General features: G+C 44.9%; 1 protein-coding gene across 1 annotated transcript; it reads right to left on the bottom strand.

Annotated features, from left to right (window-relative positions):
* Positions 1–34709: 34709 nt before the first annotated feature.
* Positions 34710–37426, bottom strand: LOC123427301 (proteasome subunit beta type-7-B-like). The gene is made up of 8 exons (XM_045111310.1): positions 37313–37426; positions 36862–37009; positions 36254–36395; positions 35978–36144; positions 35795–35899; positions 35546–35644; positions 35008–35098; positions 34710–34923 (listed from the first exon to the last, which is right to left on the bottom strand). Exons 2-8 carry the CDS (start codon positions 37000–37002, stop codon positions 34850–34852), a joined length of 819 nt encoding a protein of 272 aa, XP_044967245.1. The 5' UTR covers positions 37003–37009; positions 37313–37426; the 3' UTR covers positions 34710–34849.
* Positions 37427–72089: the final 34663 nt, after the last annotated feature.

The raw sequence follows: 72089 nt of genomic DNA, 5'->3' as shown, positions 1-72089 counted from the left end.
ATTGATATGACAATTGAACGAACAAAAGAATTTGCATTCTCCCATAAAAATATGAGAACACCTTTTAGGAAAGATCTGAAATCACCACTTGACATCGAAGCAACTCGAATTACCATATTCAACAAAACAAAGGATGCGGTTTACAATTAGCCAAAAGAAACTCATGAGAAAGATTTCGTCCGATATTTTCGTGGACAGGAATCCACTAGATGTCGAACCCCAACCTAACATCATGTATTTGTTGGAAGATTGTCCTATAAGTAACTACTAGAGTTCCCACCTATGAATTCCCGAAATATCTGGTCATGCAATCTGGTACACGGATACAAGGAGTTATATCACACAACTCCTATACTAACCCGTCACCTGTATCACATCCGTCAACACACAACCAGAATCTCGGACCTTCATCTACAACAGACCCTCGTGATCACAACGATATAAAGTATGGCAGTACTACCGAACAATCTGCACTAGTACTGGGGACATCGGGGTTATCTCGCCACTACTAGTATTGAAGCAATTACGAACATCCTTCTTTCTGAGATACTAAGAAATCCGAATGATAACGATGTGCTCAAGAATCCCCTGAAACTCAAAGCAGATAGGAGGCACCAAGACAGAACTCCGTCACTTCGGCATCATATAGATTCCAAAAATATCCGCGTGATCCTAAAAAAAATTTGAGTGAGAAGAGGAGTAGAATTAAATTATTACGTCAAGATTCCTCACCAGAGCAAAGAAGAGGAGAAAAAGAATCCTACTCTCTGATATATAACTAGACTCAAAGTAGTTTTTCACTAGACTCGACTCGGCCAAGTTCGATCAATCAAGGGGGCTCCTAGGTCGGTACTGCTCTGATACCAACTTGTCACGCCCAAGATGCGACCCTATCCTCAATTTGGCACGAGGGCCTCGTCAGGGATAGAAGCGCATCTCGTCGTGTTGCAAGAATGGATATCGTTACAAGTACATGTACTGAAAAGAAGAGATATATAATAGAATTGGCTTACACTCGCCACAAGCTACATCAGAGTCACATCAGTACATTACATAATCATCAAGAGTAAGAGCAGGGTCCGACTACGGACGAAAACAAATGACAAAAGAAGAACGACGTCCATCCTTGCTTTCCCAGGCTGCCGGCCTGGAACCCATCCTAGATCGACGAAGAAGAAGAAAAAGAAGCAACTCCAAATGAACAATCAACGCGCTCGCATCAAGTAACCTTTACATGTACCTCCAACTGGTGTTGTAGTAATCTGTGAGCCATAGGGGACTCAGCAATCTCATTTCCAAAGGTATCAAGACTAGCAAAGCTTAATGGGTGAGGTAAGGTTAAGTGGTGAGGTTGCAGCAGCGGCTAAGCATATATTTGGTGGCTAAACTTACGAGTACAAGAAATAAGAGGGGGAAGATCTACGCATAGCGGGCGTGAGCTACGAATGATCAAATGAATGATCTTGAACACGTACCTACGTCAGGCATAACCCCACCGTGTCCTCGATCGGAGAAGGAACTCACGAAAGAGACAGTCACGTTTACGCACACAGTTGGCATGTTTTAATTAAGTTAACTTCAAGTTATCTAGAACCAGTGTTAAACAAAGTTTCCACGTTGCCACATAACCGCGGGCACGGCTTTCCGAAAGATTTAACCCTGCAGGGGTGCTCCAACTAGTCCATCACAAATTACCACAAGCCGCATAGAAATCCTCAATCATGAAGCTCGCGATCTCGTCGGATTCCCTAGTGGAAAACCTCAACTCTGGTATTACCCAAAGCATCACCGGAATCCCGATGCACAAGATATTTCGTCAAAGGTAAAACTAATCCAGCAAGGCCGTCCGACGTGTTGACGATCCGGATAGGAGCCGTGTATCTCGTTCTCAGGACACGACGGATGGGTCACACTAGGAGAACCAAACCTCGGGTTGCCCCGCGGTGGCCCCGTAGTCTGCCAATTTGGACCAACACTCATGAGGAGCACTGGCCCAGGGGTTGGTTAAATTTCCTCGGGTGCCGGCAGGTCCCTATGCATTATTATTAGGTTATTAGGCAAATGTAGTACCAAAGTTGGGCCTTGCCAGACCAGTCTTAATCTAAAACGAATTATCAAGGGGGTCCCCATAACAACCCCGATCGTGTTAGGAGCGCTCAATTATGGAACATAACACCGATAGCCGGAAACTAAGGGGGCAAAGGAGGAACAAAACACCAGGCTAGAAAGGCCGAGCCTTCCACCTTTTACCAAGTATATAGGTGCATTAAATTACATAGCATTTGATATGGTGATATAACAAGGAACCCATGTCTTTACATGGAAGCAACTGCACCTGCAACTAGCAACACTAACACAGGGTTAAGCAAGCAGTAACATAGCCAATCAGTGGTTTGTTAGGTCGAACAGGTTGAAGGTTTTCATGGCATTGTTGAGAGGCTGATATTTAACAGGTGGTAGGCAACGAGACATAAACGATAGAAGCGATAAACTAGCATGGCAATGATAGTAATGGTATCTGGGGAAATGATCATCTTGCCTGAGATCCCGCTTGGAAGAAGAATGCCTCCGTGAAGCAGACGAACCGACGTAGCCGAACGGGTCCTCGCATCCGACACGCTTGCAGAACTCTATCGAGACGAAGCAAACCGGAAACACAAATCAACACACGGAATTCACCACACGATGCACAACACAAATGATGCATGAGCAGCTGAATACATGCAAGTCACGGCATGACAATTCACACAATCAAACACTACACATTAAGTGAAGTTCAATATGCAACGAGTTGCATATTGACGAAACTCCATGTTAATTTGTTTAGTTCTATCCCGATTAGATACACGTCATTATTAAATGTTATTAAACATGACAAGAGGTGAAGCGTAATTAAACTACCTATCTAGGCATTTTAAATGAGGTCGGAAATGTCATATAGCACCTCCGAAACGACCTCAGATGTTAATTTACAATTCTGTCCAGATCTGAACTAACACACTTAATTAGTTGTTAAACAGCAAAACAAATATATTCACGTGATTTTACGCGTCATTTCAAGCAATCTACACATAAAGAACATCTCCAGCAGAGCTACGAATCAAAAGATACAAGCACCGCAAGATATGATGGCATGAATGCAATATGTGTGCAACGACGGTCACGAGCACTTCAAAACATACCACCAGCAAGGGAAAATTAAGCTACACGAGATTCTAAGCAAGTTTCATGTAGGACACGATCAAATCGAAGCTACGGTTCAAAAGATACGAGCAAAACAAGAAATCACTACAATCTGCCAAAATCAGCCACATAGCATTTTCTACGCCCCGCAACTTCGAGCTACACAACTCCGATATACTCAAACAAGACACGGCACGAAAGAGGGCAAGAAGCACTTCAACAAACAACTAACAACAACTTGCATGGAAGCAAGGAACACTAGGAAAAGAAGTCACAAAATGGCTTCCCACACACTATTTCAGACATAGTGAAAATAACACCTCATGAAGGTGCAGTTTTCGGTCTGAAGGCATATTGACAGCAGCAAAACCTATAGCTACAGGACTCCAAAGGGCATTAAAATTGACAGCATGCTAGTGTTGGAATTATGCCCTAGAGGCAATAATAAATATAGTTATTATTATAATTCCTGTATCAAGATAATCGTTTATTATCCATGCTATAATTGTATTGAATGAAGACTCATTTACATGTCTCGATACATAGAAAAAACACTGTCCCTAGCAAGACTCTAGTTGGCTAGCCAGTTGATCAAAGATATTCAGTGTCTTCTGATTATGAACAAGGTGTTGTTGCTTGATAACTGAATCACGTCATTAGGAGAATCACGTGATGGACTAGACCCAAACTAATAGACGTAGCATGTTGATCGTGTCATTTTGTTGCTACTGTTTTCTACGTGTCAAGTATTTATTCCTATGACCATGAGATCATATAACTCACTGATGCCGGAGGAATACTTTGTGTGTATCAAACGTCGCAACGTAACTGGGTGACTATAAAGATGCTCTACAGGTATCTCCGAAGGTGTTAGTTGAGTTAGTATGGATCAAGACTGGGATTTGTCACTCCGTGTGACGAAGAGGTATCTCGGGGCCCACTCGGTAATACAACATCACACACAAGCCTTGCAAGCAATGTGACTTAGTGTAAGTTGCGGGATCTTGTATTACGGAACGAGTAAAGAGACTTGCCAGTAAACAAGATTGAAATAGGTATACGGATACTGACGATCGAATCTCGGGCAAGTAACATACCGAAGGACAAAGGGAATGACATACGGGATTATATGAATCCTTGACACTGAGGTTCAAACGATAAAGTTCTTCGTAGAATATGTAGGATCCAATATGGGCATCGAGGTCCCGCTATTGGATATTGACTGAGGAGTCTCTCGGGTCATGTCTACATAGTTCTCGAACCCGCAGGGTCTGCACACTTAAGGTTCGACGTTGTTTTATGCGTATTTGAGTTATATGGTTGGTTACCGAATGTTGTTCGGAGTCCCACATGAGATCACGGACATCACGAGGGTTTCCGGAATGGTCCGGAAACAAAGATTGATATATAGGATGACCTCATTTGATTACCGGAAAGTTTTCGGAGTTACCGGGAATGACGAATGGGTTCCGGGAGTTCACCAGGGGGCCACCCACCCCGGGGAAGCCCATAGGTGTTTGGGGTGCCGCACCAGCCCTTAGTGGGCTGGTGGGACAGCCCAAGAGAGTCCTATGCGCATTGGGAAGAAAATCAAAGAGGAAAGGAAAAAAAAAGGAGGAGGTGGGAAAGGGAAGAAGGACTCCACCTTCCAAACCAAGTAGGACTCGGTTTGGGAGGGGAATCCTTCCCCCCTTGGCTCGGCCGACCCCTTGGGGGTTCTTGGACCCCAAGGCAAGGCTCCCCCCTCCCTCTCCTATATATAGTGGGGTTTTAGGGCTGATTTGAGACAACTTTGCCACGGCAGCCCGACCACATATCTCCACGGTTTTACCTCTAGATCGCGTTTCTGCGGAGCTCAGGTGGAGCCCTACTGAGACGAGATCATCACCAACCTCCGGAGCGCCGTCACGCTGCCGGAGAACTCTTCTACCTCTCCGTCTCTCTTGCTGGATCAAGAAGGCCGAGATCATCGTCGAGCTGTACGTGTGCTGAACGCGGAGGTGCCGTCCGTTCGGCACTAGATCGTGGGACTGATCGCGGGACGGTTCACGGGGCGGATCGAGGGACGTGAGGACGTTCCACTACATCAACCGCGTTCACTAACGCTTCTGTTGTACGGTCTACAAGGGTACGTAGATCACACATCCCCTCTCGTAGATGGACATCACCATGATAGGTCTTCGTGTGCGTAGGAAATTTTTTGTTTCCCATGCGATGTTCCCCAACAGCTAGAGCAACACAAGGGCTACAACTTACTCCATTGGACCAAGCTCAAAAGAGCTACAGATCAAAAGCTAGAAGCAAAACAAAACAGCAACAAATTATAACAGATTCCAGACTTAGAAATATTTCAGCTCCTTGAAATCAGCACTATTTCTAGCAACTTGAGAGCAAGCAAACCACACCTAAACATGCATTTCTATTGCAACTAAAAATACCAGGGGCTAGACTAAACACCCAAGAACAACTCTCTAGTTGACAACTCCGTCAAACGAAGCACGGAATAAATCCTACGAAATACACAAAAGAGCATCACGGCAAAATATCGCGTGAACTAACTTGCTCAAAAGCTAAAACTAATTGCACAGAAAAATCCCATGGATTTTTCTACCCCGGAAACATATAAAACATGTGGGGTTGCACAACAAAATAAAGCCACACATAAATGCGGGAAAATAACCTATATACGGGAAAATAAACTACCGGCAATCCCTACACGCAAAAATACAAATTACAGCTCAAAAATACATGCAAAAATGATTCCTAAAACATGAACATTTATCTAAGGCATACGAGCAACCCGGTCTTGCACGAGAATATAAATGCGAGACGAAACCTATTGGGACAGCACGCTAAACTAGGCGTTAGGCACGCTAAACAACGTCAAATAAATATGCAAGTTGCACCAACGTATTCTACACGCGAAACTACACGAAAACCATATATTGCACGTCTCGATCTGACACACGGTTCAAAAGTTACGGGCAAATTAATATTTAGCTATTTTTCTGAAAATCCCAATTCACAGAAAAAAAACCTAAAAATTCTACGGGCCGAATCTAAGCTAATTGGGCCTACAGTGGCATGGGTGCTACCTAACTAATCAGCGCAGGGGCAAGGGATAGCTCACCTCGGGGTCCTCTTGGGCCGGCCTGTAGAGGAGGAGGCGGCCTCGAGGTGGGCCACCGATCTGGGCTGGCGCTGGCGCTGGAGGAGGCCTGTTGGAGCGGCGAGCTGGGCTGAGGCGCAACGCTGGGCCGGCCTGGCTCTGGCGTACGGCAGGCGAGGCGGTTCCCCGTCGGGATCCTCCCGAGGGGGAACCCGAGGCGGCACGGCGAGGCTCCGGCAGGTGGCCGGGGACGGAGCCAGGCGGGGAAGGCGGATCCGGTAGCAGGGATCGCAGCTCCGGCCCGATCCGGTGGCGGCGGAACTCCAGCCGGCCGGCGGCGAGAGGCGGCGGCGCTAGGGCGAAGATACCCATGGTGACCGGCCCCTTGGTGGCGAGAGACAAGGTGCAGGGGGCTCGTGATGCCGGCAGCACACCGAGAAGGAGCGGGGGCGGCCGGCTCGGGTCCTCCGGCGAACTTCCAACAAGCGGCGCGACGTCCGGCGAGGGCTCCGGCGACCTCCGACTAGGGCTCTCGGGGCAGGGAGAGAAAGAGCTCGGCGCAGGGAGGAGAACGAGGGCGGCGGCGGCCGGATGGGCCTGCTCGGGCCCGATCTGGGCTCGGCGGGCCCGCGGCGGCTGGTGGGTGGTGGGAGGAGAGAGAGGCCGGATTAGGGTTTCAGGGCACGGTTTTCGAGGAGAGAGAGAGGGGATGTCTAAAAATATGGTGGAGGGGGTATTTATAGAGAAAAGGGGGGCTAGGTTACCCGGAATCGCGTTCCGGATCCAACCGTGCGGTCGGATTTGGACGATTCCGAACGCAGGAACGGCTACGAGGCCGTGTAGAGTGGTTATCCAGAGACGAGAGGGAGAACGGGCAGCGCGACAACGAATTTTAAAACATCGATAGACGTCCGACGAATAACCGAAGACGGTGCCGCTACGGTCGACCGTTCGGGTACGAGACGGACTCCGATCGCGACGAAATTCGACAGGCGGCCTAGCTATAACTAAACACGACCGCATGCAAAGCTTCATCTCGAATAGAGAAACTTTAACGCACACTTTAAAAACAGGGTTTGACGATGCCGCGGGCGCGTGCGTGTGCGGTCGGGCTCAGAACGGTCAACGACGAGAACCAGCAACTAACAACGAATGCGAGTTTTGAAAACTGGCGGCATCGGAGATGCCGATGCAATGCTGATGATGCCCATTATGCGATGATGATGCGACAAATAAAGATAGACATGCGACGAAAACGGAAATAGAGGGGAATCTTCTGGGCGTCGGTCTCGGGCTGTCACAAGAGATCAATATGAGTAGCAAATGATTCACACAATGAAGCTACTATCTTAGAGTCAAGTCCATACTTAGCGCTAAAGTCACAAAAAGTATTTGTTTCAACAAAGTATTTAACGCAATCAAACTTGAAATTCATACCTGACTCCTTACCTTCTTCAAGCTCCCAATCTTCAGAGTTTTGTTTAATTCTCTCCAATAAATTCCATTTGAAGTCAATATCTCTCTTCATAAAAGAACCGGTACAGGAAGTGTCAAGCACGGTGCGATCATCATGAGAAAGCCGAGCATAGAAGTTATGAATGATAATTTCTCTCGAGAGCTCATGGTTGGGGCATGAATATAACATTGATTTAAGCCTCCCCCAAGCTTGAGAGATACTTTCTATGTCACGAGGCCAAAAATTATAAATATAATTCCGATCACGATGTACTAAATGCATCGGATAAAACTTTTGATGAAATTCCATTTCAACCGATTGTAGTCCCATGATCCAGTATCATCACATAGCCTATACCATGTCAACGCCTTATCCTTCAAAGATAAAGGAAAGACCTTCTTCTTGACCTCATCCTCGGGAAAACCTGCAAGCTTAAATAAACCACAAACTTCATCTACATAGATTAGATGCAAGTCTGGATGTGATGTTCCATCTCCTGTAAAAGGATTAGCCAGCAGTTTTTCAAGCATACCCGAAGGAAATTCAAAGAAAATATTTTCAGTAGGTGTACAAGGTTGAGGAGCAACTCTTTGTGCTTCCGTTCGATGTGAAGATACCCCGAACAAGCCCCTCAAAGGATTAGTTTCCATAGTGACAAGTGACAATACATTTCAGCATACTATATGAATGTTCCCTTACCAATTTCCACTTACAAAAGGCGCTTCACTCCCCGGCAACGGCGCCAGAAAAGAGTCTTGATGACCCACAAGTATAGGGGATCTATCGTAGTCCTTTCCCTAAGTAAGAGTGTCCAACCCAACGAGGAGCACAAGGATCTGACAAGTGGTTTTCAGCAAGGTAAAATCTGCAAGCACTGAAATTATCGGTAACAAGTAGTTGTGTGGTGAGATGATTCGTAGCAAGTAGCAAGTAACCAAAGTAACAACGGTGCAGCAAAGTGGCCCAATCCCTTTTGTAGCAAGGGACAAGCCTGGACAAAGTCTTATAGGAGGAAAAACGCTCCCGAGGACACACAGGAATTTCTGTCATGCTAGTTTTCATCATGTTCTAATGATTCGCGTTCGTTACTTTGATAGTTTGATATGTGGGTGGACCGGCGCTTGGGTACTGCCCTTACTTGGACAAACATCCCACTTATGATTAACCCCTCTCGCAAGCATCCGCAACTACGAAACAAGAATTAAGACAAAGTCTAATCATAGCATTAAACTAGTGGATCCAAATCAGCCCCTTACGAAGCAACGCATAAACTAGGGTTTAAGCTTCTGTCACTCTAGCAACCCATCATCTACTTACTACTTCCCAATGCCATCCTCTAGGCCCAAATAATGGTGAAGTGTTATGTAGTCGACGTTCACATAACACCACTAGAGGAAAAACTACATACAACACATCAAAATATCGAATGAATACCAAATTCACATGACTACTATTAGCATGACTTACCCATGTCCTCAGGAACAAAACTAACTACTCACAAAGCATAATCATATTCATGAACAGAGAGGTAATGAGTAGCATCAAAGATCTGAACATATAATCTTCCACCAAGTAGTCCAACTAGCATCAACTACAATGAGTAATTAACACTACTAGCAACCTTACAAGTACCAATCGGAGTAGCGAGACGGAGATTGGTTACAAGAGATGAACTAGGGTTTGGAGGAGTGTTGGTGAGGACGATGGCGACGATTTCCCCCTCCAGGACGGAAGTTTCCCCGGCAGGATCGTCCTGCCGGAGCTCTAGATTGGTTCTGCTCAAGTTCCGCCTCGTGGCTGCGGCGAATCCTCCGAAAAGTCTCCTTCTGATTTCTTTTCAGATGAAACCCTTCTTGTAGCAAAAGGGGGGAGCCAGAGGGCCAGCTTGGTGCCCACAAGCCCCCTAGGCGTGGCCAGGGGGTGGTTGTGCCTAGCAGGCTTGTGGCCACCTGCTCGCGCCCCTCTGGCACTTCTTCGGCCCGGTATTTTTTATAAATTCTGAAAAAAAGCATCATTGATTTTCACGGCGTTTGGAGTTGCGCAGAATAGGTATCTCAAACTTGCTCCTTTTTAGACCAGAATTCCAGCTGCCGGTATTCTTCCTCTTCATGTAAACCTTGCAAAATAAGAGAGAAAAGGCATAAGTATTGTACCGTGAAGTGAAATAACAGCCCAAAAAGCGATAAATAACAACATGAAAGCATGATGCAAAATGGACGTATCAGTTCCCGTTGCCAGCATTAGTGTTAGCGATGAAGTCCGTGACGCCTTCCTGCTGCCTCCTTTTACTTTGTCCCGCATGGTTGTGGTTGCTTCGCCCTTGGAACTGGGAGCGGCCTTTTGATGACTCGCCTCTCCTGGCAGTGCTAACTTTGTCGTCATCTTCCCCGGATCTTCAGTGTCTTCTGACTCGGCGTACCTGGTCAGGGTGTCCATCAACTCGCCCATGTCTTGCACCTTACGTTTGAGTCGCTCAAGCTTCAGCACCAAAGGTTCGTAATGACAATTTTTCTCCAGAATTAGCACGGCCTGAGCCGCCGAGATGCCATGTGATGAATGGATGACTTCTGCAACTCGCCGCGTCCAATGATGGGACGACTCATCCGAGCATTAGACGTAGTGCTGTTGGTCAACGATGGTCATCGGGCGCTTACAGGCTCCTCGGAAATTTTTGACGAAGCGTTCCTTCAACTCGGCCCAGGTGTTGATGGAATTGGGCGGAAGGTTTTTCAGCCACGTGTGTGTCGTTCCTTCGAGCATCATGGTGAAATACTTAGCATAGACCGCCTTGTTCATGTCGAGCATATCCATTGCAAGCTCATAACTTTTGATCCACAACCCTGGCTCGAGGTCTGGTGTGTAATTGGGTACCTTTCGCGGTCCTTTGAAATCTTTCGGCATACGCTCGTTGCGAAGGGCGGGCGTTAGACAGGGCACCCCGACATGCCTGCCGCCTGTCTTGGTCAACGTGGGAGGAGGCAGGGTGTAAGCCAGATAGCCTTGACCCGCCACACCTGTTGTTTCCATCAAGAGGGCGGCTCGCGCCGCATCCACAAGATCTTGAGCCCATGTATCGGGCATCCCGAGCGGATTGGTCTGCGGCAAGCGTCGTTGCTCGCTGGTCATCGTAGGCAGGTCATCATGGCGACTCCTGGTGTGACTCACCTGGGGCGTGGAGTGTAGCAGCTCGCGGCTATGTGAATACTGCGTATGTTGTACCACGGCCGTTTTCAGCATCTTGATAGCGTTTCTTGCCTCCACCTCAGCTGCGGAGTTTCCGTGAATCGGGAGAGATTCCAGGTGGCGGGTTGCCGCCGGCACGTTATCCATGGGGTTCGAGAAGTGACCTCGTGGTGTTTGGAAACGGGGCGCACGAGCCTTCGTTGGCTGAGGCGGTTATGGATTAAGTGGTGGCCTAGCCGGATCGCCTCCTAGGGCCGCCTGCCAAGGCCGATTGGGTTCCATCCCACGGGTATGCACGCTGTCAAAGAGGCGAGTTGGGTTTAGATCGGCCGAAAGGCGGCCGTGATGTTTCCTCTGGTGGATCGCATCAGAGGCACGCTGTTGTCGCTCAAGCCGCCAGGCTTCAGTATTCAAACGCTCTGTCTCCACGGCGATCTGGGCCTACTGTGTTGCTATCCTGGCGGCTTCCGCTACTACGTCCCGTTGAATCTTGGCCATCTCCTCCCTTAGTTTTGTCAGTTCGGCGTTGACCGTTTCCTGGTTCTGTGCCGTCACAACGATCGCCATGAGCTTGGCTGTCTCTGCTGCCAGGTCTGCCATGGCTTGAGCGAGAGTCCTCCCCGACCCGCCAGCTTCATTGTTGCCCGCCGGGTTTAGTTGAGGCGCCGTTGCCCCCGCCATGTAGATGGCGACTTGTCGGTGCGGCCCCGCAAAGTCCTCAAAGGTTACCGCATGCGGTAACCCTTTGAGTTGTCCCTCGTGGAGAGGGTAGATCGAATCTGTGTCGCCCATGGATGACTCGTCGTCCGAGTTGACGGGGGTGATCTCCTGGATTACCGGCCCGTCCGGTAAGTCGGTTCCCTGCGTAAAACCAATGAAAATGTGGCGTCCCCTGACCTGATGTTTGGTGGGATGGCCGTACCGGGCCGTGTCGACAATGTCGGTGAAGGTGTCCGGCTTAGGTACGGTGCCCCAATCTTGCCGATGAAAACATGGATCTTGCCGAAGGGAACCCTGTATCCAGATTTGATTGAATTGGCGCCAGGTCCCCATTGTGAGTTGTCGATGTAGTATTTTCCACGGCGGCTCTTCGTCATGATGTCGACCGCGTAGCTTCCTGACCCTGGAAGGGCTCCCTTTGAGAACTCAACTCCACCGTGCGCAAGCCCCATGGTAGGCGCCAACTGTCGTGGTTTTGTCATGGCAGATGTCATCGTGAAAGGACTTAGTGAAGGATCCATCGCACCTTGGTGGCGACTCAAAGGGGGTGAGCGGAAGCGAGACTCTGATCTACCCAGGTTCGGCCCCTCGTGTGGAGGTAAAAGCCTACGTCCTGCTTTGTGTATATTGATGGTGGATTCGATTACAAGGAGGGTGTAACTCGCATGACCTAGCTCTCGATGATTTCTAACTTGATCAATCTGTCCCAGAGGCTCGCCTTTATATACAGGTCGAGGCCCTAGAGTTTACAAAGTCCTGGCCACGTTACAAATCGTGGACTTCCATATCTCTAAGTCGTCGTGTTTGGCAAGCCAAAGAGACTCCTCGGCGACTTATCTTCATCAATCCTGAACCGCCATCTAGCTCATGGACCCTGGCAGCCTTCTGGCAAAGATCTCTTAACACACCCCAGGCTTGGGCCAAGACTTATATTGACCATGTATGTATGAGTCGCCGCTTCCCTAGCCCGACCTAATAGGGCCGGTCATACCGCAGGTAATATCCCCAACAGTTAGGAAGTGTCTCACACCCATCCATTATTCTCATCAAACTCCACATTACACGTATCCTCAGTGAGTCCTTTGGACTTGTTGAGGACATGGTAAGCATGAGAGTTTGTAGCATAACCAACAAATATGCCCTCTTGAGCTCTAGGTTCAAATTTAGACAAATGAGCACATTTCTTGAGAATGAAACACTTACAACCGAACATTCGGAAGTACTTGAGGTTGGGCTTGTTACGTGTAACAATTTCATAAGGAGTCTTGTTCAAGCTTTTGCAGAGGTAGAGCCGATTAGATGCATGGCATGCGGTGTTTATGGCTTCGGCTCAATAGTTATATGGAGATTTAAACTCCACCATCATGGTTCTTGCCGCGTCCATCAATGTCCGGTATTTCCTTTCCGCTACACCATTTTGTTGAGGGATATATGGTGTGGAGTTTTGGAGCTTAATCCCCTCATCACTCAAAAACTAATTCAAGGTGTAGTTCTTGAATTCGGTGCCATTGTCACTTATAATCATCAATATCTTTGCCTCATGTTGACGTTGAACTTCATTAGCAAAGTCGATGACGGTTTGTTGAGTCTCACTCCCTCTTGAAGAAGTACACCCAAGTATATCTTGAGTAATCATCCACTATCACCAAGAAATACTTTTGCCCCCCAAGACTATCAAAGGATGGAGAACCAAATAGATCCATTGGAGGAACTCCAAAGTCCTCTTTGAGTATATGGTAGTAGTGGGGCGGTGAGCTATCTCATGTAGCTTTCCTTCAATACAAGCACTGCAATCACGATCTTTGGCAAAACTCACATTTGTGAGTCCAAGAACGTGATACCCTTTGAGGAGACTTTGCAAGGATATCATATTAACATGGGCTAAGCGGCGATGCCAAAGCCATCCCACATCAACTTTAGCCATTAGGCAAGTCGCGTTCTTAGCGGGTCGCTCTGAAAAGTTAACCACATAGAGACCGTTCTCGACATGCCCATCAAAGGATACTTTAAGAGTCTTCCTCCACAAAAGGGGCACGGAGTCAACACCAAAGAACGTATTGAAACCCATGAGTGCAAGTTGATGAACGAAAAGTAAATATTGTGCAAGGGTCTCAACAAGAATGGCATTCTCAATGGAGAAAATCCAGAGAGATTACCACCTTGCCAAGACCCAATACCTTCGAAATCGCATCATCACCAAAAGAGACTTGGGTGGCCACAAATGGGTCAAGATGAACGTCCTCCACCAATTCCTTGCTTCCAGTAATATGATATGTTGCTCCACTATCAAGCAACCATGACACTCCACCGGAAGCAAACTCCTGCATAAGATCAAAGCTTGGATTTAGGTACCCATTCTTTAATGGGTCCTTTCAGGTTAGTAACAAGGATCAGGAACCCAAATATACCATTAAATATACTCATAAGGGGAACCAACAAATTTAGCAAAGACATTTCCGTCACTAGCACGACATAAAACATAATACGGGTTAAAGTCATCGGCATTGTTGGGAAGGAGGGTTTTTCCCTTCTTGGCATTACCACCTTTAGCTTTGCCCTTCTTCTTATCATGAGTACCCTCCCCGTCTTTAACAAAGGTTTCCTTGAGCGGGGGAGGTTGCTTGGTCTTGATCTTCTTGTTCTTCTTGGACTTGGGCGCAAACCCAAATCCTTCCTTTCCAACCACTTCCTTTTGATTGCTCAAAAGGTCATTAAGATTCTTTTCGCCTTGGATGCATGCCACAAGGCCTTTCTCAAGGTGCTCTTTTAATTTGGCATTCTCCTCCACAAGATGCACATGCTCACAACAAGGGTTAGTAGCATGAGCATTATCAATTAATAGAAAAGGAGAACATGTGGCTATTTCCTTAGTGAGTTTTACTTGGATTCGAACATGCGACTCTTAGAGAATCATGAACACTCTTCAAAGCCTTGTAAGCCTTGTTAAGTGTGGAAAACTCTTCCTTGAGTCTATCAAGGTCACCCCAAGTGCAACCTTTTTGGGTTGGAGCACACGAGTAAGAATAAGAGCATGATCATAAACCTTTTGTAATTTAGTAAGGTCAACATTGTGTGACTCCTCACAAGCCAAATAGAGACCTTGCTCTTTCTCAAGAGCAATGGAAAGATCTGCTATCTCATCGGCATAGTCACGACTATGTCCTTGTAACATAGAGATAGTTTGTTTATGAGTTTCAATTAGGTCACTAGACTCTCCTAGTTGTTCCAAGAGAGCAACAAAATGCTTCTTGGTTTTACCCTTGACCTTCCTCGTGTATCTATCAAAGGAATTTTTCTCAACATTTATCTCCTCTTGTTCATCTCCACTATCCATAGGAGAAGGGGTAGTAGAAATGGTAGTTATGATGTTTCAGTTACCTTGTTGGATGACTTGGCCATAAGGCACTTGGCAATGTGGTTCTTGTTGGGGGCGTCGAAGAAGGACACCTTGCTTGGACAGGAGGATGCAATAGCCACCGAGGCCATTCCCATAACTTCACCACTTTCATCATCGTCCTCATCCTCATCGGAGAGGTACTCTTCTTGAGCCAGCATCACCTTTTGGGTCATCTTCTTGGAGAAGTTGTTCTTGTTGGGGAAGGACTTGGCTTCGTCTTTGTTGCCTTCTCTCTTCTCATAAGGAGAGTCTTCCACAAAGTGAGTTACATTGCCACGGTTGTAGCAAGTCCTCACGCGTTGCTTGCCCTTGGACCCACTTGAGTTGTTATTGGAGAAGTTGGGCCTTGAATTTCTCTTGTTGCCCCAAAATTGCCTTGACGCAAGAGCCATGTGCTCATGATAAGCATACTTGGTGTCTTAGGATAAAAATTCCTCTTCTTCATCATCATCTTCCTCCAAAACAGCCTTGGCCTTCAATGCAGAGTTAGAGGAGTCTTTTCTTGACCGTTGGACACGATCTAGAGCATTATCAGCGGTCTTGTTCAATATGTTCATAGCAATGAACTCATCCTACACATCGCTTGAGGACAAGGAGTGAAAGTCCGGCCTTTGACGGATGACAGAGGACATGGACTTGTTGAAAGGCATGATAGCGTTGAGAAACTTACGCTTGCTCCAATTTTCATCCACATCCTTGCTTCCATGATCTTGAAGAGAAACGGCAAGTGTTGTACCTATTCGGTAGATCTCACGTGGGTCCTCATCCTCAATCATGACAAATTCATCAGCCTCATCAAGGACCACTTCATAGTTGGACTATCCAATACTTGAGCTTCCCTTGTACATGGAAATGATGTGCTCCCTACAATCTTTGGCACGAGTGAAGGGACGCAAATGAGCAAGATTTTCAATGGGAACTTCTACTTGAAGGACGAACAAGGCGGGGTGATTGAGCTGATTGTCGTGCTCTTATCTTGGAGTGAGGTTGATTGGATCATGTGCGTAGCATCCTTTCTCAATGATTCTCCAAAGTTGTGTTCAGCTATGATCCAAATGAGCCTTGATATGAAAAACCCAATTAGAAAAGTCATTCTTAACAATTTTAGGAGGAGGATTGCGGTTAATAATATGTGGTGGGTGAACCGGTCCTCCATAGACCATGGGAGGGGGAACTTAGGCAAACCTATTTGCCCCACTTGTTCCTTGAGGCAATTTATTTCTATCACTACTAGCATTCTGCTTTTCGGAGTTGGTCCCCGAATCCAAAGCCGTGGGATTAAGCATATGCAATGGATAGTTAGAAAGTTTGAAGCCATCATGGAAATCTTTGAGCATGTTTTTGACCTCGATAGCCACTTAGGATCTAAAGGTGGACATGGCCTCATTTAGATCCTCTATGAAAGGATGTGGATGACGCCTAGAGGGGGGTGAATAGGCGCTTTAAAATAATTACAGTTTAAGCTTGAACAAATGCGGAATAAAACTAATGTTTAATTTGTCAAGCACAAAACCTAAGACAACTAGGCTCACCTATGTGCACCAACAACTTATGCTAAGCAAGATAAACAAGTAAGGGATAGCAAGATATATAACAAGAAACAATATGGCTATCACAAAGTAAAGTGCATAAGTAAAGGGCTCGTGTAAGAGATAACCAAGGCACGCGGAGACGACGATGTATCCCGAAGTTCACACCCTTGCAGATGCTAATCTCCATTTGGAGCGGTGTGGAGGCACAGTGCTCCCCAAGTGCCACTAAGGCCATCGTAATCTCCTCACGCCCTCGGACAATGCAATATGTCGTGATTCCACTAAGGGGCCCTTGAGAGCAGTCACCGAACCCGTACAAACAAGGTTGGGGCAATCTCCACAACTTAATTGGAGGTTTGCAACGACACCAAGAAGCTTCACCACAATGGACTGTGGATCCGAGATGTCCTCAAATGGTCGGAGCAATCTTCACAACCTGATTGGAGACCCCGAAGCTCGCCTCGAGATTTACACCACAATGATTGAGCTTCGTGGCACCACCAAGCTTCTAGGACGCCAAAGCATCCACGAAGAACAATTTCTAGGGTACCAAGTACCCAAGGGTAATAAGCTTCTCAAACTTCACTTCCACGTATCACCGTGGAGAACTCAAACCTATGCACCAAATGCAATGGGAAGGGCACACAGATTGCCCAAGTCCTTCACTCCCAAATCCCACCACAACAACTAATGCTATGGTGGAAAATGAGAAGAACACCAAGAACTCTAAGAACTATATACAAGGGGTTCCCCTCACATAGAGGAGAAAGTGATTGGTGGAAATGTGGATCTAGATCTCCTCTCTCTTTTCCCTAAAAAAGGAGCAAGAATCATTGGAGGGATTGAGAGTTAGCAAGCTCTAATAAGGTCAACAATGGAGGGGGGAAACAAGCTCAAGAGTCGGGGAACCATTGGGGAAGAAGACCCCCCTAAATAGGTCTCCACAAATCTGCCCATTATGTGCAGAATAACACACGGGTGGTACAGCCGGTGATGTGGGTGGTACAACTCGTAAATGTAATATAGCGGTACATCCGGCCCACAACCGCCCAAGAACCACTCCAAAACGGAACCTAGTCCGGTGGTAGAGCGGTAGATGGCCGGTACAACCTATGAACCAATTCTGAAGCGGTACAACCACTCCAAACACCGGTTGTACCGGTCGAGTGGTACAACCTTTGTTAGGGGCGGTACGACCTCTTAGTGAAAAACAGGTAAGACAAACACAACCATAACTTTCACATACGAGCTCTGAATTGAGCAAACCCAAGCTTGTTGGAAAGCAGACGACAAGTACTATCCAAACAACGAATGGTTATAGCAAGAAGAGGTAGTAGAAAAATTCCAATGATATAGAGATGTGAAACCTCTATGAATGAAGAACCGGCAAAAACTCCAACATCGAAAACATCATAGAAGATGCACCCGAACTCCGTTTTAGATGAACTCAAGCTTGTCATAAAGATGAACATAAGCTCACAAAGAGAACCACCAAACAAGAACCAAGAAAGATGATGCACGGATGCAAATGGTTTGAGCTCTCAATGAACAATACGATAAAGCTACTCGCTTGAGAGCCCCCATTGATAGTACAACAAACTATCCTAAAAATAGAGAACCTATCAAGAATAAACCTATAACTTGCACATAGTCCACTTGAGCTAGAATATGACGATATGGACTTCCTCAAGACGGGCCACCTTTCTTGATTGCGTTGGCTTGATGCAGACTAGTTGATTACTCCTCCATACTCACAATGGGTGAGCCACTCTTGAGCACATCTTCACAAGTCCATTGCCACCACAACAGACGACAAGCTTCAAGCAAGATATCTTCGTGATGCTCAACTTGAACTTGCACACCGCAATCTTGATGACGATCACCACTTGACGTCATCCTCCATGGGTTGTATGAGATCTTCCTCTTGACGCGAGCCCATGGAAACACACCTAACCCCACATAGAACTCTCGCGAAGAACATGGGTTAGTACACAAAAGCGTAATGGACAATGCTTACCATACCATGGGATCACTTGATCCCTCTTGGTACATCTTGTATGCTTTGTGTGTTGATCAACTTGATTTACACTTTGTCTTAATCTTGATCAACCTTGTGTCTTTATGACCATTCTTCGGATAATACCTTGAATACCACCTTGGTCATCATATAAACTCGTTGAAACCAAGAGATGGACTTCAAGAAGTGCATATAGACAAATCCTTTGAATATAACTTAAGGCAACCATTAGTCCTTAGGGATTTTCATCAATTACCAAAACCACAGATGGTGAAATATGCTCTAACACTCTGAGGTGATCGAGTTCACAACCCCGCCCTCGGGCAACTCCACAACTCGTTCCCCGTCACGAGCCATACTCTTTGGGTGGTGAAACCCTTAATAAAGAGACATAGCTCTAATACCAATTGAAAGTATCAATATGTTTTAATAGAGGGGGTGAATAGGCAACTAACAATTTTAAGCTTTTCTTTAACAAATTCAGTTTAGAAACAAATAGGTTGTCTAGATATGCAACTAAGTGAGAAACCTATATGATGCTAGAACCAAGAATAACAAACAAGTAGCTAATACAAGTAAAGGTAAGAAGTACGACAAGTGGAACCGATGAAGATGAGGATGTATTTCCGAAGTTCCTTCCCATTGAGGGGAACTACGTATTTGTTGGAGCAATGTGGAGGCACAATGATCCCCAAGATGCCACTAAGGCCACCGTATTCTCCGCACGCCCTCACACAATGCGAGATGTCGTGATTCCACTAGTGGTGCCCCTGAAGGCGGCGACCAAACCTTTACAAACAAGGTTGGGGCAATCTCCACAACTCAATTGGTGGCTCCCAACGAAACCACGAAACTTCACCACAATGGAATATGGCTTCGAGGTGACCTCAACCGTCTAGGGTGCTCAAACACCAAAGAGTAAAAAGATCCCTCAGGGATTAGTGGGGGGTCAAATTTCTCTTGGTGGAAGTGTAGATCAAGACCCTCTCAAGCAAACCCTAGAGTATCAACAAGTTTTGTCGGCTAGGGAGAGTGATCAGGTGAAAATGGAGCTTGGAGCAACAATGGAGCATAGGGTTGGGAAAGGTGATCTTCTCGGGGAAGAAGAACCCCTTTATATAGTGGGAGGACAAATCCAACCATTACCCACTTGCTCAGCCCGCAAACGTGGGGTACTACCGCTCTAGGGATCGGTACTACCAATCATAAGAGGTAGTACCGCTCCAATGGGGAGCAGTAGTACTGTTGGGCCAGGGGGCAGTAGTCAACGAGGGAGGCAGAGGCCGGTAGTATAGCCGGAGCGGTACTACCGCTGCCACGAGAGGTATAACCAATCATAAGAGGTAGCATCGCCTTCTATATCCACTCAGGACAAGCTACAGACCCATCCCAGAAATATCAATGGGTTCTAGTGCGGTAGTAACAAGCGGTACTACCGCTTGCTGGGCGGTACTACCGCAATCCAGAAACTGCCCAGTCCGACAAGAAAAGTGTCGAGACCCACGGGCAGTGGTACTAGCGAGCGGAACTGGCCAAAGCACTTCCACCCCCAGAGAGGTACTATCGCAGACAGGGTGGTACTACCGATCATAAGAGGCGAGGGAACGGTACTACCGCTTGGGTCTTTCCAGGCAGGGCTGGGGCAAGGTCAGATGCTCCACTGAGGCACCAAAGAGGGTGCGAATGAATGTGTATGTCATGATTCCACCTAAACCTTTCCAATGCATACCCCTCTTAATAGTACAGCTTGTATTGGTGGTCTTCCAAGATTTCATACTAGTCTGGTGGACAATTTGGTGACGACGAAAAAATGTTATATTCAATAGGATTCCCTCCTCTATGAGTGTGGTGTTGATGCATCAATGATAAGGGGGTCAACTCGAGTACCGCATCTCTATTTAGTGACACACAAATTTGCTTCTATGCTCATGATACGTCCTTGGAAACACTGTCATGGATTTCCCACATTACCTGAATACACTAACATGGCACGGATGCTCATATACATGCATAAACACTCATCTTTATGAACCCACACACACCTTATCCCTATGAGCACATCCAAGATACCGAATCGCACAACATATCCTCATAATCATTGGGAGCATCTCCTCATTTCCTTAATGCATTAACATTTAAACTCTCCAACCTTTCTCATTTCCTTGCATTTCTTAAGCAACTTCGGCTAGATGCAACCTATTCTTGGACAATGATGTAAGGTCGCCGATGTAAATGTTGTTACGAGGCAAATTTATTTGTAAAACCTATTCACACAGCTATTCACACAATTCTGTAATCATACCATACCAAAAGTGTTGGACGCATTATGTTGCGGTGTTGGTGTTGTTGGGTTTCTAAAAAAAACTTAATGTATTTCAAAATATAAGGTGTATTACTTTATAAAAAAGTCAAAACTTTTAAGTTTGACCAAATTTGTAGATAAATATCAAATCGGTATCATTAGATTCATCATGAAATGAGTTTTCATACATTTTTATTTAATATTGTGGATGTCGATATTTTTTTGCACTCAGCTTGGTCAAAATTAAAGAAAATTGATTTCCAAAAAAATAATGCCCCTCATATTTTGGAACTCGTAGAAATTTTACTATGGCGGCAAAAATGATGGAGTGTTTTTTATTTATAATGCGATGATTTGATGGGCCTATTGTGGTGCGATTTTGTGTTATCCGCTTACCAACATATATTTATTGTTGGAAATATGCACTAGAGGCAATAATAAAATGGTTATTATTATATTGACCAGTTCATGATAATTGTCTATTACTCATGCTATAATTGTATTAACCGGAAACCGTAATACATGTGTGAGTATATAGATCACAATGTGTCCCTAGTGAGCCTCTAGTTGGCTAGCCCGTTGATCAATAGATGATCATGGTTTCCTAATCATGGACATTGGATGCCATTGATAACGGGATCACATCATTGGGGAATGATGTGATGGACAAGACCCAATCCTAAGCACAACACAAGATCGTGTTGTTCGTGTGCTAAAGCTTTTCTAATGTCAAGTATCATTTCCTTAGACCATTAGATTGTGCAACTCCCGGATACCGTAGGAGTTCTTTGGGCGTATCAAATGTCACAACGTAACTGGGTGATTATAAAGGTGCACTTCAGGTATATGCAAAAGTATTTGTTGGGTTGTACGAATCGAGACTCGGATTTGTCACTCCGTGTGACGGAGAGGTGTCTCTGGGCCCACCCGGTAATCCATCATCATATTGAGCTCAGTGTGACTAAGGAGTTAGCCACGGGATGATGTATTATGGAACGAGTAAAGAGACTTGACAGTAACGAGATTGAACAAGGTATAAGGATACCGACGATCGAATCTCGGGCAAGTATCATACCGATAGACAAAGGGAATTGTATACGGGATTGATCGAGTCCCCGACATCGTGGTTCATCCAATGAGATCATCGTGGAACATTTGGGAACCAACATGGATATCCAGACCCTGTTGTTGGTTATTGACCGGAGAGGTGTCTCGGTCATGTCTGCATGCTTCCCGAACCCGTAGGGTCTACACACTTAAGGTTCGATGACGATAGGGTTATAGAGGAATAGTGTACGTGGTTATCGAAGGTAGTTTGGAGTCCCGAATGAGATCCCGGACGTCACGAGGAGTCACGATAAAGATTTATATATAGGAAGTGAGGAATTGGTCATCGGAGTGTTTCGGGTGACACCGGTAATGTACCGGGACCATGGGAAGGATTCCGAGGGTCCACCGGCAAGGGCCACCAGCCCCGAAGGGGTATATGGGCCAAAAGGTGGATGGGAACCAGCCCATATGTGGGTTGGTGTGCCACCAAGAGTAGCCCAAGACGCAAGAAGAGGGGAGGTGGCCTAACCCTAGGCGTGGTGGGCTAGCCCACCCTAGGGCGCCACTCCCTCCTCCCTTGGTCGTCGCCCCAAGGGCCATCTAGGGCTGTCGCACCCTTAGGGTGGGAAACCCTAAAGGTGGGCACCCTCCTCCCTCTCCTCCTATATATAGTGGGGTTTTTTGGCCGATTTGAGAAAAAAATTCTCTCTCTCTCGGCGCAGCCCTACACCTCCTCCTCGTCCTCCGTAGTGCTTGGCGAAGCCCTGTCGGAGTGCCACGTAGCTCCGCCGTCACCATGTCGTCGTGCTGCTGGAGATCTCCCTCAACCTCTCCTCCATCCTTGTTGGATCAAGGCCTTGGAGACGTCACCGGGCTGCACGAGTGTTGAACGCGGAGGCGCCAACGTCTGGCGCATAGATCGGAATCCACCACGATCTGAATCGCTGCGAGTACGACTCCATCAATCGCATTCTAGCAACGCTTCCGCTTAGCGATCTTCAAAGGTATGAAGATTATCTAATACTTCTCTCGTTGTTGGTTTCTCCATAGATAGATCTTTGTTTGGCGTAGGAATTTTTTGAAATTACTACGTTCCCCAACAGTGTCATCCGAGCCAAGGTTCTATGCATAGATTCTATGCATGAGTAGAACACAAAAGTTGTGGGCACTGATTTTGTCTATTGCCTGCCGTTACTAGTCTTATCTTGATTGGCGGCATCGTGGGATGAAGCAGCCCGTACCGACTTTACACGTACTCTTACGTGAGACTAGTTCCACCGACCAACATGCACTTGTTGTATAAGGTGGTTAGCCGGTGTCTGTCTCTCCCACTTTAGTCGGATCGGATTTGATGAAGAGGGTCCTTATGAAGGGTAAATAGCATTGGCATATAAACGTTGTGGCTATCACGTAGGTAAGAAGTGTTCTTGCTAGAAACCCTAACCAGCCACGTAAAACTTGCAACAACAATTAGAGGACGTCTAACTTGTTTTTCCAGGGTATGCTATGTGATGTGATATGGCCAAAAGGATGTGATGTTACATATGTGATGTATGAGATTGATCATGTTCTTGTAATAGGATTCACGACTTGCATCTCGATGAGTATGACAACCGGCATGAGCCATAGGAGTTGTCTTAATTTATTGTATGAGATGCAACGCCATGTGATTACTTTACTTCATTGCTAAACTGTTAGCTATAGTAGTAGAAGTAATAGTTGGCGAGACGACTTCGTGACGACACAATGATGGAGATCATGGTGTCATGCTGGTGACAATGATGATCATGGTGCCCCGAATATGGATATCAAAGGAGCAAGATGATATTGGCCATATCATGTCACTATATGATTGCATGTGATGTTTATCATGTTTTTCATCTTATTGCTTAGAACGGCGATAGCAAAGATAAGATTATCCCTCATTAAAATTTCGAGATATGTATTCCCCTAAGTGTGCACCGTTGTGAAGGATCGTTGTCTCGAAGCACCACGTGATGATCGGGTGTGATAGATTCTAACGTTCGCATATAACGGGTGTAAGCCAGTTTACACATGCAAAACACTTAGGTTGACTCGACGAGCTTAGCATGTACATACATGGCCTCAAATACGGGAGACCGAAAGGTCGAACATAAGTCGTATTGTTGATACGATCAGCATGGAGATGCTCACCATTGATGACTAGTTCGTCTCACGTGATGATTGGACACGAGCTAGTAGACGTGGATCATGTAACACTTGGATAGCTAGAGCGATGTCGATCTAAGTGGGAGTTCATTAGTAATTTGATTATATGAACTTAATTATCGTGAACTTAGTCTAAAATTGTCTTTAAAAATATTGTAGATCCAATGGCCAACGCAAATGTCTCATTCGACTTCAACGTGTTCCTAGAGAAAACCAAGCTGAAAGACGATGGGAGCAACTATGTGGATTGCGCTCATAACTTAAATCTTCCTCACTGCTTCCAAGAAGGCATATGTCATTAATGCACCGCTAGGTGATCCTCCCGTTCCCGCGGCAGACCTGGACGCTAGGAACGCCTGACAGTCGCCGAGTGATGACTACTCTCTCGTTCAGTGTGACATGCTTTACAGTTTAGAACCGGGGCTCCAAAGGTCTTTTGAGCAACACGGAGCATATAAGATGTTCGAGGAGCTTAAACTTGTTTTTCAAGCTCATGCCCGGGTCGAGAGATATGAAGTCTCCAACAAGTTCTTTTGTTGTAAGATGGAGGAGAATAGTTCTGTCAGTGAGCACATACTTAGAATGTCTGGGTTGCACAACCGCTTAACTCGGCTGGGAGTTGAAATTCCGGATGATGCGGTCATTGACAAAATCCTCCACTCGCTTCCACCTAGCTATAAAGGCTTTGTGATGAATTACAACATGCAAGGGATGGAAAAGACTATTCCCGAGTTGTATTCAATGCTGAAATCTGCGGAGGTAGAAATCAAGAAAGAGCATCAAGTGTTGATGGTCAATAAGACCACCAGTTTCAAGAAGGGCAAAGCTAAGAAAAGCTTCATGAAATACGGCAAAGCAGTTGCCGTGCCCGGTAAACCAGTTGCCGGGAAGAAGCCAAATAAAGGACCCAAGCCCGAGGCTGAGTGCTATTACTGCAAGGGAACCGGTCAGTGGAAGCGGAATTGCCCTAAGTACTTAGCGGACAAGAAGGCCGGCAACGTCAATGGTATATGTGATATACTTGTTATTGATGTGTACCTTACCAGCGCTCGTAGTAGCTCCTGGGTATTTGATACATGTGTTATTGCTCACATTTGCAACTCTAAGCAGGAAATGCGGAACAAGCGTAGGTTGTCTAAGGACGAGGTGACGATGCACGTCGGGAATGGTTCCAAGGTCGATGTGATCGCCGTTGGCACGCTACCTATACATCTACCTTCGGGATTTTTAAACCCTAATAATTGTTACTTAGTACCAACTTTGAGCATGAACGTTGTATCAGGATCTCGCTTGATGCAAGATGGCTACTCATTTAAATCTGAGAATAATGGTTGTTCTATTTGATGAGTGGTATGTTTTATGGTCATGCCCCGCTGGCCAATGGTTTATTCCTGATGAATATCGATTGTGATGTTACACATATTCATAGTGTGAGTACTAAAATATGTAAGGTTGATAATGATAGTCCCACATACTTGTGGCACTGCCGCCTTGGTCATATCGGCGTAAAGCGCATGAAGAAACTCCATACAGATGGACTTTTGGAATCACTTGATTTTTGAATCATTTGACACATGCGAACCGTGCCTCATGGGAAAGCTGACGAAGACTCCATTCTCCAAAACAATGGAGCGAGCAACCAACTTGTTGGAAATAATACATACTGATGTATGCGGTCCAATCAGCGTTGAAGCTGGCGATGGCTATCGTTATGTTCTCACCCTCACTGATGATTTGAGTAGATATGGGTATGCCTACTTAATGAAGCACAAGTCTGAAACCTTCGAAAAGTTCAAGGTATTTCATAGTGAGGTGGAGAATCAACGTGACAAGAAAATAAAGTTTCTACGATCTGGTTGTGGAGGAGAATATTTGAGTCACGAGTTTGGCACACACCTAAGCAAATGTCGAATTGTTTCACAACTCACGCCGCCTGGCACACCGTAGCGTAACGGTGTGTCTGAACGTCGTAATCGCACTTTATTGGATATGGTGTGATCTATGATGTCTCTTACCAATTTACAGCTATCATTTTGGGGATATGCATTGGAAACTGCCGCATTCACTTTAAGTAGGGCATCGTCTAAATCCGTTGAGATGACACCGTATGAATTATGGTTTGGCAAGAAACCTAAGTTGTCATTTCTAAAAGTTTGGGGATGCGATGCTTATGTGAAGAAACTTCAACCAGAGAATCTCGAACCCAAAGCGAAAAAATGTGTCTTCATAGGATACCATAAGGAAACTATTGGGTACACCTTCTATCTTAGATCCGAAGGCAAGATCTTTGTTGCCAAGAATGGATCCTTCCTAGAGAAAGAGTTTCTCTTGAAAAAGGTAAGTGGGAGGAAAATAGAACTTCATGATGTAATTGTACCTCCTCTCGAACCGGAGAGTAGGGCAGTGCAAGAAAATGTTTCTGAGGCGCCTGCACCGGCTAGAGAAGATGTTCATGATGCTGATCATGAAACTTCGGATCAAGTTGCTATTAAACCCCGAAGGTCGACAAGGGTATGTTTCGCACCAGAGTGTACGACAACCCTGTCATGAAAATCATGTTGTTGGACAACAGTGAACCTTCGAACTATGAAGAAGCGATGGCGGGCCCGCATTCCAATAAATGACTTGAGGCCATGAAATCCGAGATAGAATCCATGTATGGGAACAAAGTATGGACTTTGGTGGACTTGTCCGATGATCGGCGAGCCATATAAAATAAATGGATTTTTAACAAGAAGACTGACGCGGATGGTAATGTGACCATCTATAAGGCTTGACTTGTCGCTAAGGGTTATCGACAAGTTCAAGGGATTGACTACGATGATACCTTCTCACCCGTAGCGATGCTGAAGTCGGTCCGAATCATGTTAGCAATTGCCGCATTTTATGATTATGAGATCTGGCAAATGGGCGTTAGAACAACATTCCTGGACGGCTTTCTTAAAGAAGAATTGTATATGATACAACCGGAAGGTTTTGTCGATCCTAGCAATGCTAACAAGGTATGCAAGCTCCAGCGCTCCATCTATGGGCTGGTGCAAGCATCTCGGAGTTGGAACATTCGCTTTGATGAGGTGATTAAAGCGTTTGGGTTTGTACAGACTTATGGAGAAGCCTGTATTTACAAGAAAGTGAGTGGGAGCTCTGTAGCCTTTCTAATATTATATGTGGATAAAATATTGTTGATGGGAAATGATATAGAACTATTGGAAAGCATAAAGGCCTATTTGAATAAGAGTTTTTTAATGAAGGACCTTGGATAAGCCGCTTACATGTTAGGCATCAAGATCTATAGAGATAGATCGAGACGCCTCATAGGTCTTTCACAAAGCACATACCTTGACAATATATTGAATAAGTTCAATATGGATAAGGCTAAGAAGGGGTTCTTGCCTGTATTACAAGGTGTGAGGTTGAGGACGACTCAACACCCAACCACGGTAGAAGATAGAGAAAATATGAGTACCGCCCCCTATGCTTCAGCCATAGGCTCTATTATGTATGCCATGCTGTCTACCACACCTGATGTGAACCTTGCCATAAGTTTGGTAGGGAGGTACCAAAGTGATCCAGGAGTGGATCATTGGACAGCGGTCAAGAACATCCTTAAGTACCTGAAAAGGACTAAAGATATGTTTCTCGTTTATGGAGGTGCCGAAGAGCTCGTCGTAAAGGGTTACGTCAATGTTAGCTTCGACACAGATCAGGATGACTCCAAGTCACAAACCGGATACGTGTATATTTTGAATAATGGGGCAGTTAGCTGGTGCAGTTACAAGCAAAGCGTCGTGGCGGCATCTACATGTGAAGCGGAGTACATAGCTGCTTCAGAAGCAGCACACGAAGGAGTCTGGATGAAGGAGTTCATCACCGACCTACGAGTGATTCCAAGTGCGTCGGGCCCGATGACTTTGTTCTGTGACAACACTGGAGCTATTGCAGAGCCCAGGTTTCACAAGAAGACCAAGCACATCAAGCGTATCTTCAACTCCATTCGTGGATACATCCAGGATGGAAATATAGATGATTGTAAAGTACACACAGATCTGAATGTCGCAGACCCGTTGACTAAACCTCTTCCACGAGCGAAACATGATCAGCACCAGAATGCTATGGGTGTTCGATTCATCACAATGTAACTAGATTATTGACTCTAGTGCAACTAGGAGACTGTTGGAAATATGCCCTAGAGGCAATAATAAAATGGTTATTATTATATTGACTAGTTCATGATAATTTTCTATTACTCATACTATAATTATATTAACCGGAAACCGTAATACATGTGTGAGTATATAGATCACAATGTGTCCCTAGTGAGCCTCTAGTTGGCTAGCTCGTTGATCAATAGATGATCATGGTTTCTTGATCATCGACATTGGATGTCATTGATAACGGGATCATATCATTGGGGAATGATGTTATGGACAAGACCCAATCCTAAGTATAGCACTAGATCGCGTTGTTCGTCTGCTAAAGCTTTTCCAATGTCAAGTATCATTTCCTTAGACCATGAGATTGTGCAACTCCCGGATACCGTAGGAGTGCTTTGGGTGTACCAAACGTCACAACGTAACTGGGTGATTATAAAGGTGCACTGCAGGTTTCTCCGAAAGTATCCGTTGGGTTGTACGAATCGAGACTGGGATTTGTCACTCCGTGTGACGGATAGGCCCACTCGGTAGTCCATCATCATATTGAGCTAAGTGTGACTAAGGAGTTAGCCACGGGATGATGTATCGTGGAACGAGTAAAGAGACTTGCCGGTAACGAGATTGAACAAGGTATAAGGATACCGACGATCGAATCTCAGGCAAGTATCATACCGATAGACAAAGGGAATTGTATACGGGATTGATCGAACCCCGACATCGTGGATCATACGATGAGATCATCGTGGAACATGTCGGAACCAACATGGATATCCGGACCCTGTTGTTGGTTATTGACCGGAGAGGTGTCTCGGTCATGTGTGCATGCTTCCCGAACCCGTAGGGTCTACACACTTAAGGTTTGATGACACTATGGTTATAAGGGAATAGTGTACGTGGTTACTGAAGGTAGTTTGGAGTCCCGGATGAGATTCTGGACGTCACGAGGAGTTCCGGAATGGTCCGGAGGTAAAGATTTATACATAGGAAGTGAGGAATTGGTCAGCGGAAGTGTTTCGGGTGACACCGGTAATGTACCGGGACCACCGGAAGGGTTCTGGGGGTCCACCGGCAAGGGCCACCAGCCCTGGAGGGGTATATGGGCCAAAAGGTGGATGGGAACCAGCCCATATGTGGGCTGGTGCGCCACCACCAGCAGCCCAAGGCACAAGAAGAGGGGAGGTGGGCTAACCCTAAGCGTGGTGGGCTAGCCCACCCTAGGGCGCCACTCCCTCCTCCCTTGGCCGCCGCCCCAAGGGCTGTCTAGGGTTGTCGCACCCTTAGGGTGTGAAACCCTAAAGGTGGGCACCCTCCTCCCTCTCCTCCTATATATAGTGGGGGGTTTTGGCTGATTTGAGACAACAATTCTTGTCCCTCTCAGCGCATCCCTACACCTCCTCCTCCTCGTCCTCCGTAGTGCTTGGCGAAGCCCTGTCGGAGTGCCACATAGCTCCACGTCAGCAAGCCATCGAGCTGTCGGGGCTCTCCCTCAACCTCTCCTCCATCCTTGTTGGATCAAGGCGTTGGAGACGTCACCGGGTTGCACGTGTGTTGAACGCGGAGGCGCCGACGTTTGGCGCATAGATCGGAATCCTCCGCGATCTAAATCGCTACGAGTACGACTCCTTCAACCGCGTTCTAGCAACGCTTTCGCTGAGCGATCTTCAAAGGTATGAAGGTGCTCTACTACTTCACTCATTGTTGGTTTCTCCATAGATAGATCCTTGTTTGGCATAGGAATTTTTTTGAAATTACCGTGTTCCCCAACATTTATGTGGGAGTTTTTTTTGTCGGCGGATGCATACCCTATATTAGTGCTACAATATCACACGGTGGTGCTTTTTTAGGTGATAGAAGGGTGCGTGGAATTGATATGTTTTTATAGGACAACTGTGCTAAATGATTCGAAAATTGTTGGCCCGGTCCGAATTGTAGATCAAATCTAAAATTAAACACACCTCAATTGAATGAAATACGTTCAAAATTAAGTAACATAGAGAATTTAAAGAATTAAACGGGGGAGCTCCTTGAGAAATTATTGACCCGGTCAAAATGGATCACCCAATTCGAAATTGAAAACCTCGTAAATTATGGGGAAAAGCTTGTCATCACCCGGCGGATGGCAACATTCGTGTCCATCACGTTCCGTGCATGACACGTATTCAACTAAGGGTCCGAATTTTGAATACCGTCTTTCACGGAATGCATTCCTCCAACAAGACTATGTTTCTGAAACATATACATTGTTGCAATGGTCTACGACGGGTCTATGTTTTGCAACAAAATCTCTGTTATGGAAATTTTCTACAACAAGACACTAGTTACAAAAAACCTGCAACAAAACTTTAGTTGCAAAAAAATGCAACAAAAATGTGTTGCAAAATTTTTTGCAACAAGACACATGTTACATAAATAATTCTACAACAAAACATGTGTTGGAGTTGTTAGAGCGTATTTCTCCATATGTGGTTTTGGTAATTGCTGAAAATTCCTATGAACCAATGGTTTCCTTGAGTTATATTCGAAGGATTTGTCCATAGGCACTTATTGAAGTTCATATGTTTGTTTCAAGGAGTTTATATGATGACCAATGTGGTAATCAAGGTTTTATCTAAAGATTGGTCATAAAGACACAAGGTTAATCAAGACTAAGTCCAAGAGTGAATCAAGTTGATCAACACAAAAAGTGTGCAAGATGTACCGAGAGGGATCAAGTGATCCCATGGTAAGCTAAGCATTGTCCATTACACTTTGTGCACTAACCCATGGTCTTCATGAGAGTTCTATGTGGTAAGTGTGTTTCCATGGGCTTGTGTTGAGAGGAAGATCTCATACAACCCATGCAGGATGACACCAAGTGGTTATCATCATCAAGATTGCGGTGTGCAAGTACAAGTGGAGCATCACGAAGATATCATGCTTGAAGCTTGTCGTCCATTGTGGTGGCAATGGACTTGTGAAGATGTGCTGAAGAGTGGATCACCCATAGTGAGTATGGGGGAGCAATCAACTAGTCTTCATCGAGACAATGCAATCAAGAAAAGTGGTCCATCTTGAGTAATCAAGATCGTCATCATCTAGCTCAAGTGGACTATGTGCAAGGTATATGTTTGCCCTTGATAGGTTTCCTATTTCACCGGTCTCACAGTCGTAGTTAGGAGACTTGGTTATAGGATAGATTGTCGTGTTGTCAAGGGGGGCTCTCAAGTGAGTAGCTTGATCGTATTGTTAGTTGAGAGCTCAAACCATTTGTATCCTTGCGTCATCTTTCTTGGTTCTTGTTTGGTGATTCTCTTTGTGAGTTTTAGAACTTATGGTCATCTTTATGACAAACTCGAGTTCATCGAAAAAAGAATCCATATGCATCTTCTATGATGTTTTCGATGTTGGAGTTTTTATCTGTTCTTCGCTCATAGAGGTTTCACACCTCTATATCATTGGCATTTTAATACTGCCTCTTCTTAAGTTTGAGTTTGCTCAATTTGGAGCTCGTATGCGAAAGATATTGCAGTTCTCGTATTCATGTTTTCATCTGTTGCTTGTGTTTTGCATGGAAAGGTCCAAGTAGTAGTACAACTCCGAGGAGCGGTACTACCTCTTATCCGAGGTAGTACTGCCCAGGTCAGCGGTAGTACCGCTTTCGAGCGGTAGTACCCTCACGAGTGCCGCTGCCTCGGGGTCTCGACACTTTTCATGTCGGAGTGAGCGGTTTGTGGAGCGGTAGTTCTCGGTGGTAGTACTGCTCATAGAGCGGTAGTAGTGCTTATTACTACCGCGCCAGTTTTGCCTAGGTTTTCTTGGTTGGTCTTTCAGTGGATCTAGAGAGGATGTAGGTGGCAGTACTATCCTTTATGGGCGGTAGTACCGCTCCACGCAGCGGACCGCTCTGGCGATACTACCTCCCTACTGCCTTCCCTCTTGATCTGCTACTCTCAACAGTAGTGGTGGTACCACTCCTTGGAGCGGTAGTATCGCTCATGTGCGGGATGAGGGGGTAACGGTTGGATCTTTTCCTTCCTATAAAAGGGGTTCTTCTTCCCCTTTGAACCCTATCGTTTGAGCTCATGTTCTTTCCCCATTGTTGACATTCTTCGAGCTTGCTAACTCTCAATCCCTCTGATGATTCTTGCTAGTTCTTGAGGGAAAAGAGAGAGGAGATCTAGATCCACATTTCCACCAATCACTTTCTCCTCTATGTGAGAGGAACCCCTTGGATCTAGATCTTGGAGTTCTTCGTGTTCTTCTTCGTTCTTCCTCTCATTTTCTTCCATAGCATTAGTTGTTGTGGTGGGATTTGAGAGAGAAGCACTTCACTCCGTGTACCCTTGCCATTGCATTTGGTGCATAGGTTTGAGTTCTCCATGGTGATACGTGGAAGTGAAGTTTGAGAAGCTTATTACTCTTGGGTGCTTGGTACCTTAGAGCTTGTTCTTCTTGGGTGCTTTGTTGTCCTAGAAGCTTGGTGGTGCCTCGGAGCTCAATCATTGTGGTGTAAAGCTTCGGGCAAGCGTCGGGGTCTCCAATTAGGTTGTGGAGATCGCCCCAAGCAATTTGTACGGGCACCGGTGACCGCCCCAAGGGTTGCCAATTTGTATGGGTTCAGTGACCGCCCTCAAGGGTCCCTTAGTGGAGTCACGGCATCTTGAATTGTGCAAGGGTGTGAGGAGATTACGGTGATCCTAGTGGCTTCTTGGGGAACATTTTGCCTACACACCGCTCTGAACGGAGATTAGCATTCGCGAGGGTATGAACTTCGGGATACATCATCGTCTCTGCGTGCCTCGGTTATCTCTTACGTAAGCCTTTTAGATATGCAGTCTACTTTGTGATAGCCATATTGTTTCTTGTTATATATCTTAATAACACTTAGTTGTTTATCTTGCTTAACATAAGTTGTTGGTGTATAGAGATGAGCCTAGTTGTTTTAAGTTTTATGTTTGACTAATTAAACGTTAATTTTATTCCGCATTTGTTCAGGCCTAAATTGTAATTATTTTAAAGCGTCTATTCAAGTCCCCCCTAGACGACATCCACGTCCTTTCAGCAATGATGAAGACACGCTCGGTTCGTTCGATGTGCCAAATCCGACGGCTCGTGATAAAAAGATCAGCCGGCAAACACGTAGCACGCCCCTTAATTATGAGGCACTAAAATTAGGAAGTATAGTGTATATAGTATATAAGAATTGAATATAAGAGGTTTGAGAATTTATTGACCCGGTTAAAATCAGATGATTCAGTTTTAATTGAAGACCTTAATTGAATGCATAATATTATACGAGAATGGTGTATATCTCCCCTAATAATAAAGCACACACTGCTTCTGACGTCCGTCGTGGCATTTTTACAAAAACACCCTTGTAGTTTCCTCTAATTAACCCGCGGTACGTTTTTAAAATGAGGTCGAAGCGTTTTTTTCATATTTTACACAAAACCCCCTTACTTTCGTGCTAAATAACCCGCGGTCCAAATTATATTCAAAGCGAATCGTTGTTTAATTTTTTTACGTACACCCCTCACATATGCGTTAATAACCTCGAAGTCCATTCAGAATAAATATGTATTTTCAAATAACAATATTTTTTAAATCATAAATTCAATTTAAACATGTTATATATGAAACTTGATTAGAAAAATGTGTAGAGTTTGAATATGTTGTTATTTTACATATTAAATATTTGAAAAAATACTATTTAGGATACAATGCTAATCAATATTTGTCTTTATTTCGTACCGACTATTTGTATTGTAACATGTTAACTTAAGCATCAATATTTGGAAAATGTTATAATCTTTGGACATGATATACTTGCACTAGGTTCTTTTTTTGTACATATTTTATAATCTAAGACCTTACGTACGTGCCTTTTTTTGACAGTATCCACGCGCGTTTTTACCAATGGACTACACTTTTTTTATTGTTCATTTTTCTTCCGTTGCAACGCACGAGCATTTGTGTTAGTACTATAAAAAAATGAATAGAAGAGATTTGAAAAATTATTGACCTGGTTAAAATTAAGTGGCCGGATTTTAATTCAAGACCTCGATTGGATGAGTACCTTTTAAAACTGCGAAGCATAGTGTTATGGAGAATGTTACGACAGCCCATCTCCACGGAATCAATTTCAACATCCCATTTCGCCCGCCCGCCAACAGAAGACAATCGTCAGATAGTGTTGCATTACCCATAATGAGCAGGATTGCTAAGCTTCCGTTGCATTTATAGTTTCGTACAAGTAATAATTCAGGAACTGAATAACAGCACACTGGCATTATGACCCTCCCGCACAATTTGATTTGATTACTTGGCGATTTGAAATCAAGTTAAGAAACAAACATATCACATCTTTTGGTTGCCATATTTAATCATGAACATAAATTTTAGATTCATAGACGATAACACCAAGAGCCCAGAGACAGTTTAACATAAGGGTCTGCATTAAATTCAGCAAGTACAACAAAATACATCCATTTTTCTGTTCTAGAACAAGCACTGAGAAAAAAGAAGAAATGGCGCAAATTCTTAGCATGACTGCTTGTCTGAATGTAAGCACACAAGATCACTCTTCCATTGCATCACCATCAGCTACCTCTGGCTTCAGCTTCAGCTGCGTGATCTTTGTAGACAATACCTCTGCAAACAAGACAAGGGATATCAAATTTCACAATGCTCGAGTATCACTATGTATGTAGCCTGGGACATTAATAAGTCACTTACCGGTATGCCCCTTGTTGAAGCTGTATCCCTTTGAACTGACAAAAGTCCTCGGGTTTGGTAACTCGTGGTTTCTCAAGTACTCTGTATTCCCCTGAAATTATCAACAAGAAACTAGATTAGCAAAGCAGTGAGGCTAAAAAATGCACACTGTCAGTTCGAACTAAAATAACAATAGTATCTTCCAGCACTTCAATGAATGCTAATTCATTCAACTAGCACTTTCTGAATATCATAGGCAGCAACACCTGCCCTTGATTGTGTATCCCCTGCTAGTTACATAAGCTGGCATCGTGTAATTTTCCCAAAAACTCCAACACACGGTAGAAGAAACAATGCAGTGGCATAGATAATTATGTTGAGCACTTCACTTACTAGAATTTACAATGAGAAATATATGCCAGTTATGTGCAATGAAGGACCAAACAGGAAACGGGTTGGAAGCTCATTATATAAACATCAAACATTTTTGGCCGTGTTTGCAAACACTTGTAATAGTGTTTGTCATCTCAGGTAACAGAAAAGTTACATAATTACATACCTTGGTTATCACACAAACATCCACGTTGCTGCCACTTCCCAAGTCATTGAAGATACCAGCACGGATTGCCTCGGCTACAAGTGCAATTCCCTCCTCCCTCTGCAGGATAAAAGTAATCGGTTAGTACATATCATTAAAAAAATGATACACAAAGAACAAGCACTGTGATCTGCTAAAGCAAAGTCACCACCCATGCAATACTAAGATATCCACAGTCAAATGCAGTCACTGTTGCGTTTGTTCACTTACTGTGAGGCCTTCTCTGTACTTCAACTCAAACACTGACATCGCAGCAAGGGATCCAGAACCCATCGTGGCAAAAGGAAGAGTATCGGTGGAGCCATGCGGATAAACCTGGGGATGCAGAAGTTATTATAACTAGCCTGAATTTGTTTTATTACAACAATCAAACAATTATACACAGTTACTCACAGTGTGTAGATGTGGTCCAGTGACATCTACTCCGCCAAGAACAAGAGCAGCACTGACATGACCTTGGTAGTTAAAAAGGTGGGTCTTCAGTAGTGTAAGAGCGGTTACAACTCTTGACTCACGGCTAGTAGCATAACGGTGAAGTTGTAGCTGGGAGCTGACCATATCTGGAGTAAAAGAACATATCATGATGTTTGTGTGATAGATTCAGAGAAAAATACAAGGAAACATATGAAGATTAATTTGGCTTCTTACAGTTAGTAACTTCTTTCTTACCTGTCACAGCCTCTGTGTCAGCAGCAGTTCCAGCACCACAGCAATATATGTTTGGTGCCATAAAATGAATTTTCTCGCAGTTCTTATCAGCAACTATAGGACCCTCGGTCGCCCTTGTGTCTGCCCCAAGAACAACTCCATCCTAGATAGAAAACATGGTTCATCAACCCTTTATTTTCTGTAATTTATTCATGGAAACCACAAAATGATGCCAGATTGAAACCAGATGGCTTGATTCTCCATCCATTGTCAGTTACTAAGAACTACTGGAGTGTCAGAGTTTTATAAACAAGAGATTGGCATGCAAGCTTCCATTACTTTTTGTCAAAACATACTCACATTACCCTAAAAACGAAATATTTGACGTGGACCGAATATTGGTATGTGCTGCAACATAAGGTAAAGAGATAATTCGAAGGAATTTCTCCAAGTGTCTGTCTAATTTACAAAGAGTGTTGTCCTCAAGAAAATCTTAAGCTGTAGCTGGTAACATGAGATACTAAACTGCCCCTCTGTTTCCACCAATACATATAGTTTTTGTAACTCAACCGTTAATCATGGGGCACAAAGCACCGAAAGCGAGTAAGTGAAGACGAGCAGTGCCTCACCGTAAACACGAGACCGACGATGGTAGTCCCGGTCTTCCTGAACCCGGGCATCTTGTGGCCCGTCTTCTCCAGCATGGCGTTCCTGCGGCACAGGTCGAAGCTGAAGCCGCCCTTGGTAGGGAGTTCCATCGATCCGGCCATCCTGCGGCTACGCACACCACCAGACAGAAAACGAATCAAGATCGCGCCGAACCAGTCCCACCGAATCAACCGCGACCCGCGCCGTATCCCCACTCCCCTGGCCTCGGTTTCAGACTACCGCCACAGCCAACCCCGATCTAGCGAGCAACGGGTCCGAAACGAGACTAATAGGGAGGAGAAATCGCGACCGCGGAAACCCTAGAAACTCTTCCCGCGGGGATTTATTTCTGGCGGCGCGAGGGCGAACTGATCTCGCAGAAGCGCACGTACCGGGCGTCGAATGGCGGCGGAAACGGGGCCGGGGTCGTACCTGATCTCGGATCCTGAGTGAGTCGGAGACGAGGAGGAGGGGGGGAGCTTGCTTCGTGTTCCTGTGCTTCGAGTTTTTTTCTGCGCTTCGGTTTGGGTATTTTGAGGAGTTGGGGTTTGTTGGATTGGGGGAGAAGAAAGGAAGGTACGGCGGCGCCAATATTCGTGCTGGGTCAATATTCGTCCGGCCCATGTAATGTCAGCCTAATGGACCGTCGCCGTGGGCCTTTATGAGAGGCACTCGGTTTTGCGCACGGCAGATCCTATTTGCTCAAGAGAGCTATATCTCACTTCGGCAAACCCTATTTAGCACCACACGGGTCGGTTACACGCAAATTTTGCTATCCAGCGCCTGCAGCGCTACGAAATCGATCAGCTCATCTAAAGAATCCTTTCTGTGTGTTTAGTGTGTGAACTTTTTTTCAAATTGATGAACTTTGTTGAAGTTGATGAACTTTTTTGAAAATTGATGATGTTTTTTTTTCAAATCGGTGAACTTTTTTAAATTTTGTGAACATAATTCCAAATTCCTGAACTTTTTTCAAAATCAATGAACTGTTTTAAAAAATGGATGAACTATTTTCCAAAATCGATGATTTTTTCTCGAATTTTGTGAACTTTTTGAAAATTCATGAACATATTTCAAAAATCGGTGAACGCTTTTTCATAATCATTGAACTTTTTTCACAAATTAAACTTTTTGAAATTGTATGATTTTTTAAAAAAAATTAATGACCAAAGCAATCTACATGGACCCACCCATGAGGAGGAGCGCTGCAGGCGTCGGTTCCCCTAACTGGCGCTGAAGGCGCCACATAGGAGGTACCTCTCGCTTCACCTCAGACTAGCTTCTGTCTAGCCTAAAGCTATTTTGTGTTCCACGAGATCTATATCGCGCTTCACGCGAGACTAGCTTATGTCTCGTCTGAGGCTACTATGTGTTGTGTATAATACTCCCTCCGTTCTAAATATAATTTTTTTTAAATCTCATTACAAACTAAATACGAATTAAAATGAATAAATTTACATTTTAAAATATGTTTATATACATTTGTATATGCTCATAATGCAATCTTGAAAAAGACTTATACTTAAAAACGGAGCCACGTTGCTTAGCATTCACTCGAGGGCGCACATTCGGTCGTTGGTTGGTCGTTGGTTGTTGTTCGCTACTTTTCTCCTACTCTTTTTGGTTTCTTTCCACTTTTTCATTCGGTATTTTGTTCCATCAAGGATTTCTCTCGTCTATTTTTTTGAGAGTTTTCTTCATTTTAATCATATTTTTATGTTTCCTTTTTTTTGAATGAAAGGGGTTTCCCCTTTGCCCCCATTCTTATAAAATGAAGCAACGGGTCCAACAATAGGTTTGTAGCTGGAGAAGAGTATGGCCTCATGGCCTTACAACTATTAAAGACATGAGTAAATTGAGAGTAGAAGTTTCTTTAACACTAAATTTAACTTCAATTACAACCAGCGAGTGCTCCATGGGAACTCTGACTTCATCTCCAAGCAATCCACAATACCCCCCCATGCCGCTTGTCCAATAGACGGATGCACCGCTGTACGAGCACTACTTGTGCATCAACGCAGAGAATTTTGCACTGGTTTAGATAGACCTTCAATTTGGCAATAATGCATTTGATACTTCTCCATGTACACCCCTGAAAACAAAATTCATTCCTCAGTTTCAAGATGATCCACAAGGAGGCAACAACAACCAAATTAAGCACGAGATTTCCTTTTGAGTTATGCCATAAGGCAACAATATCCTCAAAGCCACTAAGTTTACCAATTACAAAGAATTCAGAGGAAAAGCCCCACAACTGTTGAGCAACCACACAATAAAAAAGGAAGATGTTGGGTAGATTCATCCTCCCCACAAAATAAACAGGTTGAATCCTCAATCGGTCTACGTTTTGCCAAATTATCTCGCGTGAGCACCTTATTATACACACATAGCCACGGAAAAACATGGACTTTTTGTGGGAAAACAACTTTCCATAATTTGTTACCAATAGCACAAACTATACCACCAAAGTTAATTTTAGCATAGAAATATTTGACTGAATAAACACCACTAGATTGTAGCATCCAAATAGGCGTATCGGTTTCATCTAGAAGAGGGAACTAACAAACCAACTCAATTAGATGCTTCTAAGTTTCCAACCCAGCTCGATCTACACATCTCCTAAAGGTCAACCTAAAGTAGACTCATCCCACACCTATGTTACGGTATAGTCTGGTTGATTACATATCTTGAACAGATCCTAGAATTGCACCTTGAGGGAACAATCCCCTTCCGAGGTATCATACCAGAAACTAATTGGTTCTCCATTACCCAATTTCCACTTGTAAAAAGTTTTGGTCGCAGCTAAAGCCCACATAATACTCTTCCAAAAGGTCGAGCCTCCCTCTCCGTGGCCCAAAATATGTTGGGGGAATTCACATTGTAATTATACGAAATAATATTCTTCCAATCTTTGTGAGAGCCATCATAATACCGTTTACCCCATGAGGCGAGTGATGCCATGTTAAGCTCTTTGAGACTATGAATGCCCAAACCTCTGAATTCCTTTTTTTTAGAGATCATACCCGAGTTAGCCAGATGATATTTATGCTGGTCACCCATGTTCCCCCAAAAGAAATGGTTCGTTTGCGAGTTAATTGCATTAATACCTCATTTGGGAAATTTCATCATGGCCATAAGGTAAGCATGTATGCTAATAATGCAAGCACACAGCAAAATACTCTTCCCTTATATGTGAGATATCTCCCCACCCAACTAGACATGCATTTAATAATCCTATCAATAATAGGTTGTAGGTCCTCTATTTTAAGTTTGTCGTAGTGCAAAGGCACTCCTAGGTATTTGATAGGGAAATAACCCAGCTTACAATAAAAGATCTGGGCAAATTCTATGGCAATATTCTCTTCGGTATTAATGGTCATAAGATCACTTTTATGGAAGGTTATTTTCATCCTTGCGTGGTTTTCAAAACGGGATATCAACAATTTAAAGTTCCTAGCCTTGTCCACTGAATTCTCCGCGAATAGGATAGTATCATTTGCATACTGCAGACTAACCACACCCCCGTGGAATAACTTGAGACAGAAGCCCCACAACCAAGCCTTGGATTGTTGCTTTTTGAAGCATGTTAGTGAAAACATCAGTTGCCATATTAAATAAGATAGGATAAGATGGATCCACTTGTTTGGGATCTTCTCCTCCCCAAAGTGGGGACCTAGAGTGTCATTAATCTTCACACTAGAAGTGTTATTGACCATAAATTTTTTAATCCAGGATATCCACTTGGGACCAAACCCTCTAGATGGAGCACGTCAAATAAAATTTCCAACTAACTCTATCATATGTTTTTTCGTAATCAAGTTTTAGGATCAAACCCCGAGTACCTGACTTTTTTTACCTCATGGATGACATCATGAGCCATAACCACACTCTCCAAAATAAATCTACTTTTAATAAAGGTTGTTTGATTCAAAGAAATAAATCTATGTCCAATAGGGGAAACCCTATTAGTCATGGCTTTAGAAAAAAAATCATACCACGATTGCTCAAACTGACAGGTCTAAATTTTTTCATATCTTTTGCATGAGCTTCTTAGAAATAAGCACAATTAAAGCAAGGTTCATTCTATGTAGGTCTAAAGTACCAGCTTCGAAGTCCCTAACTAGAGCCATAAAATCATATTTAATAACTTCTCACAAGGTCTGGTAAAACAAGAAGGAAAGCCTATCTCAGTCAGGTACCTTATGGGCGTAGGACCCAAAGATGGCATCCTTAATCTCTTATTCAGAAAAATTGCTTTGAAGAAGTTCATTTTCCACATTAGTAACCATATCTTGTTCCTTCCATGAGGAAGGTCCGAGGGTAATATTATGTTTATGTTCAAAGCCAAACAATTTTTTATATAAAAAAGTGGCTAGTTCTAGCATTTCTTTAGTAGTATGAACTAACCCATCATCACCAATGAACTCCGAAAGATGGTTCCTTCTATGTCAAGGCATAGAAATAAGTGTTGTTCTTATCTCCATCATTAATTCTAGGCCTCTTGATCGCTGCCACATCCTGTTGCCATATCTATGCAATCTCTTTTTTAATTTCAGTCAGCCTAACTTTGTCCCTCACATCAAGCTGATTTTTTCGAAAACACATCAAGAATGTTAAACTCCAGTAAAAGTTCATTTTTCTTATTCTTAATCCCCGCCTCAATCTTAATACTCCAGCCCTTAATCTTCTTACGAAGAAGCCTAGTTTTATTCATCCAAATGTTAATATCACTATTACCAGGAACATAAGTGTTCCAAATGTCCGCAAGTAGTTTTCTAAAATTAGGGTGGTCAAGCCAGCATTTGTTGAAGCAAAAAGGTTTCAAGGAGGTAATCCTCCAAGCCCCTGTATCAATTATCAGTAGGATGTGATCACTACCCACCCTAGGAAGAGTTGTCAGAATTGACATGGGGTAGTGAGCATCCCATGTGACAGATGCAAAGACACGAGCAATTGCAGCAAAAAAGGGTCCTCTTGGTTGTTACTCGAGGTATAACTTCTATTAGCAATGTTAATTTCCATTAAGGCCCCTTTGTTAACCCAATCATTGAACAGATAAGTAAACTATGTATTAACTACCCCATTGTTTTTGTGAGTTGCACACTTAACCAAATAATTGTTGGGAAACGTTGCATAGGAAACCAAAAAATTCCTATGCACAGCAAGACCTATCCATGGTGATGATCATCTACGAGAGGGGAGATCAGATCCACATACCCTTGTAGATCGCTAAGCGGGAAGCGTTAAGAAACGCGGTTGATGTAATCGAACGTCTTCACGATCCGAATCGCAAGCGTCCCACGAACTTCGTCCCGATCTAGCGCCGAACGGACGGCACCTCCGCGTTCAACACACGTGCAGCTCGATGAAGATCTCCGCCTTCTTAATCCAACATGAGAGACGAAGAGGTAGCTGAATTCTCCAACAGCATGACAGCGTGGCGGTGATGGTGGTGGAGCTACTCCGGTAGGGCTTCACCATACCGTACCGAACTAGCTATGGGGTGTCACGAAGTGGTGGAGGGAGAGAGGGACGTGCCTTGGCTTGAGGTGCCAAAAGCTTCTCTCGCCTCCACTATATATAGGAGGGAGGGGAGGGGTGGTGCCCTAGGGCAAGGCCCTAGGGTTCGACCGAGCCAAGAGGTGGAGGAGGAGTCCTCCTCCAATACAACTTGGAAGGAGTCATCCTTCCTAATTCGGTTTTGTCCCAACCTCCTTTCCTTTTTCTCCCTTGGTTGAAATAGGCTTCCTTGGGCTGGCCACCAGCCCACTAAGGGATGGTGCGCCACCCTTGGACCTCTTTGGTTCTCTCCAGGGTGGGTGGACCCTACCAGTAGAACTCCGGAACCCATTCGTCACTCCCGGTACTTTACCAGTAATGTTCGAAAACCTTCCGGAAGCCAAATGGATACTCCCTATATATCAATCTCGTCTCCCGACCATTCCGGAAACCCTCATGATGTCCGAGATCTCATCCGGGACTCGAAACAACCTTCGGTTACCAACATCAATAATTCAAGTATACTGAAATGTCACTCTCTGGTCAATATCCAATAGTGGGATCAATAATTCGAGAACTATGTAGACATGACCGAGACACTCTCTGGTCAATATCCAATAGTGGGATCTGGATGCCCATATTGGATCCTACATATTCTACGAAGATCTTATCGGTTGAACCTCTATGTCAAGGATTCAGTTAATCCTGTACAACATTCCCTTTGTCCTTCGGTATGTTACTTGCCCGGGATTCAATCATCGGTATCTCCATACCTATTTCAATCTCCTTACCGGCAAGTCTCTTTACTCGTTCCGTAATACAAGATATCGTGGCTAACTCTTTAGTCACATTGCTTGCAAGGCTTGTTTGTGATGTTGTATTGCTGAGTGGGCCCCGAGATACCTCTCCGTCATACAGAGTGACAAATCCGAGTCTTGATCCATGCTAACTCAACAGACACCTTAGGAGATACCTGTAGAGCACCTTTATAGTCAGCCAGTTACGTTGTGACATTTTATACACACAAGGCATTCCTCCGGTGTAAGTGAGTGATACGTCTCCATCGTATCTACTTTTCCAAACTCTTTTGCCCTTGTTTTGGACTCTAATTTGCATGATTTGAATGGAACTAACCTGGACTGACGCTGTTTTCAGCAGAATTGCCTTGGTGTTATTTTTGTGCAGAAATCAAAGTTCTCCAAACGTCCTGAAAATTTACGAGGAGCGGTTTTCGAAAATAAGAAAAATATATGCGCCAAGTTCCACCTCAGGGGGTGGGCCAGTGGGCCACAAGCCCTGGCTCCGCCACCACCCCTTGGTGGCGGTGGGCAGGCTTGTGGGGCCCACACGGCTCTACCGCCCCCAATTCCAGCTCTATAAGACCCCTTTCATCCCAGAAAAAATAAAAAAGAGAAGTTTTCGTCGCGTTTACGATACAGAGGCGCCTCCACCACCTGTTCTTCATCTGGAGGGCAGATCTGGAGTCCGTCTTGGGCTCCGGAGAGGGGAAATCATCGCCATCGTCATCATCAACCTTCTTCCCTCTCCAATTCCATGAAGCTCTTCGTCGTTCGTGAGTAATCTATTCGTAGGCTCGCTGGGAGGTGATGAGTAGGATGAGATCTATCATGTAATCGAGTTAGTTTTGATGGGGATTGATCCCTATTATCCACTATGTTTTGAGATTGATGTTGCTACTACTTTGCCATGCTTAATGCTTGTCACTAGGGCCCGAGTGCCATGATTTCAGATCTGAAATTATTATGTTGTCACCAATATATGTGTGTTCTAGATCCGATCTTGCAAGTTGTAGTTACCTACTATGTGTTATGATCCGGCAACCCCGGAGTGACAATAACCGGAACCACTCCCAATGATGACCATAGTTTGAGGAGTTCATGTCTTCACCAAGTGCTAATGCGTTGGTCCAGTTCTTTATTAAAAGGAGAACCTTAATATCCCGTAGTTTCCTTTTGGACCCCGCTGCCACGGGAGGGATGGACAATAGATGTCATGCAAGTTCTTTTCCCTAAGCATGTATGACGACACACGGAATGCATGCCTACATCACATTGACGAACGGGAGCTAGCCACATATCTCTCTGTGTTATAGCTGTTGCATGATGAATATCATCCAAACAAATCACCGACCCATTGCCTACGAGTTTGTCCTACTGTTTTTACTTGTCTTGCTCTGTTGCTGCTGCTACTAGTGTCGCTAATGTTGTTACTTGTCTTGCTCTGTTGCTGCTGCTACTACTGTTGCTATTATTGTCGCTTGCTACTGTTGCTACTTGCTACTAATGTCACTACTGATGTTCCTTGCCACTGCTGTTACTCGTTACACTGCTGCTACCTGCTACAATTTTGGTTCACTGGACGTTGACGGGAACTGACAACTTCCGTCAATGCGGCAACGGAGGCGCCATTGATACAATCGTTAGGAATAGTCTGCCATCAACAGATCGTTTCTAACACCGTTGTTATCATATTACTTTGCTGTTACTTTTGTGCTTGCAGATACTAATCTTTCAGGTGTGGTTGAATCTGACAAATTCAGCTGCTAATACTCGAGAGTATTCTCTCACTTCCTATAGGCGATCAACAAATTTGGGTTGAATACTCTACCCTCAAAAACTGCTGCGAACCCACGCGCTGGTGGGCCATCAACAACATTCTTCTAGTTCTGTTGTCGGGGAGTGCTAGCAGCATTCTTCTGGTGTCGTTGCAAGGGAAGGTTTGTTGTCATCAGCATTCGTCTAGCCATCGCGAGAGATTGCAATCAGCATTTTTCTGGCGCCGTTGCCAGGGAGGTATTGCTATATTCTCTGAGTCACTTGGGATTTATATCTGCTGATCACTATGAAGAATCTGAAGGATCCGAAGACCAAAGTCTTGCCCTCAACTACGAGGGGAGGTAAGGAATTGCCATCTAGCTCTGCACTTGATTCACCTTCAGTTATGAGTAAGTTTGCGACATCACCTCCTACTAGAAATATTGATATGTCGCATGTGCTTGATGATGCTTGTGATACTACTGCTAGATATGCTATGCTTGATACTATGCCTGATGATACTATGCTTGATACTATGCGTGATACTGCTAGAGATGCTATGCTTGATACTATGCATGATGATACTATGCTTGATACTGCTAGAGATGCTATGCTTGATACTGCTTTGCCTGATGATTCTAGAGATGCTATTTTGCTTGATGATGCTATGCTTGATACTGCTAGAGATACTCATTTTCCTGATGTTCCACTAGGAGTGTTCCTTGATGCTCATATTGCTAGAGTTACTGCCAATGCTCGTGATGCTTCTGAAACTACCGATACTATTGAGATAGAACCTGCTTTTGCTCCTGCTAGATCTAGCTCTCCTAGATATGAATTGCCTCATATACCTGAGGGTTACGTTATGGAGGGAGAGATAGCTGAGGATTTTCTTGCGTGTAAGGATGCCTATGACGCTGAGAAATTACTTCTCAAGTGGAAGGAAAAATCTCGGGAAGCTAGGATGAAAAATGACCCAAAGTTTGCCACTTCGCCTATCTTTGTCACCGATAAGGATTATGAATTCTCTGTCGACCCTGAGATAATCTCTCTAGTCGAATTTGATCCTTTTCACGGTTATGAGTCTGAGACGGTCATAGCCCATCTTGCCAAACTATCCGAAATAGCCAACCTTTGCACTAATGAGGAGAAGATCCGCCACTACTATATCCTTAAGTTGTTTCCTTTCTCTCTAAAGGATGACGCTAAAGTCTGGTTCACCTCTCTTGCTCCTGGATGTGTGCATAGTCCCCAGGAGATGGTCTATTACTTCTGTGAGAAATATTTCCCTGTCCATAAGAAGCAAGCTGCCTTGCAGGAAATATACAACTTTGCTCAACTCCAAGAAGAGAGTCTTCCACAAGCTTGAGGGAGGCTCGTTCAGCTACAGAATGCTTTGCCTGATCACCCTCTTAAGAAGAACGAGATACTTGATATCCTCTATAACGGACTTACCGATGCCTCTAGAGACCACCTAGATAGTTGTGCTGGTTGTGTTTTTAGGGAACGAACTGTAGAACAAGCTGAGACCCTACTGAATAACCTCTTGATCAACGATAATGCTTGGACTATTACCAAAACCACCTCCTAAGCCAACTCCTAAAAAAAGAGGTATTCTATTCCTCAGTCCCGAAAATATGCAAGAAGCCAAGAAATCTATGCAAGAGAAAGGCATTAGATCTGAAGATGTCAAAAATCTACCACCTATCGAAGAGATCCATGGTCTCGATAACCCAATACAGGTAGTGGAAGTGAATTCTCCGCGTAGGTTTGATGAGAGTGATATTCCTTTTGATAAACCTGCTAGCCTATGCTTTGATGAATTTGACAACTTTGTTGCCAAACAACAAAGTTTCAATGGTTATGTTAGCAGACATTTGGAACAAAGTACTCGTATGCTTAGCCATTTAAGTGCTTGTGTCGACAGAAATGTCAATGCTCTGAAGCTTCTGAGTAAACATGCCTCTATGATTACTACTCAGGTAGAACAAGTACTTAAAGCTCAGAATGACCTGCTCAATGAATTAAATGACAACTCTGTCAGAGTCATTACTAGAGGAGGCGAAATGACCCAGGAACCTTTGTATCCTGAAGGTCATCCTAAGAGAATTGATCAAGATTCTCAAGGAATCAATGCTGATACACCCAGTCATCCTAAGGAGAAGAAGAAGGATGATAGAAACCTACACGCCAGTTCACCAAATACTGTCACACCTGAAGAATCTAATGATATTTCTGCGTCTGATGCAGAAACACAATTAGGTGATGAACATGAACCTGGTGACAATATGGACAGTGATGTTCATAATAATGCTCAACCTAGCAATGACGAGGATGTGGAGATTGAACCTACGGTTAATCCTGATAATCCACAACCTAAGAGATACGACAAGAATGACTTCACTGCTAGGAAGCATGGTAAAGAAAGGGAGCCATGGGTTCAGAGACCTATGCCCTTCCCTCCTAATCCATCCAAGAAAAAGGATGATGAGGATTTTGAGCGCTTTGTTGAGATGATAAGACCCGTCTTTCTGCAGATGCGGTTAACTGATATGCTCAAGATGTCTCCGTACGCCAAGTACATGAAAGATATCGTGACTAATAAACGGAAGATAACAAATCTTGAGATCTCCACCATGCTTGCCAATTACACTTTTAAAGGTGGAAATCCTAAGAAACTTGGTGATCCCGGAGTGCCCACTATACCTTGCTCTATTAAAGGAAACTACGTAAGAACTGCCTTATGTGACCTTGGAGCCGGTGTTAGTGTTATGCCACTCTGTCTTTATCATAGACTTGAATTGGATAAGTTGACACCCACTGAAATTTCTCTGCAAATGGCCGAAAATCAACTGCTTTCCCTATCGGCGTTTGCGAGGATGTGCCTGTTGTGGTTGCTAATACCACTATCTTAACAGACTTTGTTATCTTGGATATTCCCGAGGACGATGCCATGGCTATAATCCTCGGAAGACCATTTTTAAACACTGCAGGGGCTGTTATAGATTGCAACAAAGGCAATGTCACTTTCCATGTCAACGGTAATGAGCACACCGTGCACTTTCTGAAGAAATGATATCAAGTACATTGCATCAATGCTATCGAAAAGACTTCATCGGTTCTTATTGGGAGCTCTGAATGCCCTATTCCTCGTGTCAAGATGAAGTATGATTTGCTTGTTGGGGAGATACATATCCCCATTGAGGTGACTTAGTGGCTATTCTAAAATTCTCCGTTCTCTCTTGCGATTCGAGAAGGTTTTCTCATAAGGACTTGATCAATCCCATTGACGGATTTCTTTCGATGACCATGAAACGGATGAATCAGAGAGTCACATACCTTTGTTTTGAGTTTTCCTTTTCTGTTGCTTATAAGAAAAATGATAGAATTAGTTTAGTTTTTCCTGTTTTCTGTTTTAGCGTCCCGGAGAAAAATACCTCGAAAATAAAAGTTCTCCGATGGTCCTGAAAATTTAGTATGATTTTTTCTGGAATTTTTGAAAATTTCTGGGCCTGAGAGCTGGCCTGGGGGCCAGACCAGTGGGCCACAAGCCGTGCCACCGCCACCTACCCCTGGTGGTGGGGTGCAAGCTTGTGGGGCCCACAGGCACCCCCTCCACTCATTCCAGCTCCCAGCCTCTTCTTCCACCTCCAGAAAAAATTGTTTCGCAGCTCAAACCCGTGTTCTTGCTCATTTGGTTGTGATTTTTGATCTCCTTGCTCAAAGCACCATTCTCCGAACTGTTTTGGGGAAATTACTCCTTGGTAAGTGACTCCTCCATTGGTCCAATTAGTTTTTTCTCTAGTGCTTTGTCCTTCGCGAATTCTTGCTACCTTGGTGACCCTGTTCTTGAGCTAGAAATGTTGATTTCAGCTGGTCCTAAGTAGTTTTAGTGCGTGATACGGTCTCTAGGCACTAGTAGGAGTAGTTGCTACAAGTTGGGTTAATCTTCATTCACTTTTCTTCCGAAGTCTCTAAAAATTTCCGAATTTTTCAGAGCTAGAAAAAGAAAAAGATGAGGAGGTTCTTGAGAGGCTCTTCAAGCCGTAACCCCAAGGAGGATGAGAAGAATCACCCCAAGTACGTAGTCCCTCGAGTCACAAAAGTTCGAGCGTGCGAGTGGCCAAGTGATGAATTTTTGCGCGCCACCGGACTTTATGAAGACTTTTATTACTTAGTGGAGAACGCAGGTCTTACTGCGTTTGTTGAAGATAAGTGCCCACAATACCTCCTCCTCACCAATATTTTTGTTCAAAGCTTCAACTTTTATCCGAGGAAGAATCCTCCCATGGTTGAGTTCATGATTTACGATGTCCCCAAGTGCATGACACTGCAGGACTTTTGCAATGTATGCAAATTACCTTATGTTGGGGATATCCGTGACCCTCGTCCACGGGACTTGGAGGATTTCATTGGTTCTATTGCTGTTGGAGAGGAGAGAGGAGTGTCTCGCGCTAGAATTGCTAGCATACATTTTCCTATGCTTCGGTACTTCTCACTATTTGTGGGAAAATGTTTGATTGGCCGTGGGGAGGCTGGATCACTTAGTTCTCCAGACCTTGCGGTTTTGCGCGAAGGCCTTTATAACGATAAGACTTATAGCTTGGGCGCTATAGTAGCTCAACGGTTGAACCTGAACCGTTCTAAAGGTGTTGTCTATGGAGGTATCTATGCTACCCGTCTTGCCAGACACTTTGAGATACCGATTAGACTAGGAGAGGAAAGAGAGATGCTTCTCCCTGAGAGATATCTGGATTATGACAACATGGTTCGCCATGATTTTCTGGATAGAGATGCTAGTAGACGGATGATTTATAACCTGGTGTTTAGTCAGGGTACTCGAAGACTATTACTTTGCCTGCTCCTTCTTTGTTTGATCTTCATGCAGGCAGGTACACTATTATTCCCGTGGACATCTATGCATATTGGGGCTTGGCCCAACCACAGGCGCCCGTGCCCGAGCCGCCAGTCGAGTACCAGACGCCAGTTTATCAGTGGGAGCCACAGGAGCTCACACAGCAGTGGCATCCACAGTCTACCCCAGAGTATCCCGGAGCTGGTTATTTCCCACCTTGGGAGTAGACCAAGCTAGGCCAAAAGCCTAAGCTTGGGGGAGTACGTGTTCTCACCGACTTTATATTCATGCTTATGCTTTCACTTTGTTAGTCGGTGTTTACACTTTGCTACTGTATTATCCATGCCAGTTTATTTTTGTTTTCTTGTTTTGTGTCCTTTTGAGAAAACCCAAAAAGATTTTTCTTTCTTCTTTTGCTTGTTGGGAGCTTTCCCGTGTAAATAGTTTTCTTTTTCTTTGTGTCAAGGTAGAAGATATTGGTTACAATGTTTAGTGGTTCTTACATGCTTACCTGTTTAGCTTTCAAAGAGCCATATTATTTTGTCTTCTCCTTTGTGTTTGCGTGCAGATTCAGCTTAGTCCAATGCGCTTATTATTGTTCACATCGTTCGATTGTGCAAATGAAAGGCAACAATGATGATATATGATGAAGTGACTGAGACTGAAAAGCTGGTATGAATTCTATCTATTTTGTTTTTGTAAATATGACTAGCTTGTCGACCCAGATTTTGCTTTGTTGTGAGAGAACCGTGTTTGCAATGACAACTTAGAGATTATAGCTTCTGATGCAATGCTTATTTAGCTGAGAGCTTATAATGGTTTGTCTTGAATGCCAACATAGATTTTGAGATGACTATGATGTAGTATGATAGGATGGTATTCTCCTTTGAATGTTTCAAGTGGCTTGACTTGGCGCATGTTCATGCATGTAGTTTTAACAAAATCAACATAGCCTCTATGATGTTCGTGTTCATGGTGATTTATATCCTGTTCATGCTTGCATTCAATGTTAGTCAAACTCATTGCATCTTGATGACTGTTGTCGCTCTCTAGTTGGTCGCTTCCCAGTCTTTTGCTAGCCTTCACTTGTACTAAGCGGAATACTGCTTGTGCATCCACTTTCATAAACCCAAAAGTTTTTCCATGAGAGTCCACCATACCTGCCTAGTTGCGGTATCTACGTGCCGTTCCAAGTAAATTTGCATGTGCCACTCTCTAAACCTTCAAGAAATAATCTGTTTTGCATGCCCGAACCACTCATGTGGTGACAGAGGGCTATTGGTATCTTCCATGCTAGGAGTGTTATCCTCGGCATGTGTTTATTCACATTCATTCAAGAGAAAGGGGCCGGTATTTGGAATGCCTAGTTCCACGCTTAAATCGAAAACATAACTATGAAACAAGACTCCCCCCGGATTGATGTTAGTATGGATGGTACCCGAGGATTCGGTTAGCCGTGGAGTGTGATTGATTGGTGGTGGGCGAGTTAAAACTTTACTTTTCTGTTTGGGAACCACCTATAGCATGAGTAGCATGGAAGATATTGAGAACTCTTGGTCATTGCGTTGACAATGAAAGCATGCCACCCAAAATTATTATCTCTGTTTTCAAAGCTTGAGCTCTGGCACGTCTGCAAATCAATGCTTCCCTCTGCGAAGGGCCTGTCTGAAAGGATCGATATGGTTGGCTAGAGGGGGGGGGGTGAATAGACAACGACCACTTCTTAATTAATCTTAACAAGTTAAGGTAAACACTATACGGGTTCACAAATAATATGACAATGAGGTGAACCCTATAGAAGCTAACAACAAGAGCTATTAAGACAAGTAAGATATAGTCACAAGCATAAACAAATACAAAGTAAAGGGTAGAGATAACCACAAGTGGAACCGATGGAGACGAGGATGTGTTACCGAAGTTCCTTCCCTTTGACAGGAAGTACGTCTCCGTTGGAGCGGTGTGGAGGCACAGTGCTCCCCAAAAAGCCACTAAGGCCACCGTATTCTCCTCACGCCCTCGCACGATGCAAGGTACCGTGATTCCACTATAGGTGCCCTTGAAGGCGGCGACCGAACCTTTACAAACAAGGTTGGGGCAACTCCACACAAAGCTTGGAGGCTCCCAACTAAACCACGAAGCTTCACCACAATGGAATATGGCTTCGAGGTGACCTCAACCGTCTAGGATGCTCAAACACCCAAGAGTAACAAGATCCGCAAGGGATTGGTGGGGGAATCAACTTTTCTCTTGGTGGAAGTGTGGATCTAGGCCTTCTCAACCAATCCCTAAAGAATCAACAAGTTTGATTGGCTAGGGAGAGAGATCGGGCACTTTAGAGCTCGTGGAGCAACAATGGAGCTTAGAGAGGTAAGAGATAGGGTTCCTCAGCTAGAAGAACCCTTTATATAGTGGGGGAAAAAATCAGACCGTTTTCCCACTCTCTGCCTGAGTACCAGCGGTACTACCGCTGGCTGCAGCGGTACTACCGCTGACACCAGCGGTACTACCGCTGGCCCCTTGGTAGTGCACAAGCACTACTACCGCCGGGAAAGTCTTCGCAAAAGGGTCCATCCACGAACTACCGCTAGGTAGGTGGAACAAAACACCTGGAGCGGTACTACCGCTGACCAGGGGCGGTACTACCGCTGGCTAGCGGTACTACCGCTGGATGCAGCGGTACTACCGCTAGCAGTCCAGCGGTACTACCGCTGGCACCAGCGGTACTACCGCTGGCACCAGCGGTACTACCGCTGGGGACCATTTTGCAGAGATAATCGAGACGAATAGGCGAGGGCCGCTCCAAAAGATAAGGAAAGGGAGAATGTGAAGTGTGCGTGTGTAAAGATAGATTCCACCCAAACCTTTCCACTACGGATCTCCTCTTAATAGTACGGCTTTCCTATGACTCAAATAAAGAGAATCGTAGAGAGCGCCGTGCTTCCGTTCCAGAAGAGAGGAGACGTGTCGTCTTGTGCCGTTGACGAGTGTTACCTGAAACCTTGACACACACGATTAGTCCTGTACGGTACTGTCATCAATCACCAAAATTACTTAGGCATAAACTATGCCTCAACAATCTCCCCCTTTTTGGTGGATTGATGACAATACCGGATTTGCACAGAGAATAATATGAGAACAAAAAGATAGAGATATATGACAATACGGGATATATGACTCACAGTATATGATGGAAATAAATCTCACATAAGATCATGTCTCACAAAAGATAGCAAACGAGAATCAAACCAAGTTCGAAGCAAACCATACGAGATAAAGCAAAGCAATGCAAAGTTCGAAATGAAAGCAAATCCTAGACTCTCTCCCCCTTTGGCACACGACACCAAAAAGGGGCACGCCTAATGCCACAGGTAACTACTCCTCGTCTTCAGGATCACCAGACTCGTCTGCCCCTCCTGGTCGGTCTGCTCCTCCTCTTCTGCCTCATCGCCAGACCACTGGTACCCCTGAGCCTGCATCCAAGTGGCCTCAGGAGTGATGTCGTCCTCTGAGCCGCTGGAGATGTCCACATCCAAGGTCCTGAGAACACGCTTATGCCTCTGGCGGCTCTGCTTCTGAGCCACATGTGTCTGGTACTGACCCTTGGCCTGCATACATAAAAGTGTCTTCATCTTATCCTGCAGTTTGATAGCCCAAGATGGCATGGCAGACGAGCGGGACTGAGAGGCAGTTCCTCTGTCAGCAGCGGTCTCTATATCAGTATCCATGTGCTGAGAGGATGTAGATGGGTTGGCCCACTTGTCCTTGACGCGAAGCCTGATCGGGTCATGCACAATGTAATCAGACTGTGCGTAGAGCACCTCATCCGGAAAAGCCTGTTCCCACTTATGGCAAATGTATGCGAACAGGTAAGGCCCGTAGATAGGAACCTTACGATTGATGATGCAGTTCCAGAGCTCTGTGAACATCACATCTGAAATATCCAGCTGAGCAGACTCCTGAGACATAGCCTCCTCACACAGTAACAGCATCTCAGCCAAGTAGCCATGGACCTCATCAAAGTTACCACTCCGAGGGAAGAGGGTGTTGCGAAAGATCCGATGCATGATGTCCAGGTGCTTGGGAAGCACCCCCTTCCTCAAATACAGTGACTGCAGTCTGTCCTTTGCGGGGGCCCTATCGGTGGGGGCTGCAGCATAAGGACGCATCCCAAGAGGAGTGTCAGCACCCTGAAAGTCAATGTGAAGGAACTGCATGAACTCAGTCCAGGAACCGGTCATCTTCTTCGACCCAGTCATCCAGATCATGGAACGCTGTGCATCAGGAGAGAAATGGAATGTGACATAAAACTGAGCCACTGCAGTGGGATCAAAGTCCGTCTTGAAGGTGATGATGTCTTTGATGCCCAGTTTGTCAACCAGAGAGAGGGCATCACCAAAGTAGTCCTTGTTCTGCTGAAGATGTGCCAGATCAATCCACTGAACAGAGACATGGTTCTTCTTGAAGGAAGCAATAACATCCCGATAGATCCTGCACTGGTCCCTTGCCCAGACATTTTCAACCCCATCGATCACTTCCCTCTCCTTGAGATAGGGGTTCTTGGTGCGAAAGTGCAGAAAGTCCTTGGGGGACATTGTACGGATATTGACCCTCTTGTCCTTGTGAGCGACCTTCTTGAAGGACTTCTTCTTGGGAGGCAGACCAGACGTGGCAGACCCCTCGGGCGCCTCTGAGTTGCGAAACTGTTTGGACGCTGTGTCCCGTGGGGGGTTCGAACAGCGAGCAGAGCCACCTGTGACACAGACCACAAAGCGAAAAAGAGGCGACAAGAAAAGTCAAGGCAATGAATCTTGAAAACGCAGAAAAAGTAAACACGCATTGCTAAGCACAAAACACAAAAAATACACCATTGGCGGTAGTACCGCCAGTCCTGGCGGTAGTACCGCTGGGGGTCATAGCGGTAGTACCGCTACCCCTGGCGGTAGTACCGCTACCCGCTGGCGGTAGTACCGCTGGGGGTTTGACTTTCAGATCTGACATATAAAACTCGTTTTCGAGGGCATGGACTGAATATGAACACTAAGACGTACACCCCAGCCCTACTGTCATGAGGAACACTTAGTAACAAGAGGTACAAACATGCCTAGGCAAGAGAGAGCATGTTTAGATCTAATCCAAAATTTCAAGTATTCGATCTAAGACGATGAAATCCTAGAGCATGGCAGCAAACACAACAACAAACCATCAGACCTATACTCCCCTCAAATATTTCCTTCATGCCATCCAATAACTAGCCATAGGATCAACAAGATGAATCCAATCCCCAATGCTCCTAACCCTAGAACACGAAGAACAACCAAATAGAAGAAGGGAGGAGCTTTACCGGGATTCATGGCTCTTGGAGTAGGAAGAAGAGATGAAGCAACCCTTCCACACCAACGGGGAGAAGGAGCTCCACGAAGTGAGATCCAAACAGGGGGTTTTCGGGCTAGGGGAGGGAGGAGCCGCGAGGAAGAAGAAACAGATGTAAAAATCGGGATCCCCCTCCCTTTATATAGCCCAAGGGGTACGGGCCAGCGGTAGTACCGCTGTGGCCCCGACGGTAGTACCGCTAGCTGGCGGTAGTACCGCCAGATGCAGCGGTAGTACCGCTGGGGTCCTGGCAGTAGTACCGCTCCCCCTGGCGGTAGTACCGCTCCCCCTTGAAACCCTAGAAATTTTCTAGCTAGTTGTGTTAGATTTTGAATCCTGGCGGTAGTACCGCCATACCTGGCGGTAGTACCGCTGGGGTCCTGGCGGTAGTACCGCTACCCCTGGCGGTAGTACCGCTGGGGTCCTGGCGGTAGTACCGCTGTACATGTTTCAACACGGCTAAGGAAAAAGGGAAACTTGGGCACATGACAAGTGAGTAAAAAGGGATGACATCCAAGAAAATGTACTGACTTGTCATTGTATATCCTCTCCTTTATACGCAAGAGAGGATGGAGGGGCGGTGGCCGAGGCCACCTATGTTTGAGACAATGGTATGACACCGCGAAGAATTATCCTTGGGTTCATGACCAATGCTCGTCTTTGAAGCACAAGTGCCATTTGACAATGGCTAAAGTGAAAGACTAGATTGATTTACGCATAATGGGGGGAGGGAGAGTTCATTGAGAGAACAACACTCCCCCTATGTCCATGCCTACATCTAGACCAAGATGAAATGTAAAGTGAGGTGCAACATGCCTAGTTTCAATCCACATTACTTGAATCAATGATATTTAGCTCATGCCTTAACTCCCGGAACCTTGCTTCATCTAGTGGCTTGGTGAAAATATCTGCAAGTTGCTCTTCAGTGTGGATGAAGTGAACCTCAATATCACCTAGCTTGATATGTTCACGGATGAAGTGATGACGAATATCAATATGTTTGGTTTTGCTATGTTGCACTGGGTTGAGGGAAATCTTGATGGCGCTTTGATTGTCACATAGAAGAGGCACTTTGTCACAAGTGACACCATAATCCTTTAAAGTTTGCCTCATCCATAGCAATTGTGCACAACAACTTGCAGCTGCCACATACTCAGCTTCGGTGGATGATAAGGAGACACAGTTCTGCTTCTTTGAAGACCAACTTACCAAAGAGCAACCAAGGAATTGGCACCCTCCAGATGTTGACTTCCTCTCCACGCAATCTCCAGCCCAATCTGAGTTAGAATAGCCAACTAGATTGAAGTTTGCTCCTTTGGGATACCAGAGGCCAAAGTTTGGGGTATGAGCCAAATATCGAAAGATTCGTTTGACAGCCATGTAATGACTTTCTTTTGGTGCGGATTGAAACCGTGCACATATCCCTACACTCAACATAATATCCGGTCTAGATGCATAGAGGTAAAGGAGGGATCCAATCATGGAGCGGTATACCTTTTGATCCACTGCTTTACCATTGGGATCACTGTCAAGCTTGCATCTGGTTGGCATGGGGAACTTGACCGGTTTGACATCTTCGAGCTCGAACCGTTTGAGCATGTCTTGAGTGTACTTGGCTTGTTTGATGAATGTCCCTTCTAGACCTTGTTTAATCTCGAACCCGAGGAAAAACTTCAACTCTCCCATCATGGACATCTCAAACTTCTCAGTCATTAGCGCAGCAAATTCTTCATTGAATGAAATGTTAGGAGAGCCAAAGATAATATCATCAACATATAGTTGGCATATGAACAAATCCCCTTTAACCCTCTTAGTAAAAAGAGTGGGATCAATCTTCCCAATTTCAAACCCACGATCTTGTAACAACTCAGTAAGGTACTCATACCACGCGCGTGGGGCTTGTTTAAGGCCATAGAGTGCCTTATTGAGTTTGTACACATGATTGGGGAGCTTGGGATGTTCGAATCCCGGGGGTTGTTTGACATATACCAACTCATTCAAAGGACCATTAAGAAATGCACTTTTCACATCCATTTGCTGTAATTTGAAGTTATGATGAGAAGCAAATGCAAGTAACATGCGAATAGATTCTAGACGAGCAACAGGGGCAAAGGTTTCACCGTAGTCGATACCCTCGACTTGGGAGTAGCCTTGAGCCACCAATCTTGCCTTGTTTCGAATCACAATTCCATTTGCATCTTGCTTGTTCTTAAATATCCATTTGGTCCCAATGACATTATGTTCCTTCGTTGGTCGAGGCACTAAATCCCAGACTTGGTTGCGCTCGAAGTTGTTAAGTTCTTCATGCATGGCCATAAGCCAATCCTCATCATCGAGCGCTTTCCTGTACCTGTTGAGGTTCACAATACGAGACAAACGCGTGATGCTCACAATAATTCCAAAGCTGTTGACGGGTAGATACTCCCCTTTTTAAACTACCAAGAACATTCTTCATAAGATGTGACTTGGCTCTCAGCTTGTTCGCATTCTTGGCTGCTCGACGCTCCAAGAGTTCTTCATTAGATAACGGAGGAGCGTCGACTTGTATCTTTTGTTTGCCCTTGCGTCTTGAGCCGGTTGTTGGAGCTCCAGACGGGAATTGTGAGACAGTCTCCTGATCATCTTGTCCTTCGACTTGAGCAGGTTCACTAGTTTGATCTTGTATTAGTGGTTGCTCTTGATCTTGATCTTGTGCTGGTTCAGGGTCTTGTAGTAGTGCTTGAATATCATGGGGCATATCACCATTGTTAGGCAATTGATCTTGACCGTGAGCTTGATCAACTTGTTGAGAGTCTTCTCTTTGTTCATCGGAAGCGTGTGGGGCTCGTGGGGGTGATGGCTCCACTTGAGTAGAGCATTGTCCTTATCCTTCGGCCACAAGGGGTTCCTCAATGGGGAGTATTTGACCAATCCCCATTCTTCTTATGGCTTCGGGAGGAATTTCATCACCTATATCACAAAGACCACTTTGCTCCACTTGGGAGCCATTATTTTCGTCAAACTCTACGTTACACGTCTCCTCAATTAGTCCGGTGGACTTGTTGAGGACACGGTAAGCATGAGAGTTTGTAGCATAACCAACAAAGATACCCTCATGTGCTCTAGAATCAAATTTAGCTAACCGAGCTCCCTTTTTAAGAATGAAACACTTACAACCGAATACCCGGAAGTACTTGAGGTTGGGTTTGTTTCCAGTTAGAATCTCATACGGAGTCTTGTTCAAGCCTTTGCGGATGTAGAGCCGATTGGACGCATGACATGCTGTGTTGATGGCCTCTGCCCAGAAGTTGTATGGAGATTTGAATTCTGCCATCATTGTTCTTGCAACTTCTATCAAGGTCCGGTTCTTCCTTTCTGCCACGCCGTTTTGCTGAGGGGTATATGGTGCAGAATATTGGTGCTTTATTCCCTCATCACCTAGAAACTCATCTAGGGTGTAGTTCTTGAACTCGGTGCCGTTGTCACTCCTAATCATCAAGATCTTTGCTTCATGTTGACGTTGCGCTTCATTAGCAAAGTTGATGACCGTTTGTTGAGTTTCACTCTTCCTTTTGAAGAAATATACCCAGGCATATCTTGAGTAGTCGTCAACAATCACTAAGCAATATTTTCTGCCTCCAAGACTATCAATTGTTGGAGGACCAAACAGATCCATATGGAGAAGTTCCAATGGCCTCTTAGTGTAGATAAGAGTCATTGGACGATGAGCAGTTTCATGAATCTTTCCTTCAATGCAAGCACTGCAAACACGATCTTTAGCAAAGCTCACATTTGTTAGTCCACGAACATGGTCCCCTGTCAGAAGACTTTGCAAAGATCTCATATTGACATGAGCTAAACGGCGATGCCAAAGCCAGCGCACGTCAACTTTAGCCATTAAACATGTCGCAGTCTTAGTGGGTCACTTCGAGAAGTTCACCACATAGAGACCATTTTCGACATGTCCAACATAGGCTACTTTAAGAGTCTTGCTCCTTAGGAGGACCACAATGTCGATATTAAAGAATGTGGAAAAACCCATGATTGCAAGTTGACGAACCGAAAGTAAATTGTAGGCAAGTGACTCAACAAGCATGACCTTCTCAATAGATAAATCTTGAGAGACGACCACCTTACCAAATCCCAATACCTTTGACGAGGATGCATCGGCGAATTGGACGTGGGTGGACATAGATGGAGAAGGATGCACATCCACCACTAAGTCCTTGCTTCCGGTCATATGATTTGTTGCTCCACTATCGAGCAACCATGACACCCCACCGGAAGCAAACTCCTGCAATAGATCAAGGCTTGGTTTTAGGTACCCATTTTTTAATGGGTCCTTTCATGTTAGAGACAAGGGTCTTAGGAACCCAGATAGCCCATTCAATATCTTCATCGTAGGAACCAACAAATCTGGTATAAACATGCCCATCACTAGCACAACATAACACATAAGAGGAATTGAGTTTGCCGGCTGTGTTAGTAGGAGCGGTTTTGCCCTTCTTGGGGTTCCCATAGTCCACCTTGTTCCTGTTCACCTTCTGAGTCCCCTCACCCTCTTTGACAAAGATGTCCATGAGGGTGAGAGATCGCTTGTCCTTGTTCTTCCTTTTACCTTTTGACTTGGAGGTAAGTCCAAGTCCTTCCTTTCCTACAACACCCTTTTGAGTGCTCAAAAGATCGTTCAGACTCTTGTCACCTTGTCTGCATGCCACAAGGCCCTTCTCAAGTTTCTCCTTTAACTTGGCATTTTCCTCCACAAGATGAACATGCTCACAACAAGGGTTAGTTGCACAAGTATTATCAATTAACACAAAGGGAGGACAAGTAGAGATCTCCTTGGTAAGCTTTGCTTGGAGTTGATCATGAGACTCTTTCAGAGAGAAATGAACACCTTTCAAGGCTTTGTGGGCCTTGTCAAGTATGTCAAACTCTTCCTTGAGTCTGTCACGGCCAACTTCAAGAGCATACTTTTCAGATTTAAGCATGCGAGTAAGAACAACATCATGATCTAGTTTCTTTTGCATTTTAGCGCAGTCATCGTTATATGACTCCTCAAGAGCCAAACAAAGAGTGCGCTCTTCTTCTAGAGCACTAGATAATTTGGCAATTTCATCGGCATAGTCATGTCTATGTCCCTGAAGCTCGGAGATGGTCTCCTCATGAGACTCAATGAGGTCAGTGGCCTCACCCAGTTGTTCCAAGAGAGCAACAAAGTGCTTCTTGGGTTCTCCCTTAATAGTGCATAGAAACTTATCAAGATCATGCTCATTAAGTTCTCCAACATCACTACCTTCTACACAATTTAACAATGAAGGAGCAGAAGTAATGTTGGTCTTAATGATGGGAGTTACTTGATTGGTACCTTTTGCCATGAGGCACTTGGTGATGTGGTTCTCGTTGGGGGCGTTGAAGAGAGACACCTTCTGGGAAGAGGTAGTGGCGATAGCAACAGTTGCCGTTGCCACTGTATCATCATCATCGCCATCATCATCAGAAGGATACTCCTCCAGGGCCACCATCCCTTTTGGGTGAGGTTTCTTCACAAAGTTGTTCTTGATTGGAAATGATTTGGTTTTGTCTTTGCGAATGAGCTTGCCTCCGTTGTCTTCCCTCTTCTCATAGGGACATTCTGCCACGAAGTGACTCACGTTGCCACAGTTATAACATGTCCTCACTCGTTGTTTGGGTTTGAATCCACTCGAGTTGTTCTTGTTGAAGGTGGGTCTTGAGTTCCTTTTATTTCCCCAGAATTGCCTTGATGCAAGAGCCATGTGCTCATGATAAGCATACTTTGTGTCTTCAGGGCAACTCTCCTCTTCCTCATCATCTTCTTCTTTTTCAAGCATTGCTCTTGCTTTCAACGCAAGGTTGGGTGAAGTGGTTTTTGATCGGACACGAGCAAGTGCATTGTCGGCTGTTCCGTTCATGATTGACATTGCAATGAACTCATCCAACACTTCACTGGAAGACAAGGAGTGGAAGTCTGGCCGCTGACGAATGACAGATGACATGGCTTTATTGAAAGGCATGATGGCTTTGAGAAACTTGCGCTTGACCCATGTATCATCCACATCCTTACTCCCATGATCCTTTAGTGCCACAGCAATAGCAGTCACCCTCCGATAGAGATCACGAGGGTCCTCGTCTTCCTTCATCACAAACTCATCGGCCTTATCAAGTATCACTTCATAGTTGGATCGTTGAATACTTGAGCTTCCCTTGTACAGTACCATAATATGCTCCCAACAATCCTTGGCCAATGTGAAGGGACGCAAGTGGGGAAGATCTTCAGGTGGCACAGCAGACTGGAGAATAAACAACGCAGAGTGATTATATTGATTGTCTGCATCTTCTCTTGGAGTGAGGTTGCTTGGGTCATGGGGATAATATCCTTGCTCGATAATTCTCCACAAGTTTGTTGAGCTGTGATTCAAATGAGACTTAATAGAAAATACCCAGTTAGCAAAGTCACCTTTCACAAGTTTAGGAGGAGGACCAACAGGATTAAGACGAGGTGGGAGAACGGGTCCTCCATATGTCATGGGAGGTGGAACCGAAGGATATGTTCCAGTCCCATCCTTTTCGTGAGGTGAAGCAGGTTGCATAACTTTAGCCGCTTCCTTAGAGGAGTTGGCCTCCGAATCGGAAATGGTGGGTTTAACCACTAAAGCCGGTTCGGGTGAACTTTTAAGACCATCAATTAATTCTTTAAGCATGGTTTTGACTTCGCTCGTCAAGGACGTCTTGAGGGCTGCCATAGCCGTATTCAAGTCGTCCCTTGTGACCGAAGTCAAGTCCATGTCCTCGGGTTGCCCACGGTTAACTTCCTCTCCGCCTTCCATACTCTTCAGGTGGTTAAACCCTTAATAAAGAGACGTGGCTCTGATACCAATTGAAAGGATCGATATGGTTGGCTAGAAGGGGGGGGTGAATAGACAACGACCACTTTTTAATTAATCTTAACAAGTTAAGGTAAACACTATACGGGTTCACAAATAATATGACAATGAGGTGAACCCTATAGAAGCTAACAACAAGAGCTATTAAGACAAGTAAGATATAGTCACAAGCATAAGCAAATACAAAGTAAAGGGTAGAGATAACCACAAGTGGAACCGATGGAGACGAGGATGTGTTACCGAAGTTCCTTCCCTTTGACAGGAAGTACGTCTCCGTTGGAGCGGTGTGGAGGCACAATGCTCCCCAAAAAGCCACTAAGGCCACCGTATTCTCCTCACGCCCTCGCACGATGCAAGGTACCGTGATTCCACTATAGGTGCCCTTGAAGGCGGCGACCGAACCTTTACAAACAAGGTTGGGGCAACTCCACACAAAGCTTGGAGGCTCCCAACTAAACCACGAAGCTTCACCACAATGGAATATGGCTTCGAGGTGACCTCAACCGTCTAGGATGCTCAAACACCCAAGAGTAACAAGATCCGCAAGGGATTGGTGGGGGAATCAACTTTTCTCTTGGTGGAAGTGTGGATCTAGGCCTTCTCAACCAATACCTAAAGAATCAACAAGTTTGATTGGCTAGGGAGAGAGATCGGGCACTTTAGAGCTTGTGGAGCAACAATGGAGCTTAGAGAGGTAAGAGATAGGGTTCCTCAGCTAGAAGAACCCTTTATATAGTGGGGGGAAAATCAGACCGTTTTCCCACTCTCTGCCCGAGTACCAGCGGTACTACCGCTGGCTGCAGCGGTACTACCGCTGGGCCTCCAGCGGTACTACCGCTGTGCTGGAGCGGTACTACCGCTTCCTGGCGGTACTACCGCTGGCCCCTTGGTAGTGCACAAGCACTACTACCGCCGGGAAAGTCTTGATGTTAGTATGGACGGTACCCGAGGATTCGGCTAGTCGTGGACTGTGATTGATTGGTGGTGGGGGAGTTAAAACTTTGCTTTTCTGTTTGGGAACCGCCTATAGCATGAGTAGCATGGAAGATATTGAGAACTCTTGGTCATTGCGTTGACAATGAAAGCATGCCACCCAAAATTATTATCTCTGTTTTCAAAGCTTGAGCTCTCGCACCTCTGCAAATCTGCTTCCCTCCGCGAAGGGCCTGTCTATTTATTTTCCTGTTGAGTCATCCTCATCTTATATAAGCACCAATTAGAGAGCACCTCTGTCATTTTTATGCTTTGCTTTTGATTGATATTGAGTATGACTATGACTGGATCTTCATTGCTATGAATTACAATGTTTAGTCAGCCCTTGATCTTTGAAAGTGCTCTGCATTTATGTTTTGCGGTCTCAGAAAGAGCTAGCGAGATACCACCTATTCATATTGCTTCATGCTTGCTTTGATTGAAGTGTTGGTATTTGAAACTCATTATTATTTGCTCGTTAGCTGATTATGCCATTGATATTAGTTTACCGTGAGACCTTTGAGTCATTTGCTTATGTGGTTAACTTGTGATCTTGCTAAAATTTTGGTTATGAGTTAGACATAGTGGCAACAACAAGATCAAACAGAGTTTGTCAAAGTTTTTCTTTCTCTCTCAGTTTGTCAACTGAGTTGCTTGAGGACAAGCAAGGTTTTAAGCTTGGGGGAGTTGATACGTCTCCATCGTATCTACTTTTCCAAACTCTTTTGCCCTTGTTTGGGACTCTAATTTGCATGATTTGAATGGAACTAACCTGGACTGACACTGTTTTCAGTAGAATTGCCTTGGTGTTATTTTTGTGCAGAAATCAAAGTTCTCCAAACGTCCTGAAAATTTATGGGGAGCAGTTTTGGAAAATAAGAAAAATATCTGCGCCAAGTTCCACCTCAGTGGGTGGGCCAGTGGGCCACAAGCCCTGGCTCCGCCACCACCCTCTGGTGGCGGTGGGCAGGCTTGTGGGGCCAACACGGCTCTGCCGCCCCCAATTCCAGCTCTATAAGATCCCTTTCATCCCAGAAAAATAAAAAAGTGAAGTTTTCATCGCGTTTACGATACGGAGGCACCGCCACCACCTGTTCTTCATCTGGAGGGCAGATTTGGAGTCCGTCTTGGGCTCCGGAGAGGGGAAATCATATCCATCGTCATCATCAACCTTCTTCCCTCTCCAATTCCATGAAGCTCTTCGTCGTTCGTGAGTAATCTATTCATAGGCTCGCTGGGCGGTGATGAGTAGGATGAGATCTATCATGTAATCGAGTTAGTTTTGATGGGGATTGATCCCTAGTATCCACTATGTTCTGAGATTGATGTTGCTACTACTTTGCCATGCTTAATGCTTGTCACTAGGGCCCGAGTGCCATGATTTCAGATTTGAAATTATTATGTTGTCACCAATATATGTGTGTTTTAGATCCGCTCTTGCAAGTTGTAGTTACCTACTATGTGGTATGATCCGGCACCCCCGGAGTGACAATAACCGGAACCACTCCCGGTGATGACCATAGTTTGACGAGTTCATGTGTTCACCAAGTGCTAATGCGTTGGTCCGGTTCTTTATTAAAAGGAGAACCTTAATATCCCATAGTTTCCTTTTGGACCCCGCTGCCACGAGAGGGATGGACAATAGATGTCATGCAAGTTCTTTTCCCTAAGCACGTATGACGACACACGGAATGCATGCCTACATCACATTGACGAATGGGAGCTAGCCACATATCTCTCCGTGTTATAGCTGTTGCATGATGAATATCATCCAAACAAATCATCGACCCATTGCCTACGAGTTTTTCCTACTGCTGTTACTTGTCTTGCTCTGCTGCTGCTGCTACTAGTGTCGCTACTGCTGTTACTTGTCTTGCTCTGCTGCTGCTGCTACTACTGTTGCTATTACTGTCGCTTGCTACTGTTGCTACTTGCTACTGTTGTCACTACTGTTGTTCCTTGCCACTGTTGTTACTCGTTACACTGCTGCTACGTGCTACAATTTTGGTTCAATGGACGTTGACGGGAACTGACAACTTCTGTCAACGCGGCAACGGAGGCGCCATTGATACAATCGTTAGGAATAATCTGCCGTCAACAGATCATTTCTGACACCGTTGTTATCATATTACTTTGCCGTTACTACTGTGCTTCCAGATACTAATCTTTTAGGTGTGGTTGAATCTGACAAATTTAGCTGCTAATACTCGAGAGTATTCTCTCACCTCCTATAGGCGATCAACAAATTTGGGTTGAATACTGTCGGGACCCCGATCCTAAGCCATAGGAATCCAGCCTGTAACACAACGCATCACTTTGCGGTCTCACGCACGGTTAACCCCACGGCTGCAGCCTTACCTTAGCTGGGACCGTTTGCGCCTTTTGAGTCACGTATGCAATTGTGTCGCTAGCATTCCAATGTCAAAGAACCCGGATCGACAAGTCTAGTCATAAACCAAACTGGCAGTACCGCACAAGGACAGGCATACATGACCCAACAAAGCAGGTGTCGGTCACCAGCGAATATAGACGAGTCGTAGCAAGCTACAAGGACTCCATTACATCGCGTGACATTTCCCCAAAGGGGACAGACACAGCAGCTAAGAAGGACACATGCCGGTCAACCAATGTGTACGGAGCAGTAGCGAGCTACCATGGCTCGTTGGATCACAAAGGGGCATTTCCTTGTAAGGAGTGGTACTAAAGTTCACGGCTAGGTAATCGAACCCCATACATATCAAGTACGACACACGTACGCATGTCATACCGATATGTATAGATACATCGATGGCATCACAACATAACCATAAACATACAAGCTTTATTTAAGTGGCTCGGAAGAGCCACACACATAATATTACACAGTAAGGGTCTCACGACCCATAATAGCAGTCATTCAGTTACAAGCCAGCGGAAGTGTTTAAAACTGTCTGAGTACAGACAGGTGAAACTAGAAGGCAAATGGCCTGACTATACTACAGACCCAACCTAGGGCCAGATCGTAGCTGGGACACCAGCTACTCGTCGTCGTCGATGTCTATGAAGAACCCCCCATTAGGGTCATTAGCAACCTCTGCAACATTTATTAAGCAAACATGAGTACGGAGGTACTCAGCAAGACTTTAGGATAACTGTCTACTCATGCAATGTATCAATAAGGTACTATGGGGTTTCATGCGGAAAGCCAGCATTTGACTCGTGGCTAGACAACTTGCATTTTTAAATAATTTTGACAACTTGATTTCTCGCACTCGAGTCCACTAACACCACAACAATACTCCATCGTGAAATCATTCCGTCTCCATACGGAAATGCCGTCCACGACACTCACGCTTATCTTGACATTTTTATGAGTAGCCATTTAAGTTATCTATGAACAATATATGTCTCCAAGTAGTCCATATCCGCGGACACGGCTATTCGAATAGATCATAACCCTGCAGGGGTGTACTCCGTCACACACGCTCTCGCCACTTATTGCCATGTGCATGTCATGCACCTCGGCAACCTTCAAGCGGAAGCCCAGCGAGGGAGTCGGCCACGACCGTTAACCACGCTAATACCTAGTCCAGGTTTATCGCCTATCTGAGAGTAACCCGTATGGAAGTCTGGCCGAGGTTTCCGCCACGGCCTCAAACGATGTGCGCAGGGTTCCCAAGCCCACCATCCGGGTGCCACTTGGTACACCATGCCACTGCCTACCGCATCACAGCCCACCTCTCAGGTCAGCGCTATGCACGGCTCCAGCATGACTATAAACACCAGAAACTACTTGCAACTCCTGGATCGAGTACTAAGCGGTTAATAAGTCGAGAGGGTCAATTAAGTATCCCAACGTGTGGTAGCATCTAGTCTTGGATTACATACACGGAACTCAGTTCCTAAGGACGGTTCCAATGAAACAACCCACCATGTACTCCTACACAGCCTTTCACCGGTACCTTTACCAAACCAGGTTCAGCACACAACCTTTGCTTACCGAACACATTCTCACAATTCTGTTCATTTCCCAGATGACAGACCATACACAACTCTAAGCATAGCATGCATAGCAGGATAAGGCACATCATGGCTCAAGCAACTACCAGGTATGCTAGGTTGCAAGGTTCAGCTATTTACTGTGACAAGGATAGGTCATGCAAAGGAAGTGGGTTCAACTAACGTGGCAAAAGCATTTGAAGCATTTGATCCTAATGCAATAAGTAAGTGCACGAGCAAGAATATGGGATTTATCGGGATGATCAAAATGGTTGCTTGCCTTGTTGCTCAGAGGAGTGACAATATCCGTCAGACGGATATTCGGTGGAATCCGGGGGAGCGGAGCCTACCGAAAGGAATGATAACAATCAATATCAAACATATGCAATCAAGATGATGCATGAGCATGGTATGAGGATGCAAGGTGATATACTATTATAGCTAACATGTTTTAGGTTTGAAGTTGATTTGAATCAAATTCAAATATCACTTCAAACGAGGTATTCTCGGATACCATTTTAATTGATTCGACCTGATGCTCAGATCAACTTGCTTTTAACATGCATGGTATGACATGTTAGGTTGCTGGTTTGTAGTTTGGTCACTTTTTGATCATGTCATTTATAGTGAAATTTAAATATTTTCCAAATTCCATCTACAAAGTAATTATAAGAATTAACTTATTCATTAATCAACATGTTTGGGTTCTGTAACATTTTCAAACATGTTTGAAAATGACATATTCAGATTCCTTGAATTTTTCTGATACTTTTTCATATGTAAATTATTTTCATTGGAGTTACAGATTAATTTCTATGAATTTTAGAAGTTTTAAACATTTCTGGAATTATTTTTATACTAGAAAACCCCTTTATTGCGTCATTACTGCATCATCATGGCGTCAGCAGGTCAAATGACCTGATCAGGTCAAATCTGACACGGGGGACCCACTGGTCAGCGTCTCAGGGGCTAATCCCGCGCTGACCAGCCCCTAAGTGGGTTTGACTTGGCCTTGGGCCCACTGTCAGCGAGCGATTATGGTTTAAACTACTGGGTTAGGCTGGCCACGTCGGCCCCCACCGGAATATGGCCGGCGGCACCACGGGCGCGGCGGAGGGCTCGCCGGAGTGAGCTAAACGACGCTACGGGCATCGGTTTTGGGCACGGTTTAGTGCTACGGGTAGCTAGTGAAACGCCGCATCTAAAGGGAGAGGAGCTGGACCCGGTGGTCATCGGAATCCACGCCGGCGATGAGGTCAGCGGCAGCTACGGCTCGGGCATCGACGGGAGTGCCGATGCAGGGAACTAGCGAGCTGGGAGAGAGGCCCTACGCCATCTACAGAGCTCCAGGAGCTCAATTCTGAGCTCGGCTCGCGAGCGGAGTACCACAACGACGGCAATGACATGGCCAGCGACGAGGACCTTCGGGCTCCGGCGGCTAACGGGGTTAAAGGAGGGGGAAAGCCTCGGGAAGAGGTGGAATGGGAAGAGGAGCTCACGGCGGATCTTGTGAGGCTGCCGGCAGGGTCGGGGAGGACCAGGAGACGACGGATCGACGGCGACCGGAGCTTCGGGGAGAGAGAGATCCGAGAGGGGAAAGGGGATCGAGAGGCCTAGGGGGGAGATAGAGCCGCGGGGAGGAGGATAAGAAGGCTCAGGCGTCGCGCTGGCGCTCCTGGAGGCCTCGAGCAGCGAGCAGGCAGGCAGGAGGTGGCCGGGCTTGGCCGCCATGCTCATCTTCTCCCCTGCCTACTGGCAGGAGGAGGAAGATGACCGGGGAGCCCCTGGTGGGCTGGGCCGGTGACATATAAGGTTTTTCCTTTTTTTTCTTTCTCTTTTCTGTTCTGTTTTGTTTCTGTTTTGTTAACTATTGACTTGCTATTTATTTCAGCTCCCAAAATAGTTTGTGAAAAGTATTTTGAACACACCAGAATATTTGTTGGAATGTATCCAACCATTCCTAAAGTTTTCAACATTTTTGAAAGCTTAAAGTTTTTGAAATCAAACTTAAACATGAAACTAGTAGCTTTTTGCATTTATTTAAAATGCTTGAAGTATCAAGAAAATGGTTTTCTTCATTGCTTATTTACTTCCATGATTTATCAGAAAAGTTGATCTTTTCTTGAGGCCATTTTGGGTTCATTGGTTTTAACTAGTTTGAAATTTCCTTTAATTTGAGAAGCGGCTAGGGTTTTTGAGTTCTCCTTGACCACTTACTTTGTTCTTGTTGAAAATTTCCTAGATGCAATGCAAATAAAACATGAGCGCAAAGCTAACTTGATTAAGGTGTCAGGGATGTGACAACTCACCCCCACTCAAAAGAATCTCGTCTTGAGATTTAGTAGTCGTCGGGAATAACGCATGATACTCAAGTCGGAGACGATCCTCTTTTTCCCAAGTTGCCTCCTTTTCAGAATGATTTGACCATTGAACTTTAAGAAACTTGAGGTTTCGACGTCGAGTCATACGCTCAGCTTGATCAAGAATACGCACGGGGTATTCTCGGTATGAAAGGTTATCTTGGAGATCAAGCGTTTCGTGGTCCACTTCACGGATAGGATCCGAAAAGCAACGCCTGAGTTGCGAGACGTGGAAGACATCATGAACCTTGGAAAGATGCGGAGGAAGTTCCAACTGGTAGGCAACTTCTCCTCGTTTGGCAAGAATGCGAAAAGGACCAATGTAACGAGGAGCCAACTTGCCCTTGATACCGAATCGATGGGTACCCTTCAAAGGTGTAACCCGAAGATAAGCCTTCTCGTCAACTTCAAAGGTCACAGCCTTATGATGACGATCATATTGGCTCTTTTGATGAGACTTGGCTGTTTTCAACTTTTCACGAATAATGCGAACCTGCTCTTCTGCATCCTGGATCATATCCGGGCCAAAGAGTTGCCTCTCTCCGATTTCTGACCAGTTAAGAGGTGTTCGACATCTTCGTCCATAGAGAACTTCAAAAGGAGCTTTGCCCAAGCTTGATTGATAACTATTGTTATAAGCGAATTTGGCGAATGGAAGGCACTTCTCCCAATTCATACCGAATGATATAACACAAGCTCGGAGCATATCTTCTAGGATTTGATTTACTATTTCTGCTTGACCACTTGATTGGGGATGGAAAGCAGTGCTAAAAGATAAGTGAGTCCCCATGGAATTCTGAAAACTTTCCCAGAAGCGAGAAGTAAAGATACTCCCACAGTCCGAGTTAATCTCCAGGGGAACACCATGAAGAGACACTATTCGAGAGATATATAACTCTGCTAGCTGGCTAGCTGTTATACTCTCACGAACGGGAAGAAAATGAGCCACTTTGGAAAGACGGTCAATGACCACAAAGATAGCATTATTTCCTTTCCTGGTCTTGGGAAATCCGGTAATGAAATCCATGCTAACTTTATCCCATTTCCATTCAGGAATAGCTAGAGGTTGAAGGGTGCCAGCAGGCCTTTGATGTTCTGCCTTAACTCGACGACAAACGTCGCAGTTAGCAACGAACTCAGCAATTTCTCTCTTCATCCTAGTCCACCAGAACCTCTGGCGTAGGTCCTGATACATCTTAGTACTACCAGGATGAATGGTGAGAGGAGAATCATGGGCCTCCTTAAGGATTAACTGCCTTAGATGTGGGTTCTTAGGAACCACTAGACGATTCTGGAAGAACACAACACCTTGATCGTTCATGGAAAGTTCTTTAGCGTTTCTGCTAAAAATATTCTCCTTGATCCATGATATACCCTTGTCACGCTTTTGGCCAGCTATAATTTGACCCTTAAGGGTAGGCTTCGCCACCAGGGTAGAAAGGAATCCTTGAGGAACAATATGAAGATTCAACTTCCGAAAGTCCTCATAGAGATGTGGTTGACCTTGTTGTAGCATCAAATTGTTACAATAAGATTTACGACTTAGTGCATCGGCCATAACATTGGCCTTCCCCGGGGTGTAAGTTATCCCTAAGTCGTAATCCGAGATCAACTCGACCCACCGTCTTTGCGTGAGATTCAAATCCGGCTGGGTGAAGATATATTTCAGACTTTGGTGATCGATGAATATTTCGCAACGATTACCCAGAAGGTAATGTCGCCAGGTTTTTAGTGCATGGACCACAACTGCAAGCTCAAGTTCATGTGTGGGATAATTATCCTCATGTGGACGCAACTGTCGAGATGCGTATGCGATCACATGACGATCTTGCATGAGAATGCAACCTAATCCTTGTCGCGAGGCGTCGCAATAGATAACAAAGTCCTTAGAAAAATCTGGTGGTAGCAACACAGGTGCGGAAGTCAGGCGTCTTTTCAGTTCCTGAAAACTATGCTCACACTTTGGTGTCCACTCGAACTTTTTATCCTTCTTGAGGAGTTCAGTTAGAGGCTTTGCAAACTTGGAGAAATTCTCGACAAAGCGGCGACAATAGCTCGCTAGACCAAGAAAACTCCTAACTTGCTTAACCGATTCAGGTTGAGTCCAATCAAGGACAGCTTGAACTCTCTCGGGATTGACAGCAATACCCTTACCAGAGATTACGTGACCTAGATAGGTCACTTCTGGTAACCAAAAATCACATTTTGAAAACTAGGCATAAAGGCGATGCTCTCGAAGTTTCATCAATACCAGCGTTAGATGCTTGGCATGTTCTTGTTCGTTCTTTGAGTAAATGAGAATATCATCGAGGTATACCACGACGAATTTTTCCAAATACTCCATGAAGATTGAATTCATCAGACGAGAGAAGGTGGCTGGGGCATTGGTTAAACCGAAGGACATGACGGTGTACTCGTATTGGCCATAACCAGTAACAAAAGCCGTTTTTGGAATGTCCCTGTTCTTGATCTTGATTTGATGCTATCCCAACCTCAAATCCATTTTGGAGAAGACTGAGGATCCAGTGAGCTGACCGTACAGATCGTTTATCCTGGGGAGCGGATACTTGTTCTTTATCGTGACCAGATTAACTGGTCGGTAATCTACAACCATCCGATCCGTTCCGTCTTTCTTCTTGACGAATAGGACGGGGCAAGCCCAAGGAGAAGAGCTAGGACGAATGAAACCTTTATTCAAGGCCTCATCTAGTTGCTTCTTAAGTTCGGCTAGCTCCA

This window comes from Hordeum vulgare, chromosome 1H (assembly GCF_904849725.1).
Source record: "Hordeum vulgare subsp. vulgare chromosome 1H, MorexV3_pseudomolecules_assembly, whole genome shotgun sequence".
Classification (NCBI taxonomy): Eukaryota; Viridiplantae; Streptophyta; class Magnoliopsida; order Poales; family Poaceae; genus Hordeum; species Hordeum vulgare.
This window is presented reverse-complemented; position numbering and strand designations above follow the sequence as displayed.

Excerpts from the sequence above, each read along its gene's own strand:
- LOC123427301 (XM_045111310.1), bottom strand. The coding sequence starts at position 37,002 with ATGGCCGGATCGATGGAACTCCCTACCAAGGGCGGCTTCAGCTTCGAC. Across the intron at positions 35,900-35,977 it reads CTGGACCACATCTACACACT|GTTTATCCGCATGGCTCCAC; the intron begins GTGAGTAACTGT and ends CTGCATCCCCAG. Across the intron at positions 35,645-35,794 it reads AGTACAGAGAAGGCCTCACA|AGGGAGGAGGGAATTGCACT; the intron begins GTAAGTGAACAA and ends TTTATCCTGCAG.